Source organism: Castor canadensis, chromosome 2, assembly GCF_047511655.1.
Source record: "Castor canadensis chromosome 2, mCasCan1.hap1v2, whole genome shotgun sequence".
Lineage (NCBI taxonomy): Eukaryota > Metazoa > Chordata > Mammalia > Rodentia > Castoridae > Castor > Castor canadensis.
Genome location: NC_133387.1, coordinates 166,299,053 through 166,371,141, shown reverse-complemented (window position 1 = coordinate 166,371,141; position 72,089 = coordinate 166,299,053). Strand labels below are relative to the sequence as shown.

The window sequence follows — 72,089 nt, the reverse complement described above, 5'->3', positions numbered from 1 at the left end:
TGAGAAAGCTGGAAGTAACACGTAAGTGGAATCCCAAGGATTGGGAAGAAAGGCATATGGAGGATAGACATGGGGAGCTGGACAGATGAAGGGACGGACTGGGCAAAGGCAGAGCCCTTTGTGGTATGCTGGAGGGTGGAAGGGTGCGTGTTTCCAGCAGTGAGCGATGAGAACAGTAAGCAGGAGCCCATCCAGGAAAGGCATCATGAAGCCTGCAGGCAGCTGGGGTTGGGAAGCCATTGACAGAAGTCCAGAAGAGCTTTGCACTAAGACATGTGACTCAACACAGGATGCTGACTGTTTGGAGGCCAACAGACCAGCGCCACTAGTCGGTGGCTGGTCTCAGGGTCTCTAGATAGGGACTCAGGTTGACCAGAAGAGGCCACTGAATTCATCTAGATTAAAGCACAGTAGCCTGCCTGGGTGAAGAAGCTAGCAGATGATTCAGTATCTCAGTGAACCCCACTTCTTTCCTCAGAAGAAAGGAATGAGCACGCATCCCTGCACAGATGGGCTCTATGCTGGCCGTTTACCTTTAGTCACTCATTGATTGGTGTGAAAACCACAGGTGAGGTGAATGGCTCTCCTTGTGTTTGTAGCTAATCGAGGCTCTCTAAAGCTCCATGGCTGGCCCTCCTCATAGAGGAGTGACTGGCAAATGGAGATGGGAGCCTGGGCTGTATGGCTTGAGTTCATCACGTGCCATCTGAATTGCATCTGTCACTGGCAAATTTGCATGTGTAAGATTCATATCCTAGTGAAACCTAGTTTTTTTGTGGCTCCCATTTAAGGTCAGCCAGGCTATAAGCACACCAAGTACAAGAATCTATAATTCCTCTGGGACCCTTTGTCACCTGGCCCAGGCTGGGCATGCACAGTCCTTGGCAGTGAGCTCTCATTGCAGCCAAGGTGGAGCTCTGCCCCAGCCCTTTTACTTCATCCTTCATCCCTCAGCCCCTCTGCATCCTTGGCTTCAAGGTGAGACATGCTTTGAAGTTTCTTCTGCCCCTTTCACATATTATTCCAGCCAATGATTTACTGAATGATCTTCAACTATTTCTCATTCAGATTTGTGGCACAGTTATTCTCTTTCATACTCAGCTGCATTGCATGTTCAACTGAGATTCAGGTTCAAAGTATGTCACCAGATGATCTTAGATTAGAAGCTAAGGACACCAGAAATCTTAGACCTCAAATTATACAATTTCAGGGCTAAGTCTCCAAATACTTTCTTGTGTTACCTCTCCTCTCAGGGCCACTGCACTATCTTCTTACTTTTGGATATTAATTCTGAAAATGTCTTTCTTTGAGTTCTTATGTCCTAACTCCCTCTACCCACAAAAAAGTTTTCTTTTTTTTTTTTTGGAAAGAGGGGCTGTACTGGGGTTGAACTCAGGGCCTCATATTTGCTAGGCAAACACTTTACTATGTGAGCCACTCGAGCCCTTTTTGGATTGGTTATTTTGAGACAGTGTCTTGCTTCAAGCCTGGGCCAGACTGGACCACCATCTTCCTATTTGTGCTTTTCTGCATAACTGAGATGGCAGGTGCATGCCACTGTGCTCAATCATTGGTTGAAACAGGATCTTAAGAACTTTTTGCCCAGGCTAGCCTGGAGCCTCAATCTTCACGGTGTCTACCCACCTAGCAAATAGCTAGGATTACAGGCTTAAGCCCCCGTAGTTGACCAAAGAAAGTTCTTTCCCTCTGATCATTTTATCTTTCCCCAGACTACATCATTTTCTAGATCTTTCCATTGCTAACACTTCCATAGGTCCACAGTGGTCTCTTCATTAAGGTGCCCAGCATAGCTACCACCCCTTCACCTTTCACTGACTCCCAGAAGAGAACATACTTCTCATAGAACTGTTTAAGTGGAAGTTTAGGGAAGCCATTTTACTCCGACAGTCTGGAGGAACTGGCTGCAGGTAATTTGGGCTCTATCAACTTTAACCTCATGAGAGGGTAGACCCCTGTATTTTCTTAAGCTCAAAAATAACAACAAAGCCTCTGTTTGAATTCTTTTGGGACCAAGCCACTTCTAAGGAGAATACTCTGGAGAGCATTTTAATCCTCACACTAAAGGTATTTATCATCTAGAAATATAGCCAACCAATGTTACCAGTTACTGTGGGCTACTTGAGCAAGACCTTGATGCTAGGTGATTGTTACGAATTCTTAGGCCAGTCACTTGGATGAATAACAAAATAAAATTTTATACAACAGTCTGGACATTTCCTTAGCAAGAGAAGATATTTATTTCTACCCATATATTTTAGGGTGGAAATTTAAGGTGCCATATTAGCAGCAGGTGTAACATTTTCTGTGGGATTCTTCTGCCATCCAAATAGTCCTATTTTGTCTATGTGTAATACATACTTTCAGAATTTTCTATCGTGTCCATGTTGGTTGATACAGGTAGAAATATCTCAAGTGATTTTTTTTAATATTTAAAGGTGAATAAAATATATTTTCTCCAACTTCTTTTATTCCTTTATTTATTCACTCATATAATCAGCACTATCAATACCCAGAATCAAGATTATGATAGTTACATAATCAGACTTACTTTGGTACCAGAGATTCAAACATAAGTAAAAAAAGATTACTACCTTCAAGGAGTTTATACCCCATTAGAGAGACATACAATAAAAAACCTTAATTGCAGTACAGCCATTCAGTGGTATTGTTGAGTTATGAAAAGGTGCTGTGGGAACATGGACCCAGAACATGTTCTATTTGAGTGATCATGATAAGCTTCCAAAGGAGAATGTTTGAAGCAGCAATGTTACACAGGGTGAGAAGTGAAGCATGGAGGGAGGGTGACCAGCCATCCTGGTTTCCCTAGAAATGAATGGTTTCTGGGAATCCAATACTTTTACTGCTAAACCCAAAAAAGTCCTAAGGAAACCTGGACGATCCATCACCAAGCCAGGGAATGGTTTGGCACTCACCATTTTCATAAGAATTATCTGTTCTATATACTCAGTGCCCTTTTTCTTTTTAGGTTACCATATTTGTTTTTTCCTAGCCTAGTGATAGGTTTGCTTATAAGGACTATTTATAATGAGAAAGTCAAGATCTGTCATATCTCATCTGCTCTTCTAAACAAATGCAGTGATTTGGTGAGTTCTCAAGCAGAAATGAAGAACTGAAATATTTTATCACCTTTTCCTCTCATCTCTTCCTTCTCTCTTTCTCCAGTCTTCCTATTCCTTCTCAGACTCTATCTCCTTCTTCCACATTTAGCACCTGCTAACTCTTCCTCTCAGGAAGTGGCAGAAGAGCCAATCTGATCAAAATACTTATTTCTGGGTTCTAAATGCCAAGATGTAGGAAGTGGCCTATGAGACACTAAACAACTTCCATTTAGTATCTCAAGGGGGTCATCTAACAGTACAATAACAGCTATAATGACTTTGCTTGCTATCTTCAGAAGCGAGCCAACAGTTTCACCCACATTAGCTAATCTGGTGTGTAGAGGAGGTGCAATTTCATCCCTCTTGACAGTTAATTTTCAGAAGACATCAGCCCACAGAATTGTTTGCTTATATATTTATAGTTACTTCTTTTCAGTGTCTGATTTCCTACCCCTTCCTCTTAATGAATATCGATGTTGATGGAACTAGACATTCCCTCTTTTAAAACTAAATATAAGCATAGAAACAGAGTCACTTAGTTCTAATCCCTCATTGTCACATTTACAAAAACTCATCTATAGATCGTATCTTTGAATACACTTTCCCATTTATACCCTTATGAAACAACTTCGTGAACAAGTAAGTCCCATGGGCAGAGAAGGAGTGCAGCCACACAGAAGTGAAAATGACCCAAAAGATCTCAGCAATGGTGGTGGAGCTGAGATTTGGCCTTGAGTCCTCTTACTTGAAGCCATTGTTCAATAACTCACAAAACAAACAGCTACCCTCCATCTCAGCATCTCATTCTTGTCCTCCTGTAGGAGAAACAGAAGGTGGTAGCCAATTGGATAGCCCATAAGTCTTTGAAACCAAGGGCTTTGGGTGCTGAATCCATCTAGATGCTCTCAGTGCAGTGCCTGGTACTCAGGAGAGTTGCTGCATGTTTGGGGGCTTCCTGATGGATGAGTGTGCAGTGAGAAAGAGCAAACCCAAGACCAACAATTTAGCCTCTTCAACAAGAAAGCCATGAACTGTCTGCCAACGTTGCCAGTGGGTCTCCCTTTATACTGCCAGCTTGTGTAGCCCTTTCCCCAGGATCCCAGGGTCTTACTGCCTCCCCTTGACCCTAGCAACCCACAACTGTGGTGCCCTTACAATGCTTCAGTTTTCTAGCAGCTGGTATTCCCATTTTCTATTTCTAATTTATACTCAGTAACATTTAAGAGAGGTGCAAGTAGGTACAAGCTACAGGTTCTAGCATCAAACACACAGTGTTCCAATCCTAGCTCTGCTACTTACTGGATGTGTGACCCTGGCCAGGTTGTTCACACTTGTAACCTAGTTTATGGGTAAAATGATTATAGCACAGACAACTTCAAGAGGTTGCTGTGCAGTTCAGCTGGAGTGAGACTGGGGACACACTTATCATTGTCACTTAGGGTTTAGGCTGATGGAGCAGTCACTACCTCTAAGGTTGCCAGCTGGCTGAGAAGAAAGGGAAAGAGCTCTGGAGGGCGTTTCATTAGCATTCTTGGTGGGTAACAGGTCCACTATATCTCATTGGCTAGAACTAGTCACCTGGTGCCACCCAACCACCAGGGTCTGGAAAGTGCAATTCTCACGGGTTTCAGGAAGGTAGAGAGCCAGGAATGTTTGGCAATTCATACAGTGTGTAAAATACTTAGCACTGTGACTGCTGTGTCCTATGTGATGCATAGATGATAGCTGTATTTTATCTATAAAGCATTGTATATGTATTATTTTAGTATGTTTAAGAGCATTACTGGTTAATAAGTAATTGATGTAGTACGTCCTCCATTTCAGAAGTGCCTACAGTTTAATAGAAGATTCTTAGAGATATGACATTAAAAAATCAAGGAAAGAACTTGAGCAGAGGGTGGAAAGATTCAGGAGGTTTCATGGAGGAGGTAGGACCTGAAGTGGATATGAATGTTCAAGTAGCATTACTGTCACAAGTGGCTAGAGAAGACTTCTAAACAGAGTGTCTGGGTTCTTTGCTTTAGCATGTGAAAGTGGTACTTATTATGTGCCCATTGTTTATTTATTCATTTACTTATTCATGAAGTGTTTACTAAATACTTTATGTGCCAGGCACTAAGATAGTATTGAAGAAGGCAAAGACGTCTGCCTTCATGGGGTAAAGCAAAGTCTGGAGTTAGGACGTGCTAGGGATGCAGAGATGAGAGGTGTTGCTATCTTATTTGGGGAGGTCAGAAAAGCAATTGAGAGATTGCATATCTGCAAATGTCTGTAGATCTGAGAGGAACATCCCAGACACAGGGACCAGCCAGGGCCACATCTTTGAGGAGACATTTCTGAGACTATTTGAGGAAAGAGTCCAATGGTGGAAAGACTAGGAACCAGAAGCTGTGGTATTGGGGGTTTAGCTCTGATTTTGCTGCTGATCTACTACCGACCTTGGAACTGGCAATATAGCAAAGTGGTTATGAGGATGGGCAGGGAGCTAAAATTGCCTGGGTTCAAATCCCAGCTTTGTCCTTTACTTACTGAGCTCTGAAGTCAGGGCCTGGCTTGAACCCTCTGTGAATTAGCTACATCTATCAGAGCAAGTTGCTTCTCCTGTGTCTGACTTACCACCATCATTCATTGGTGGCAAGCTTCAGAGGGTGGTCTCTAGACCATCTAGACATGGTCTCTCCTGACTCAAGAACTCTTTGGCAGAAAACTGAGGCTAAGTTTGCATGTTATTCTGTGGATCATTTCATGGCATTTTTCCATTCTCAGAAACTACTGTTTTTCATGCCCTTATTGTGATCCTCTTACCAGATTTAACTTCTTCCAGTGAAGTTGAGCATGGACTCCTTCATTTGTCTTTGCTGGACTTCTACTTCTTTCTGCTTCACTGTGGCTTTTGCTGCTTCCTGGGATTTTGCACACCACTTCAGTACTTTGCTGATTAAAAACATCTCTCCATAAACTCCAATACACTGGCGCAGGATCTCTGCCACAGAAACTCTCAAAAATGAAATTATAAGCTGCTTTCTGTGTAGAGAGCCAACATCTGGTAAAGATGTCACTTGAACTATGGATGCATCAAGTCATAGACACTCTTGGATGGCCCTCCCTCCCATATTGTCACACAAAGCCACAGTACCGCAGAAAGTAATTCTATAAAGCAATACATCTGAGAATACCTCCTACACTGTGGGCTGAATGTTTGTGTCTCCCCCAAATCCATATGTTGAAATCCTAACCCCCAAAGTGATGATATTAGTAGGTGGGGCTTTTGAGAGATGATTAGATCATGAGGGTGGAGCCCTCATGAATGGGATTAGTGCCCTTATAAAAGAGGTCCAAGGATGTTTGTTTGCCCATCTGCTATTTGAGGACACAGTGAGAAGACAATTGGCTGTGTGGAAATGGGCCCTCACCAGACACTGGACTGAGAATAAAGGTCTGTTTTCCTGTTGCTTTAGAACTGACATGCTGTGTGTTCTATTAATATTCCATCAGTGTGGGTAGAGCTGTCCATGTGCTGCTCATCTTGGAAAGGCGGAGGGTTTTAGAATGAAAGCAGAGACCACTCACTCAATAGCTGACCCTCTTTCTGCAAACAACAGCAGCATGTATGTGATGTGGATCCCTGCCCTTACAACCTAGGGGTCAAGTGATGTAGTGCCTTTCACAGAATGGGTGGCCATGCAGGGTACTAGTGATACTCAGTTTCCCTTCTCCAGATGGGTAGTGAACTCTTTAAGGACCTAGAGAGTGGAATGTCTATGGGTAGTGGATTATGAGAACTTGAAGAGAGCAAGAGGCAAAATGCAGCACAGCTGCTTTTCCTAAGTTGTTTACATTCAGAGAAAGAAGTAGGAATGCAGGGTTCTTGTGTTACAATGTCATGCCCCTCTCTGAGACTGTTGCTCCACCTCCTTGTTTACCACTGGATATAAAAGACTCACTGAGGGAGGACATGAGGTTTTTGATGTGATAGTGATTGGCTGGCTACGGGCTGTTTATGAAGCTGCTGTTGCTGCTGAGTTATGCTAGTGATTAGAGGAAACATGGGACAGTGCGAGTCTGAGCACCGAGACTTTAAGAGAGACTAAGGAAACCATGGGAGAGAGCAAGTCTAAGGAAAGAGACATTAAAGAATAGAAAAGAAGAAAGACTTTATACATAGGCTTTAGAAAAGCTAAGCTAAAGAAAAGCTAAAGAGAGAACATGGGACAGTGCAAGTCTAAGGACCAAGACTTTAAAAAGGAACATGGGACAGTGCAAAGTCTGAGGGCCAAGACTGTAAGAGAGATTAAAGAAAACATGGGACAGAGTGAGTCTAAGGAAAGAGACTTTAAAGAACAGAAAAGAAGACTTTAGATGAAAGGTTTTAAAAGACAGAGAAAAGAAGCAGAGTAAAAGAAGAGAAGTAAGAAAGCAACAAGGCTGTTGTGTGTCTCCAGCTGAGCACCCAGCACACCTGATCCCAACTTTCTGCATGTCTGTCTTCTATCGTTTGTCCTTTCTGCATTTCCAGTCACCCCCAGTTAGGTCAGGAAGAACAAGAGCTCATGAGGAAAGCTTTCAAGAAATGTCCTGTGTGGAGGATCAGTGTGTGATCAGGTGGACGGTGGTGCCAGGGCCACGTCTCAATAATTGGGTGACCCTGGGAAGCCACCCAAGCTCTCTGAATCTTGGGTTTCTCCCCTATGAAATGTGGGCCTGGACTTTGGTTTTGATGAATGAACAGCAATATGTGCCTTTATATGACTTATGGATGTGCGTATTGATCTGAACAAGTAAATGTATAATTGTTCTTCAGTTTTATATCTTAAAGAAATAATATCATAATGAGTTTACTGTATTTCTTGGTCGAGGATGAGAGAGAGAAAAGAATAGTGCCTAGTGATGGTGCCAAGTCAAGTTCAAACCTGGCCAGGATGAACTTGGCTCCAATGTGTCTTCTGGTTCTCCTTCGCTCTTGGTAATTAGTCATGTATCTGTACACACGCATAGATTTATATGCCCATAAATGAATACATGCACTAGGCACACTGTTGCTCTTTGCAATTCTACAAAGCATGTTGACCATGAAACATGTCTGAGGACATCAACACACATCCTGTAGCCCCAGCCCTTCTGGTCCTTGTGTCCTAGTCCAGCTCATTTCTTACATCACACTCACTCACATGGGAACCCCACTTGCCCTGCTGTCTGCTCCTTGTTCCCTGTTCAGGATGCCCTTTTCCCAAATCTTTTCCAAGGTGACTCAGCCTCTTAGACCTCATCTAGAACCACCAGGAAGCTCATACAGGCTCACCTATGCCCCCCAAGCCCTGGACAGCCCCCAGGTGAGTGAGGCCTTTTTCCTGGGTGCCTCATGTGCCTCTGTCCCTACACCTCCTTCCCTCCACTGTGACTTCTGACTATGGGCCTGCCGCACATTTCCTATCTTACCCATGATGAATTCATCCAGGGCAGAGGCTTTGCCCTTTCCAGTCCCGAACCCCAAACCTGCTTAGCATGGTAGTGTATGTTATTGATTTACATCAAAGGCATGGAACATGGAAAAAGCAGCACAGTCAGAACTAGGGTCCAGGAACCCGGTTTCCTCACCCAGAGCCTTTTTCTAGTCACTGAGACTCTCCTCTCTCCACACCCAGCATTTGGAGCTGGGCTTTGCTTCCCAGGGAGGGTGGAGATGTCAGGCTGGGACAGGTGCACCATCTCCTGGGGACCTTACCCTAGGTACATAGGATGCCTTCTGTTTCCAGCCTGTGTTCACAGCTGCTCTCTTTTGTTTAATGCAACAGTGCCACCTCCTGGCCTCAATGTCACAGCTTGTGGCCTGACTTGGGCAATCTTGGGCACCCCCTTGAGGACTTTCAGAAGATAAGGCTCAGAAGTGACTTGGGTATCCCCAGGCCACAGCTAGTCATGATGCCCTGGAGACTTCTTTTCTGTCTGAGTGATTCTGTGTGTCTGTTCAGGGGAACTTAGAAACAAGGCTTTGATCAACTTAGGTGCGAAGGATCAGAGGCCTAGATGGAATGAGTTTCTAGGCATAGGGGACAAAAAGCAAAAAGTCTAACAAGGTCCTCGCCATGGCAAATGCTGCAGTGAAATTGGGGTCTGATGGGGATGAAAGAATTGTGGAGAATGATGGGAAAGAACTGGGGAGGAAAAAGAGGTGGAGGGAAAGAAAAGAGGGTGTTATTCTAACCCACACTGCCACCTCTAGGGCTGGAACCACTAACAAGGCCATTGAAGGAGAGCTGGCTGGAGTGTGAAGGGGCCTTTCTCCAGGAGTTCTGTAGAGTTTCCAGTTCTCCCTGTTTCAACCAGTCGGGCCCTGTCTCTTCCCTCAGCTCTGGTCTGTTACTGGCAATTGTTAGATGTTTCTGGCTGGAGCTTAGCCTCAGCTCCTATGTCAGCCATATAAGAATCTCAGTGTCTTGGGAACGTGAGCTCTACTTGAAATATACTTCCCTGAAAGGCTTATTTTGTTTTGGGACAAGTCTCATACCAATCTGTCCTGCCAAGATATGCCTGCCATTAAACTGTTGGTTTTCACTGCTGTCAAGCACGATCTTACTAGGAGAGCACGAGGCCCTTGCCCTTGAGGGCCAGCTCAGAGGACTTTCCTGGAATGCGTCACACAATTAAAAACAATAACAACGGGAGCATCTTGGATGGCTTTGCCAGTGTGGCTGGGTCATTCTCAGTGCTGCACCTGTAGTGGTCCCATCAGCATGTTCCAGGTTCCCAGAGGCCAAGTGGAGATGTGGGAGCCCCAATCACAGTTTAGCTTTGTGCGTGGGCTTGGATTTCCCCTTCACTGCAAATGCAGACACAGAGGGCAGGAGGTGTGAAGAAATAATGTCCCAATAGTGTTTGTGCAGAGCTAAGCCACTGATGAGATAGCTACACTGGGCCAGATCAGTATTGCTGCCTCCTTTTCAGTAATGCCTCTCAAAACACTTGCAAATAGGAAGAGGTAGGATTTTATGCTATTGGCTTTATTCTCTTATTTGTTTTGCTTTGATTATAGTAACAATTATTCTAATGCAAAGCCGTAGAAAATCCTTACTCCAGAATCTAGTCAGATAAATTACCATACCACACCATGCTGTAGGGAGTTTACTCTTAGAAGTCAAAGTGACTTTCCAAGGGTTCATTTCCACCTTTTTCCCCCTTCTCTGGGCCTCACTTTTCTACTCTGTATGATCACAGAGTTGACCTACTTTTAAGGACCTTTGTAGTTCGAATGCTGTTCTGTTTTTTGTTTGTATTGTTTTAAGGGAAGCCTTTTAAAGTCAAACTCACAGAAAACAGAGAAAGTGATAGTTACCAGGAGCTGAGGGACTGGAGGATTGGGGAGATATTGGCCAAAGGACAAAACTTCAGTTACACAGGATGAGTAAGTTCAATGGATCCCTCATACAACATGATGACTATAGGAATAGTAGCAAACTGTGGATTTGCAGAGTGCACAGAGAGTAGATTTTAAGTGTTCTCATCACAAAATAGATAAGTAGATGAGAAGATGTATACATTAAATAGTCTCATGTAGCTATTTACAATGTATACATATACCATATCATGCTGTATACATATACACAATTTTTACTTTTCAATTAAAAATTACAAAACATAGTATAATGTTATATATGTATATACATATATTGGCAGTAGGTGAGTTTGAACTCAGGGCCTTACACTTTACAACTGTAGCCATGCCCCCAACACTTTTTGCTTTAGCTTCTTTTTCAGCTAGTCTCCCCCTTTCGCCTGTGCTGTCCTCATGCTTCAATTCTCCTATCTCTGTCTCTTGAGTAGGTTGATTACCCTACACCCACAATATAATGTAAACTATTTTAATATAAACCTCCCATCATGTGCATTATTTAGTAGTAAGTGCTACGAAGGAAAATCAAGCAGGATAGGAACTATGGGATAAGGACTATTTTTTAGACAGAACATTCAGAAAAGTGATCTCTGAGAAGATGGCATTGAGGCAGAGACAATGGAGTGGGATGTGGGCCATGTGAACTCCCAGGGAAGTTCTTGCCTGGCAGAGGAAAGAGCAAGTACAAAGGCCTGCCTCCAGATGTGCTTGGTGTGTTTGAGGACAGTCAGGGAACTGCGAGAAAATGAGGTTGTGTCCTAGATGAAGGCTCGGGTTGGGATTCTAAGAAACCATGGAGTTAGCACAATGTAGGAGGAGCCTGACTAAGTCAGTGCCATGAGCAAGGCTCACTGTGGGCTCTGAGAGTCCCTAAGCCCCTAGTCTGCACTGGAAGTGTTCAAAGGACATGCACTAATTTATATGAAAGGTGGTACCTGAGGTGAAAGGAGGTGTGGGTGTGTGCAGGGGCTGGAGATATAGCTCAGTGGGAACACTTGCCTAGCATGTGCAAAGCCCTGGGTTCAATCCTTAACATTGGGAAAAAAAGCATGCACGGGCACTAGTTCTTAAGGAGCTCTGGAGATGGCAAGGGGGATGGGATACTTAGGGTACTGGACAAGTAGGGAGTATATAAGCTGGATTTGGAGGAAAGGCCCAGCAAACTGAGAGGAGGGTAAGTGGTAGGAGCGGGCAGGACTGGGCATGGCCAACTTAGCAAAGGATCAGATCAGTTGGAACCAACTGTCTCACAGCAGAGTAATAGGAAGCAAGGGGTGGGAGTAGATTGACTGAGGAGGAAGGACACAGCCAGTCAGTCCCCTCTTGTCATGGTGCAATACGAGGGTGCTTCTCTCATCCAAAGGATCTTTCATGAGCAAAAAGGCTAGGACTTGGTGCTATTATTCTAAGAGAGGTTAATGGATTCCCCTGAGGTCTCCACCTCCCCAAGTGCTGAAAGGGATGGTTACCTCATTGGCCTGCAGACCCCCCTGCCCCGTGTAAAGCAATCCTGCCTCCTGGGGCTCCCTGAGGAAGGATGGAAGCTTAGTGCCGCCTGTGTGCGTGTCTTTTATCATGTGAATGGCTGTCTGTGTCCTGTCTGAGCCTCAGGTGCTCCAGGGCCTTGAGACCAGGGATCACCTTTCTGACAATCAGTATGGCTTGTCCAAAATTGACTCTGTCCCCATTCCAAACTGTATCTCTCTGTCTTGACACCCAGGGATGAAGATGTGCAAGACCCCAATTTCCTGGTGCACAGATTGGTGTCTGGACATCAGCACCTCTATTCACTGAGAACTAGGGGTATAAAATACTCTCTGGGCTGAGTGCTGGGTTAGGCTTGCCAGCAGTCTGCTGGTGCCCGCCTGCTGCCACCATCTATGAGATAATGTCTCTCCATTTTGGGATTGTGACATAGTTGCATTCAGATCTCAACGGCCAGTGTGACATTGCAGTCCTGAGACCAGTGTGACAGCAGAGAAACCTGAACTGAGCGGGACATTCTTAGGCTCAAAACTCACAAACCCGACAGGGAAAGGAATTTGATCAGAAAATGACACCATTTGGGTTATTTTAATGCCTGGATTTGAGCTGCCCTTTAAGCAGAGCTGCTTCTGTCACAGAGCTTTGGTACCAAGTGACCCTGGCAGATGACTTTCACTTGTTTTTAACCAGAGAACAAGGGCTTGTTTGGAGAGACAGTAAGCCTCGGTTCAGGCACGTCTTTCTGAGCACACAGTGTGCCGTCGACAACGGGCTTAGACCAAGTTCTGAGGCTCTGTAACAGATGACATGGTATGTCAGAACATGTCCCCTCCTGCACATTCGACTCCTGAAATTCTCTCCATGGTCAAGTACGACAGTGTTGGATGCATCCAGGGAAACTCTTGATTTTCCTGAACTTGTAACTAAGAGATAGGGATCATTGCTAACCACTCTGAGGGGTCACCATGAGTCCATCAAATAGTCAGTTCACAAAGCAATAACTAATTGTGTACCCCCTCTTTACTGAGCATTTTGTATTGCAGTAGAGAGCAGAAAACAACATACAGCATGGTCTGCATTCTCAGGGAATGCACAATGAAGGCACAGAAACAAGGCTTGCACTCAGGAACCCAAAGTGCTCATTATTCTTATGGTCAGGCACTGAGGATAATTCGATGGACCCACAGCCTGAGAAAAGGGCTGGGGTGGGAGAAAGCACTCACTTTGGGTGACCAATGAATCACACAAAGCCTTTTCATGCTGAACACCACAAGGGTAGAAGACCCTTTCTCCAAAGGAGGAGGGCCGTCTGCCTTTAGGCTGACATTGGAAAAGTGCTGGGCTGATGAATTTTAAAAACATAGGAGAGTTGACATGCTGTCTGGAGCCACAGAGGGCAGTGTGGTTTAACTGAATGGAGCCCAGAAGACCTTGGTACTGGAGCTACTGAGCAGAAAGACTGGATGAGTTTTTCACTGAAACACAGAATGCATCTTGACGATAATACTCCTGTAAGGCAGCAGAAATGTGACGGCACCAGAAACTGGAAGACCCAAGTTTCAGTCCTGGCTTTGCTAATAGTAATGATAAGCATGCATTACGCACTGTGTACTAGACCTTGTCTTTAAATACCTTGACTTGGACCCCTGGCCCACCCAGTCTCTGAAGTGAACACCATGCTTGTTACTGTCTAATGAATGAAGAAACTAAGGCACAGAGGTTTTACACCGTATACCCAAAGACGCAGAGCACTGGCAGACCTGGGGTTTTATTTTAGTTTGCTTTTATTTTTTATTATCATATTATTGTTGTATGGGAGGTACCTTGTGACATTTACAAAAGTGCTTACACTATATCTTAGTTAAATTCACCTCATCCCTCATTCTCCTTTATCCTCTCTAGACCTGGAGTTTTACTTGATTGTCTGTTGGTCCAGCCATCTGTGTTCCGTCCCTGTTCTGTGGCCTCCCAATGCAGTGCAAGAGTGAACTTAGGCAACAACAAATTCTGAATTTCAGTTTCTTCTTCAGTAACATGAAGGTATGGCTAGCTCTCCAACTTACCTTAAAGAGCAATTATTAAGATCTGAACTGGATAATGGATAGGAAGTATTTTGTAATTTAGGAAGCTCTATACAGACATGAGTAAAATCTGTTCCTCAGAAGAATGATGACCAGATAAGATGGGATGGCTGTTGGGAAATACACCGGAAAGGAAACACAGAAGCGTGTCCTGTAATGTTCAGTGCCACCACGCTGTAGGAAAGGTGACTGGGGGGTGCTAGGTGCTTAACTCCCTGGTAATTGGAGGGTGTGGCAACCTGAACCAACTTGGTCTCGCCAGGTTCAAAGAGAGAAAGCATAGGAAAGGAACTTTTTATCCATGTAGCCCAGAGAAAGTCAAGGTCATTCCTCTCAGGAAAGACATTCAAGGTTTCTTTCCTTCCTTCTTCTTTCATTAGGCTTCCTTTATTCCTTCCCGAAATTGAGATCTAAGTGAGACTGGAGAAAAGCTCTGCTGAGATAGAAGTCAGGATGAAATACAATCATTTGTTCATTTCCATGACAAACATCCAAGAGCATCATCATTGTTCCAGAAACTGGCCTGTGAAGATGTCGTCAAGCTGGACAGGGTCTTGTCTATGGTCCCATCTAATCTCTTTGTATGAAAGACACCGACGTCCAGGTTGGTGAGGAGAGTGATCCACAATCTCCAGTCCCTGGAACCGGAAGCCAGCTCCCTTGATCCAAGGCCAAGGAGTTCCTCTCCATTTCATTGTTTCCCTTTTGGTGGGGGGGTTGGGACGAGTGGGAATTTGCTTAAGATCCTTATTCTATTATCACAGTGGCCCCTGTGACAATTCCAAAGCACGAAGGGGGTTTTGTTATTATTTATTTATTTATTTATTTATATTAGCTCATCTCTGGAATAGCTCCATCTCTGCCTTTGTGTTGCCTGAAGAGTTAAACAGGGCCAGCTTACGTGAGTCTCACGGATACCATACATCATCTGTTTCCCTGTGGCAAGGAAGTGCTTCCCTTTAAGATGGAATCCAGCACCCCTTACTATGGCCGGTGCTCCATGAAGCAGCCAATTGTAGCCATTAAGTGTAAACGGACTGCCCAGGCAGCAAACCCTCTACCTGCATCTTTCTCTCCGCCCCTGCCGCTTTTCACACTTTTCACACACTGCTGGCAGGGATGCTGCCTATGGACAGGAAGAGGAGTCAATCCTCCCATGTTACTGCCTCTCCCACTCAAATCCAGCACTACAAGCCACACAAAATGAAGAAATTTTTAAAAAGCCCTCTAACCATGGGACTGGGCTAGGGCTGGAGGGTCTGTTTGGTAGTGGAAGAAGCAGCACCCTTTTGAAACCCAGAATGCATCAGATTCCCCTGTGGGATGAACAGACCCTTGCACCCCAGCAACCGAGGGGCTTCAGCTGGATATGTGCTTATGAGGCTGGTCAGAGTTAAGAGCTGCCTGCTTTGGGTCGGCTTCTGGGGACATTTCTACCTCAGATCAGAGAAGTGGTCTCAAGGGCATTAGAGGAAGGAGTTTGCTGGTTACTGTGGCAATAACCCTGGAGCTTTGAGAGTTTCAGCTGGAAGAACTGCAGCTGTGACATCCACTAAGGCCCTTCATTCTCAGGGTCTCAGCCAGGTGACCCTCTCCCCCATGTGCTTTCACTGCAGAGGGGAGGTCTGGCAGAAACAAAAGCCCGAGGCTTCACCTTCGCTTTCTCAGAACCTGGTGTTCTTGCTGTCTCTGGGTTAGCCAAAGGGGTTGTGAGGGTGTGGGCTTTAATGTGTCTGAGGAAGATGGAAAGAAAGTTACCAGATGGTGATGATGATTCCCACCCACCAGAAGGAAAGAAGAGCATTTCTCACTGTCACAAGACAGGACCAAGCAACCGTGTAGGCAAGATCTGTCACAAGCATCACTAGTCTGTGTGGGGCAGAGCAACTAGCCAGGGCTTCTGAGAATTTGTGAGATGACAGAATATATGAGGAGAAAATTGTCTGCTACTGTACAGTGCTAAATGCTGGAGAAATGAAGGTAAACAAGGAGGTTTTCCTGCAAGGAGTTTACAGCCCAGTAGAGAAGGCAGACAGACAGACAGACACAGTTAAAGGGCAGGTCAAAAGGGAGCTCAACCAGCTGGATGCTTCTCAGTAGCATAGCTGTGTGTGGTTCAAGCAACTTGGGCTAAGTCAGCTGATTTAAGATGACTTTTAATTGAATCTTATTTTTAAAAGGAATTTTTATTACATATGGCTAATCAGTGCAGATAGGTAAGTAGGCACATAGAATTATGAACAGGTGCAAGTAACAGCAGGATTTTTTTGTGTATTATTTTTACACATAATATTCCCCATGAAAGCACTAATTATTCCGCATTTTCTCCCCAGTCTTGAGTTTTCTCATGGGCTGAACTTGTAGAGAGGATTTGGGGAGAAGTAGCTATAACAGTCTTTCTAGAGGTTCTATTTTATGTTCGAATGCCTGAGCTGTTCTCACAACACATTTTCCACAGAAAGCTTGGCAAGTCATTAAACCTCCTGAACCTCAGAATCCAAACTTAAAGTCAGGGGAAGCTATTTGCAAGGCCAAACTCAAGGCATGTGAACCATGTATAGCACATACAGAATGATCATCATTTTCCCCTTAGGCTTGGTGGGTTTTCAGATTTTACAGACAGGAATACTGGGCAAACCTTCCTCATGGAATAACAACTGGGAATCAAAGTGCAAGAAATATTTACATTTCAGGCTAACATATAATCTTCAGTTGACATTCATGTTAATTTAACCATCAAAAAATTAGACCAGTGCATGGCAAGTCATCCATGATGATCACTAAGCTAAGAAAACACTGGGGATAAAGAGAAAGCAATTTGGGCTGTATAAGAAAAGGATAAATGACAGAGATATGGAGGATTTTATGGAAGTTTTTTTTTTTGCTAAGTATTTTTAAGAGAAAGGTTTCCCACTTCAAGATCTAGACATAATCAACAATTTTCTGTATAGGACACCAATAGCTCAGGAAATAATAGCAAGAACTGACAAATGGGATTGCATCAAATTAAAAAGTTTCTGCACAGCAAAGAAAACAATGATCACAGTGAAGAGACAGCCTATGGAATGGGAGAAAAATCTTTGCCATCTGTTGATTTGATGAGGGATTAGTATTCAGAATATATAAAGAACTCAAAATATTAAATACAAAAGAGCAAGTAATGCAATCAATAACTAGCCAAATGATCTGAACAAACTCTTTTCAAAAGAAGTACAAATAGCCAATAAGAATATGAAAAATGTTCAACATCTTTAGCTACCAAGGAAATGCCAATCAAAACTGCACTGAAATTCCATCTCACTCCAGCCACAATGGCTTACATCAAGGAAACAAGCAACAACAAATGCTGGCGAGGATGCAGGGGGAAAAGGAACCTTCATACACTATTGGTGAGAATATAAATTAGTGCAACCACTATGGATGTTCCCCAAAAAGCTAAAAATAGAGCTACTATATGATCTGGCTATACTACTCCTGGATATGTACAGAAAGGGATCAAAATCAGCGTACAGTAGAGACCCACACATCCATGTTTATAGCAGCGCTATTCATAGTAGCCAAGCTATGGAATCAGTCTAGGGGCACGTCAACAGATGAACGGAGAAAGAAAACTTGATATATACACAGTGGACTACTATTCAGCCATAAAGAAGAATGAATTCATTTGCAAAAAAGTGGGTGGAATTAGAGATCATGATGCTAGGGGAAATAAGGCAGATGCAGGAGGACAAATACCACATGTGACGTCTCGTATGTGGAATCTAGATAACAAAAATAAACATAAAGGTAGAAGGGAGACTATTTGTAAGAGGAAGGGCACTGGTGGGTGTGGGGACAAGAGAGGGTAATGAGGAGTGAATATGATCAAAGTACATTATATGTATGTGTGAAAATATCATAATGAAACCCATTATTGTGCACAATTAACATATGCTAATAAAAAGAAAGAAAAGGATTTCAGAAATGAACATGGGTAAGCAATTGAGTGAGGCAGTCTATTGGTTTAAGGTTGCTTCTATGAAAGACTCTAGATTAGGAAAATTTCCATCACTTGGGAAAAATCTACCAAAACCCTAATCCCATTAAGAACTCTGGTGGCTTCACCCTGCCAGTAGGCATTCTTCCACACTCAAAACCTCAAGATGTGGACCTCGCTGAAACACAAGCTCTTTTTCCATCTCTCCAGATTGCTGAAAGGAGGCATCTCATACTGCTCCTGCAAGCAGAGAGGCCATGGGTGTTGCTGGCTTCACATGTGCACACGTACTCCCCTCTGATCTGTCCACTCCTGCTCTTGTCCTGAAAATGCCATACACCCCTCACAAGGTCACATCTATGCAAGATTCACACCAGCACATGGAGTGAGTTTTGGTTTCAAACATTAGAAAACCAGACTTCTCTACCTCATCCAAACAGATACAGTGGAAAGGAAACTTTTTGGGTCCTCACCCACATGCAAAGACATACAAAGTTGTCTGGGACAGATCTGGTATTCATTAGCCAGTGCTCTCCACTGGAATAAGTGGTTAATCCCAATGAAGTTTACACTGGAGACTGACCAACCTGCCCCAGGGTGGATACACACCAATCTTGGCTCCAGATTATACCACATCATGTGCTGTGCAAATGTGCCCTGGATCAAGGAATCATCCCCATTCCACAGCAGATGTGCTTCTTCTTACACAGGCATACCTTTGACTAAGACATGACCCAAGCACTGAGCTGTCTAGAGATTCCTAAGTTCTTATGAAATGCATCGACGTTTTGGTCCTCAGACTGAGCCTCCTCCCCTGCTCCTCCACCTGCTCTTCCTCCTTTCCCAGCATGACCTGGAGACTTGTTCTTCAAATTCAGAGACAACAGGTGATTTCACCCCCATGGGGCCTCAGATTCCCTAGTTCTCATTCTATGGCAGCTGCCTCATTTTGATCTGTTGGGTTTGGAAAATAGTTGCAACAGCAAACATGGTTGGGAAGACAGCAGACACTGTTTGGGTGAGGAATGTGTGCTAGCCTTCCTTTTTTCAAATTTACCCAACTTTGAGGAGTTGTCGTCTGGTATCTTAGACAAAGTTTAGATAAACCATTTGAGAAGGTGTGAAAGAGAATTTTAAACTCAAGGATAAAGAATTTGGACAGCAAATCTGGAAGGGGAAGTTGTCTTTATTTTCTCTTTGAGGTAACTGCACTCCTTACAGATGTGTGTCTGGGGCAAAAAGGAGTGGACAATATTTTCTTTAGGCAGTTTTTTTTCTGTGATGAAAAGTAGGTACAGTGAAGGGGTGCTGTAATCAGCAGGGATGTTGGTTATTTTTACAACTGGATGATTTTTAAAAGCATTTTCAAATCACGACCCATTTTCTTTAAAAAAGCTTACAGTTTTTGAACATTATGGCTCATATACAGTGCTGTTGTAAAATGGTGTGTGTTCTGTCACAGAAAATAAAAGAACAAACTTCTTTCATTTGATATTTGCTGTTGAATAAAGATATAATAAGGCCCTCAAGATGAAAATTTGCCACCTCCTTTGTCTCTGTCTCCATCTTCTGTCTCCTGTAAATTATTTCACTGGACTTATTCACTTATTTTACCTCTTAAAGTTAATGAGCATAACCTTTAATTAAATAAAACTTCAGTACTTATTTTGTACCTCCTGTGTACTAGGTATATATATAGAAAGTCAGGGAGGCATAGAGATATAACAGGAATAAAAGATACAAGATGCATTTGCTGTCCTCACAGAATTATGATCTCCTATGGAAGACTTCATCTACACACACCACTGAACAGGCAGTGTGGATAACTCAGAGGTAGGAAGGAGACGTGGCTGGCACCATCAGTGCTTTTCATGGAGAATATGGAACTTGAATGGGTTCTGACAGATAAAGGCAGCTCACCTGCCCAGGTGGAGGAGGGAAGGTCATCAACCTAGAGGAAACAACCCATGGGCCAAAGCACAAAGCAAATCCCTAGACTTCTGCAAAAGCCTCTCATCCAACCTCCTGCCTCAACCATCTCTGTAATAGATTCTCTCCCTAAGAAAAAGCTCCATTGCCAACCAAGGCCCCATGACTCTCCCAGCCGCTCAGTGAGCCTAAGTGAAAGATGTCTTCAATATTCTTGAATCATATGCATTCCTAGGTAATAGGAGGCAAACTTTCAACACAACCACATGAAGCTAGAAAGGAAGTGGCCTGCGAGCACTTTATTGAATTTGGACTCCATATGAGCTCTATTTGTAAGGATGTGAACTCCAAAGGGAGTGTCCCCCTTAAAAAGGTCCGTTGTCCCTAGTGGCAAGATGTAAGATGCAGGCATTTCATACAAACATCTATGGCTCATATTTTTTTTGGTGGTACTCGGGGTTGAACTCGGGGTCTCATACTTGGCAGGCACTTTACCATTTAAGCTACTCTGCTATTTCAGATGGTGTCTTCCTTTATTCCTGGCTGGCTTGGAGCATGATCCTTCTATTTGTGCTTCCATGTGTAGCTGGGATGACAGGCATGCACCACTGTACCCAGCCACTGGAGTCTCACAAATTTTTTTCCTCTGGGGCTTGCCTCAAACCATGAGCCTCCCAATGTCTCCCCCTAAGTAGCTAGGATTACAGCTTTGAGTCGCCATGCCCAGCCTCTCACAGCTTACCTTTAAAAAAAAAAAACAAAAAACTGCTGGAGCAGGATGATTTCCAGCAAGAGGCACAGGCAATGGGGGTGGAGATTGCCTGGTATGATCACCAAAACCAGTTCAACCCAGAATGGGTAAGTTTTGACTTCTGTAGATATGTTAGTCTCTTCATCTGCAATAAGAGACTTTTTTGTTTATCTAGCTTGATCTTCACCCTTATGAGTTTAACCTAAGTTTTCTGATGCTCCCGTGATTATACTTTTCTTTTTGTTTTTCTTTCATTCTTCCCTCCCAATTTTCCACATTCCAGAAAACATGTTGACTTCTACAGGTGTGCCTGCAGGTATGGAGTGTGGCTAATGTCCAGGCCAGGTTGAGAAATATGTGATGTCTGTGTCCTGTCACATGCTTGTTTTACTCTAAGAAAACAGTCTGTGGTCTGACAGCCCAGAGACAGATGAGAAGTGATAAGGAGGCAACAGGAAGGCCCAGCAAGTCTGAGGATGACTCAATGTATGTGCCATGTACTTGGGGTCCATGTTTCCTCTGTTACTTCAGAGCCATGTCTGCTTCACTTACTGTTGCCACCGATTCATAGCAGAGAAATGTTTTGATAAGTATCACCTGTTTTTTGCTTTGCTTGAAACTTAAACTTTCTTTTGGGTTTAGTTTTGTTTATTTAATGCAGTCAGTGTGGTAAGAAATACCAGGTAAACCAAAGATGTTGGAAATGTTTGGAGCAAAATCTCCCTCCCTGGCTGTCTCCTCAGAACTCCTGTTTTGTGTATAGCAGCACCCCTTATCACACAGGAGTGATGCAGAGCTGCTGGCTGAGGTTCACCCCTTGGTGGCTCATGTCCACTACAGCAGATAAAGTGACAACTATCCTGTGATTTCTGGCCCTTCTATGGAAACAGAGGGGCCAAGTGGCAGAGCTTGCCCAGTTGGGCCTTCAACTGCAAACACCGTCATGTTTCCTCTCCTCCCCAATTACTGCTCCTTTCCTCGTTCCCTCCGCTCCTCTCCCGAAGAGTTGGTTAGCCTTTTTTCTTTCCTTCACCCTAGGAAAACAGGGCTTGCTCAGGTGCAAAGGATGGAAGGTGTTGCTGTGGTTGGAGCTTGCCAGGGCAGTGAGAGGAGATGGTTTCTGAGGAATGCATCTCTACTACTCCTTGGCAAGCCCTGGGGTGGGATCACCATCACTGTCTCACAGCACAGAACTTTTTTTTTTTTTTTTACTAAAAGAGTACAAGGCTTTGAGTAAAACTACCAAATCAAATCATGCACTTTTACCAGATCCCAGGTGAATCACAGGTACAGCAAAGTTTGATAACCACTATTCCAACAGCCAGGGATCTGCAGACTGCAACTCAGGGGTCAGGTCTGGTCAGCTGCTCATTTTTATAACTCAAAATTTACTGGAACAGTCACACGTATTTGTGGATTGTTGATAACTGGTTTTACACTTCTATGGAAGAGTTAACTAGTTACAATGGAAGACTGTACAGCCGCAAAGCCTGAACTGTTTACTCTCTGGCTCTTTACAGGAAGTTGCTGGCTCCTGTATTAGAATTCAGACTCCTTAGAAATGAGAATGTGGCCTTATTTTGCTTTGTAAGATAAAAAAGCAGCTTAGTACAGTGATTATGCGTGCATTCTGATAAGATTTGCATCTAGGCTCTGCCATTTCCTTGCAAGCAACTTGAGTCTACCTCTGTGCCTCATGTTCCCCATCTACTAAGTGGGCGTATGTAAATGGAAACCACTTCACAGTGTTGACATGGCGGTTAAGTGTTAAGATATGTATGTAACATTTGTAAGCAAATGTTAACTCTTAGCTGGCCCCAGGTGTTTTGAGAGTTCCATAGGGGATTTGTTCAGTGTTGGCAGAATGACCCCTATAGCAGACATGGTCTATCAATACACATTCTCTGCTTCTTCCTTGCTAACATCCTAATTTTCCTTTTAGGTGTCTAACCCTCACAGGAATACTTACCCCATCACCCCCCATCTCTGAGGGTTGGTACTACTGCAAGACAATCATAGTAATGCTATCCTCACTGTGTGTGGACTGGCATAGATATGGGCATTTCTGGCCAATGAGTCATGAGAAGATTTTTGAAAGGGCTTTTGGGAAATGGCTCCCTCATTCTTTAAAAGAAATGAGAGATGTCCCTGTCCTTTCACAATGTTGAGTCTGGAGGTGACACCAGGAACTGCAGCCTCCACAGAGATGGTAGTTTGGGGACAGAGCAAACATGCTTGGAATGGCAGAGCAGAAACATGGAAAGAATCAGGGCTCTTATGAGGACCCTGAGTTGCAGAATCAATCAACCATGGGACTCACCTTCTCATGTACTGCTTTTATGAGGGAAATAAATTTTCCTAGTAGTACAATTCCTGTTGAAAACATCCTAATTCAGATAGCCAAGGACTCTGATTACATATAACTTCACCCCATCCCGGACCTGACAATTGTTGGGTGCTGTGAGCAAAGAAACAGTGGCAGTTGGAAATGAATGGAATGTTCTGGGTTACATAAATCAAAACTCACAATGCAGTTATCACCTCACACGTTAGGATGGCAATTATTAAAATGTAAGGGAATGTGCCTATGTGTATGTTTGAGAAATCAGAACCCTTGGGCACTATTGGTGGGAATGTAGCTGTTACAGTGTGGAGACTCCTCAAAAATTAAAAATAGAACAACTATATGATGTAGCAATCTTACTTCTGGGTATTTAAAAGAATTGAAAGCAGGATCTTAAAGAAACATTTCACTCCCATTTTCACTGCATTATTCACAGTAAACAAGTGAAAGCAAGCTAAATGTCCATCAAAGATGAATGAAGAAAATGTGGCATATTCATAGAATATTCCATCTAATGGGATATTAATGCATCTTAAGAAAGAAGGAAATTCTGTCACTTGCTGCAATATGGATGAACCTGAAGGAAATTATGTTAAGTGAAAGAGGACACAATACTGCATGATTCCACTTACATGTGGCATCTAAATTCATAGGAGGAAGCAGAATGGTTATTCTTCCACCCACGAACTATCTACTGAGTGGAGGGGGAAAATGAGAAGTTGCTGTTCAGTGGGTAAAAAGTTTCAGTTATGCAAGCTGAAAAACTTCAGGTATCTGCTGTACAACATTGTGCTGCTTATAGTTAGTGAAAATGTACTGTGCTACTTAAATTTGTTCAGAGGGTAGATCTCATGTTTCTTTACAACAATAAAAAGTTATCTTGTAAATTGGCAACTTCAAAATTGTAAATTGGGTAGCGTGATTAATTCAAAAATTTGTAGATGCTCCTATGCTCAGATTTAAGAATATTGCTTCCTTTTAGGTTTTGTGAAGCCTAATGCACAAACATGAAAATAAACATGTGGGTTATCTGTCATGATTAAGTATAGTTTTCGTGAATTTAAATAAGTAATAGCAAGAGTCACATTTAGAATTTGATAAAATAACACAGCATCTCTCCCTCTTTTTTATGGAGGGGTTATTAAGAATAGAAAAGTCATTTCAAATACTAAAATTCTGACTTAAACGAATAAAACTTAGTCACAAGTATATGGCAAAAGGAACAAACAAACAAACAAACAAACATTCTGGGATAGTGTAGGCCCAGTCCTTCATTGCATTTCATCACACTCCCAGTTGGGAGTCTCTTCCTGACACCTGTGGTTCACTTCCAAATGTTGTCTCGAACATGACAACCAAACTTGGCAGGTTTTTTGCAAAACCAGATGGGTCTTGATCATTTCCTTAGTGATATCTATTATTTCCCTCCTGGGTAGAAGGGCGTGAGGATAGCTTATCTTTTTGGGGCAGGTGGAGTAGAGGTGGAGCCTCTTATGTAACATGAAATACAAGAAAGTTCTTTGGGCTGGAAGTGTCAAAAGATTCCTTAGAATTTATTGCCACAGAAATTTCATGGTGTGTCAGATCATCAACTTACTGAATTTGTGCCACATCTGAACCAGAACTGGGAAGATTCAAAGCGGCAGTGGTGGCTAGGTACATGTGAGAGGTGAGTTTGGGGAGAAGGCAGCAGAAACCAGGGCTGTCCACCTCTACTTACTCAGAACAGAAGACCCCACACTGAAGAAGCCATATGGTTTGGCTTGAACCCACACTCATGAGATACCTCAGCCTGTGAAAATCTAAGGTAGAAGATTTTTAAGTCACTGTCGCAATCAACTTTTAAGGCCAGAGGGGTCATGAGACATTTCATTTACCTTCTTACCTTTCAGCAAGAATAGCACACCCAAGCCTCGCAGTTGTATCAGAACACAGTTTATGATTAAGAGCCTTCGTGGGGTGGGGGGGGAGGTAACATAATTTCACTTTTTTCTATGAGCAACTTTAATTGTGTGCTTGTCACCTGCTTCAGGATCTTCAACAACCTTGACAAAGTTTTTGATGCCCCAACCATTGTCACTGGTCTAACTCCAAGGCCCTCCTCCAAGTGGGAATACCTTGTGGTCAGAGCACCCAGAGACAGGTGTGATGCTAAGGGCTGGGGGTCACACATGGTCTCCAATGGTGCCCTGAAAACATCTTTTGACAGCTATTCACATATCTAATGGGCAGCGGCACTCTCCTTGTGATTTCTTATCTGCCTCCTTTCCTACCAGCAAATCCTCTGAATTGTTCCATGTTTCTAGCAGACACTATAATTTGACATAGAACCTCTGCCTTCATGGCTAGATCATTAAGGACTAACTTGTTCCTTAAAGACTACAGCAAGTGAAAGCAATTCCCTGTAAGTCCACTAACATTATGTGTTTGGACTAAAAGTTTCCTGTCGAAGACTTGTGAACAGAGGCACTTCGTCCCCTGCGCTGCTATTCTTTGGGCATTTTCAGCTATGGAGCAAGCACTTTCCCTTCTCTTTTGAAACAATGAGGCCTCATATGTAACTTATCATGTGATTTCAAAGATAGTGGGATGGTCACAAATTCAAAAACTCAATGGTTCATGGGCAGGGGTTGGGAAGAAAGCTAACGAATGAAACCTGTGGTGTAATCCCTTTCAGGAAAGAGTGTGAAAGGTGGGGTGGAATTACCAGAAGCCTGGCAGTTTGATGTGAAGCCTTCAGGACAGGCAAGGTGTAGCCACTCAAGGAAGCAGCCTTCTTAATATCCTTTATAAGGCTGCTGTGTTGGAAAATAGCTGATGAGTAAGAAGTCCTTTGAGAAATATTTTCCTTCCCACTTCAGGAATTGTTAGGAAATAAGAGTCTGGCTTTCAAGAGAAGACCAGAACGAATTCTCAGTTTCCAGGAAGGAAAAGCTCAGGAGATTGTTTTCTCCTTCAAGGGCATCTGGCTCTAGTTTTTCTCCTGTCTCACCCAAGAGCTTATGTTGGTGGAATAGGCACAAGTTTGCACAGGGCAAGGCTGCAATCTTAGGGAAGGCTAAAGGCGCACATTCCTCTACTTGGAGTCCTTTCCCAAAGCAAATAGGACCTAGCCACTAGCAATAATCCAAACACTACAACAAAGCTATGGAAATGGATATGCATGCATTGGTACATATATCCTCCTGCCACTTGCTATAAAGGAAGTAGAACCAGAAGTGGGAGGTGGGGATGAGGTGGCATGCTGAGCTGTGGCCTAGCTTCAGTGACACAGGTGAAATGACTGGTCTCTGCGGTGGCTGAGTAATTCTCCTTTCCCAGCCTTCAAAGAATGAGTGAATGACCCCCCAGCTAAGGAGAAACACTGGTCCTCTTGGGGCTGCCTGTGGCATCTGAGGCAGAGGGGGCTGTGGCAGACTCTTCAACAGAGGCACTGAGATCCAAGAATTCCAGGATGATGTCCCCAAGGCAGTAGATCAAATGTCTGAAACAAATGGGTGGAACAACTTTGAGTCGAGTCTGGCTCAGCCAAGAAACACAAGATCCTGTTTATGACATTTACCTTCTGTCCCCACTCACCCATTTCCCTGAACAGCAGTAGTTTGATAAAGCATCTGCCATGAAATAAATGGTTGTTGAACTACTAGACACTACAACACCAACAAAGGAAGAACAGTACTCGAGACAGATTTTTATAAACTGCCCTTTCTCTCTACACAGTCACATTAGCACATTAGCAGTTCTCTGAAGAACTGGGAGGGGAAATCCTGTGATGTTAGATTACTGACTACTGCTACTTTTCATAATTAAGCACTTAATTTATAGGCTATCCTACATGCAGGGAGGCAAAGCCAGTACCATAGGGGAGGGGGAGTTAGGAGATACAGTTAGGTTTGGGGTAGGGTTTCAGAGAGAAGTACAAAGCACTTTGTACTTTCTAAATGCATTGTAGCCAAAGGGATGGTAGTCTGCCTCTTTTAAGTTCTTCTAGCAGTCTTCACCCAGCATTCTGGCCCTTCTAGACAATTCTAACCTTACTATCTGTCTATTTCATATTCAGCAAAGACAACTCCTAGTCCCAACACTAATCACAGCTTTACTGTAAGGTCAGGAACTGATGTTATGTTATAAGTTAACAGAGGCTGGGAGAGGTTGGTAATAATAACTAACACAATGAGCGAGCCTGGAGGTTAACAGGGCATTTTTTAACAACTCATGTGGGGTTTGCATTGAGTTCAATCAAATACAAATAGGGCTCATCCAAAAGGAGCTTACTACCATGGAGCCAACTTGTTCAGAAGCATGGTGACACAGATTTTACTTAGCATGTGCAGTCAGGGGTGCAGAGAATGCAAGGCAAGTGTGCAGTCCCATTCTTCTGAAAGAGGGCTTTTCACTTGTCTACTTGAGACTGCAGATTGCTTTACTTGTATTGATGGTGGGTACACATGCTCCAGCCTACCTGTTGATGAGGGGCTGCTGTAGTGACTCCAAGACTAGACTCCAGCTCAGTAGACACTTGTTTACCCCCAGGATTTCTACTAAAAAATCTGATGAGGAAAAAAACAGATAGGATTTTTGTGTTACCACTGAAGCCTCAGAATTTCAGAAGATTTTCTCCCAGGATCCTGCTACTTACACATATGGGTATTTCTTGCATATCTCTAAGTCAGAAGCCAAAGTAAATCCTCAAAAAACAGAGAAAAGTCAAAAAAAATATGTTTCTTTAAGTTAGGTGTTAAATAAAAATTGGCCTCAAGAAATAATTTGGCAGAAGCGATTGAGGAAGTGGCTTGGATAGAAATAAGGAAGGCCCAAAGCATTCCTTGGTATTAGTTTATGTCAGGGGACCCCATGGTCTGAGTTGGGGATGTTGACTTTTTATATCTCCTGAAACTTAAGCTCATCCTGGAGGGAGGGTCCTCCTGTTACAGCCCTTAGAGTGTGTGTGTGTGTGTGTGTGTGTTGGTGGTACTGGAGTTTAAATTCAGGGCCTTATGCTTGCAAGGAAGGCACTCTACCACTTGAGCAAGAGAATATAAAAAGGGGTAAACTTGTTCAAAGTACAAGTAAAAAGTATAAATTACATCTATGCAATTACCACAAAGGAATCCATTGTAATATTAATATATGCTAATAAAAAATAGAAAAAAAATAATTTTATGACCTGACACAAAAGTATAGGCACCATGCCTAGGGTCACAGTTTAGGAGAAGGCTAATAAGGACAGTAAAACTGTCTCTTCTGTCCTCTAAAAACAACACACAGGAAAGAGCCTTTTTAGATTGCTAAGGACCCCATTTATCACGTGTGAGTTCTGTAGGACTTGTCATGCTCTTCCCTGGTCCCAAAACATGAGTTGGCAGAGAAGCTGATGTCTTCACTGCGGGGAATGACTCTGAGACCTGACCCCGCAGCTTCTTCAGACCTGCCTAAGAACCTTTAAACAAAATATCTGTAGGATTCTCCTCTAGTGCTTAGGGTATGGCCAAAGTGATCCATTGCATTCCCTTGCCATCACCTGAGTGAGGGATAAAATAATTGCAGCCCTGAACATTTTCCTGTTAGCCTGAGAAATGGATCAGCAGATTTTGAGTCTTACCACATTCAGGGTCATTTTGCAGGTGGGGAAGGGTGAAGGTAATGGTAGCAAAGTAGGATTAGAGGGGAAGCGCTATCAGTATAATCTGTCTCATTGCCCAATTACCTGGTAGGATGCTCATCAGGCTCTGCAAAGCCTGCTTCTGAGTAGCCACCTTCTGTTCCTGAGTTCTCGTGGGCCGCGGAAGCTTAGGCAAAACTCCACCAGGCCAGATAGATTCTCGAAGAAGCCGGAGGTACTGCACCCAGCGCTGTGGGCATGTTAGGTTAGCCACCTGTACTTCTAGCCACCTTCGGTAGAAGAGAGAAGATAGCTCAAAAATATTGAAGGAAATGATATACCAAAACAACAGGCTGAATGTATATGTCACCCTCCAGGTCTGTATGTTGAAATCCTAACCCTCAAGGGATAGTATGAGGACGTTTGGACTCTGTGAGGTGATGAGATTGTGGGGGCAGAGTCACTGTGATTAAGATCAGTGTGACATTTCTACCATGTAAGGAAATAGGAAGAAGCTATACATCTATGGGCCTAGAAGAGGACCCTAACCAGATCCTTGAATTTCCTAGCCTTCACAACTGTGAGAATGGATGTCTGTTGCTTATAAGCCACAGTTTATGGCATTTTCTTATAACATCCCTAATGGACTGAGAACATGAATCATGTGAAAAATATGAACAGGGCAAAGCAAAGGCAGCACCAACCCCCACAATAGAAACCAAGCCAATACAACTGGAATCACACAATTCAAAGATAAGCAACAGCACAAACAGTGCTGTTTACTGAGTGTCCACTATGAGTGTCATATTGTACTAGGGTTTTTCAGAACAGAATGCAAAAAGAGCCTCAGTACCAAGACAAGAATGCAACTCGCTTTTCAGCTCTCCTCCAGTGGGAAGCATTACTACCTTCTTGATAACCTGAACATGCAGCCTTCAGATTTGAGTTTGGAATTTTTACACAACAATCCCTTAGTCCTCTCCCTTGCCTCCCCAGCATATCCAGTTGGCCTTCAAGTCCTACAACCTCTCTTTAGGCTTGCCTACACCTGCCCTTTGCTTATTACAATCAGTCTACTCCCACAAAGCTTTCTTCTCTCAGACGTTGAAGTCAGCTTTTCTGGAAGGCCCTGTTTAAACCCTACTTTCTCCACAAAAGCTTTCTGAATCAGCCCAGCCAGAAGTTCTCTCCTTCTCTTTACACCTCTTTAAGCACTTCATGCTATAGCACAGGTTTGAAGCTATTATTTTACTTTGGAGTATGAAGTATTTTATCATACATTTATAGCATTATTTCTTCAACTAGATTATAAACACCACAAGAGTTCTGTGTCCTGTACTTCTTAAAAATTTCTCAAAGTGCCTTTCTGCTCAAGACATGTTTGTTGACTGACAACTGTCTTCATTATAATGAGTATTTTTCCATCTGTCTTACTTTCAAACATGTGTCTGCAACTTTGAGCCCAGGTGAAAACCAGGAAGGTGTTTCAACATTATTCTTCATTTGTCCCTGGCATCTTTTCAGTGACATGGTTACTAGCTGAGGTTTGAGACTGTTGAGGCCTCCTTAGTATATATCTCCTTGGAGACTGGCATGGCTATCCTGGTCATGGATGGACCATCAACTACTTCTACTCATGCCCAGATGTCTATGACCACACCACACAGGAGCTCATGCCATTGCTCTTCTACCCGAATTATTTGTCGTCCATCCAAGAGCAGAGGGGGCTGCCAAGGCAAACTTTATTTAACCTCCACTCTGCCAGACAGTCTGCATTCCACTCAAGCTGGGCATTCCAGTCCTGGGGGCTGCAATCCCCCAAGCCCAGGGCTCACAAATGATTCCGAGAATAGGAAGTCTGAAAGGTAACAGCAGGGCAAGAATGCCAGACATCGATGGAGATCAAGAGCGGCACAAAGCTACTCTTGCCTAAAATAGCCATGGCGATTGTGTCTGTTATTATTAGGGCTGCATCTCCTTTTCACAGGGCTTTTCATTCAGCAAGCCTAAGCCACCTGATGAGAGGGATCCAGTAGCAAGAATTTCAGTTCCTGTTTTTAGAAGAGGGTCACCAGAGGGAGGCAGTTGCAATGACCTGATCAGGTTCTCTGGAGGGAAACAAGTGATCCAAGGGCTCCATTCTTCATCTAAAGCCATGTACATTTAGGTTCTAAATTAAGAGAAAAAAGGAAGAGGGGCAAAGCCTTGCTAACCAAAATCTTCAAGCCCAGAGAATCCTAGAACAAAACACATACATCTAGAATTACTTCTAGCTCAGTTTCTCATTCACATATGCATATAATAAGCCAGTTCGCCCTTCTTTCTGTCCTCTGAGGCCAATAATGCCTGTGATTCAAACTCTTCAAAGATATCTCAGCATCCGTGCAATCCTTTTGAGACTAAGCATATTATACAAGAGCAAATTGGGGTACCTCAGCCGTCTTCTGGGCATGTCTAACATGGCAGGAGTCAGAGTCTTGAATTAACATTAGTTAGTTCCTCCAATGGGTACAGGACCTCACCTGCATTATGACAAGGATATCCTCTTTGTTTTCTTCCATGGTAATTTAGCATCTCCCGCACAGACGTTGGGTGTGAAATGAATTTCAGTGTGCGGCACAATACAAATTTATACAAATCGAAAAGAGTACAATTTCCCAAACTCTAAGTGAGAACCACTCTAAGTGGTTGGGAAGAAGAACCAAAGTCTGAAAAGGTAAAATTAAGCACCTGATGAGGAGGATGAGTCAGTGAGTCATATTTGTGGGAACAAATCAGCAGAACTGTCCACGAGGACTAGAACCTGTAAATAACATTAACTATTAATGAAACAAGTCATCGTCAAGCACTGTAATCTGAGGCACAGAGCCAGTCAACGGAAGTCCTAGACTGGAAGATAGTCCTAGACTGCTGGAAACAGGATTTGTGCAAATTGGCAGAAACAGAACAAACTTCAGGTCTACAAAGAGGGACAGAGGTTAGAGAGTGGCTTCTCTGCATAAGGTGCTACAAAGTGTCAGCTTTCCTTATCTTTTTCCATACCCCACAGGCCACATAGTTGTACCACATGTGACTTAAACACTCACTCTTTGCAGAATTCTCCTGTTACCCAGGTTCTTCCAGCCCTTCCTCCTCTTAAAAAACAAACTCTTTCCCCTAGACCTTTGGGCTCAGCCTGATGTTACTTCCTAGCCTTAGGAAGCCTGTGGAGAATAATACGTGCAACAAATCTTTCTTATGCACACAGTTTCTGAGGGATGGTATCTTGTTATGAGCCATCAACATTCCAGTTCATGAATAATGAACACAAAGCCAAACCAAGAAAATTCCAACCACAACTACCCTCTCTCAAACTGCTCTGCTCCTCATACACTATAACTGCTAAAATCTGTGAGCTTGTAATCTAGCTTTATAGATACACTTTATCATTCCATACAATACCTTTTTAAAGTTGTAAGTGATCAGATTCAAGAACCTGGAATTGTTTGGCTTGCCTGACATCTAGATAGAAACAAATGCCAGCAGGCTCTTGGTAACAGTGAGGAGGGTGGGGATTTCTTCATCCAGTGATCTCTGCTCTCTATCCCTGTCTTCCCTTCCTTTTATTTTGTCATTCTTCTCTAAAGTAGAGCTTCATATGTACCATCATTTCTTTTTCTAACTATATTACAAACTCCCTTAGTCCTTCTGGGCTCACTCAGAAACTGAGCTAGAGGTGGGAAAAAAAAGATAAGGTGTAGGGGTGTTAATAGGGAATGACAGACACCCTTACCCCTTATGATCATCTCCCTTCCACTCTATGTTTCACATGTCATCTTTCTGTTCTTAACACAGGAGTGAGAAGATTAAAAACAGATCTGGGGGGTTACTATACCCTAAAACTCCCTTAAGTCACAAGAGCATTTCTAACATCTGTTTCTGGAATCAGTTGGCACCATTTACTCTTTTTTTCTTTTTTTTTTTGAGACAGGGACTTTAGGGCTTTGTTCTGTACCCCAGGCTGGCCTTAAACTTGGATTCTTCTGCTCCTGCATTCTAGTGCTGGGATTATAAGCATGTTCCACAAAGCTCTGCTTACTTACTCTTAGGCTAACAGAAACCTAAAGTTTTAAGGTGAATACACATGTACACATGTATACACATCCCTAACATACTATAAATTACTTATAACAAACCACTTACTAAATATAAATGTTAGTGTTTATGTAATACAAGATGCATGAGGTAAACATGCTAAAATAAATATGGTAAAGAATAGCCCCACGTACCATTGGTTTTATTTTCCATCACTATTCTGGTTCTCACATTTGATTTAGAGAGATCACTTCCTATCATTCTACCTTTATACTAAAGGAAAGGAAAGGAAAAACTCAAACTAGGTTTGTTCTATCAAGCCATCTCTAAGAGATTCAGGGCACATGGAAGCCTTCCTAAGGGGCCAGAAATCACTAATAACATGACAAAAAAACCAACAATCTGACACTGAGATATTTAAGAGCTGTTCTTATTCCAGGCATGGAAGAAGGGAGGATGTAGAGATTAGGGCTTGCCATTACAAGGGAGTGTGTGCTACTCCATGTATGTATCTATAGCTGAAACAGCTATAGATAAAGGAATGAAGTCGCGGCTAAAAAGGAGATGGTTTAATACCAGGGCTTAAGATGGTGCTTCAAGGTTAGCACAAGGTCAGTTCCCGTAAAAAAATAGCAGAATCAAATCTCACAAGGGGAGAAGATTTCAGAGGCCATGTTTAATCCACACAGCCAAATTTTCTTACTTCTCTTTCTAAGAGACCTGCCATGGATAAGGGAGTAAGGGTCCTGAATCAATGTGGCTTAATGGGGAAGCGACAGAGAGGACAGTAAAGTCATAAAATAGAAAACAGTCATAAGAAAAGTAACAATATTCTAAAAAAAATGCCTGATGTGGTCTAAATAATAGAAAGTAACAAGTTCATTCCTTATGACCTGTTTATCCACTAGTCTATATCTCACAGACAAACTAAGCACAATTATGTTTCAACTGCAGCTTAATGTATCAAATAAAGTCTAAGGAAAAAGAGAGAGACAAAGATTATCAGGTTGAAGCTGACTTTAATAGCCTGTTCTTGTGTTTATAGATAGGATTTATCACTTGGGTGGGCATGAAGTACCTAACAAGTGTTGACTCTGTTACCCTGAGAGCAGGGTGTTCAGCCTTGGCACTAAGGATACTTTGGACGGCTAATTCTTTGTTATGGGGGCTGTTCTGTACATTATGAACATTCAGTGCATCCCTGACCCTCTACCCTCAATTAGATGCTAGTTGTGACAATCAAAAATATTGCTAGACATTGCCACATGTCCCTGATGAAATGACTCCAGCTGAGAATCACTGTCTTAGACTTGGGGTCTTTGGGATCTTATGTATCAGGCTACTTTTGCAGAGTTTTTAGTGTAGTGTTTGTATCACAATGTTCTTCAGACTGTAGGCTGGACATCACTAGCAGTTATGTTTCATTGTTTGTAGCAACATTTCAAGAAATCTATCTAGAATAGAAAATTCTATTAGAATTTTCTGGTTAGAATAGGAAATACGAAAATACATTATATGCTTTAGACTTTCTTCATATGTATGCATGCTTGTATCTATGTATAGTAAGGTATGTTTGTGTATACCTGTGTGCATGTCTGTACATTTGCAAGTGTTCACAATAAGCTGCAACATAAACTATTTCTTACTGTAGACAGAAGCTTTCGAAACAGTCCAAAATCACTGATAAAATATAAAAGGTTAGGAATTCTGAGAGAAGGAGAAAAAGTCCAAGCCACATTTTAGCTTCCTGGAGACAGGGTCCACCTGCCTGTACTCTACTTCCCTGTGCCCTATAAAATAACTATGGTGGCATAGCCCATGAACGAGATAGAGCCTGGTCGCTGGCTCCACACACTATTCTGAATTTTGGCTTATTCATTCAGTAGCACTTCTCTAGAGGGAAGGAGAGAAAGCAGGTCTTGGGAGGTGGGTAGTGTGGATTCAGGAAATTTCCCATCAAACAAGTTGCTTTTGCCAATTTTACACATGATAAAAGTAACACTTCTCCTCCCCCTGATTCCTTTCCCAGGCCTTTGTCTTCCTGCCATGTCTCTTTCTTGTATTTATAGAGCCCCCCTGTCAGCTCTCAGCTCTAAGCTTCTTGGTCTCATAACCAACCAGACCCAAGTTAACCAGCTGTGTCTGAGAAAGTTCAACACTGCTGCCCTCTGACTGTGTATCTAGGTCACCATCCTTTCCTGCTCTGTGTAGGAGAAGAATGAGGAGGAAATGAACTCCAAGGGCAAGAAACTTTAGCTTCTTTCTTCCAATGAGTTGTGAAATCTTAAGTGGTTCACAGTGCATGCATGATTTCTTCTTTGATTTTTGTTTTCATGTTTTAAATCATGGATCTATATCTCTGAAATATAACCACCAAGAGAAGACTTAACTCTGCTTAGCACCACAATTAAGAGTCTTTGAGATTCCTACTTTTATACTGAGGTACAAACAGTTCTTGTTTTTGATTAGTAATGTGTAAGATACTGATGTAAGATTAATATGCATTAAGAATTCCAGGATTCTTAATCAAAGACAGAACTTTAAGAAATTATCTGTTAAACCTTAGAGGTTATCTTTTTCAATCTTACCAATTCCACACATTAAAACACCGAGAAATAATAAGTGTTCACAGCAAATGGCTTATAGAACATACAACTTGAGAGTTTTGAGTTGGAAGGAAATTTAGAAGTTATCTTATCCAACTTCCTCCTGATGCAGACGCCTGCCCAAACTCTGTAGTACAGAGAAAGGCTCTGGGGCTATGACACCAAGAACTTCTGGCTTTTATCTTAATTCTGCCACCCATTAGCAATATGATCTCAGGGAAGTTGCTTAATTACTGAAAAGGATAATTTTAGTTTCTGAGAAATGCTCCTTCAATATTGGCAATTTGCCTCTGTTCAATTTCTTAGTCTTTGGTTCTAGTTTTACCCTCTGAAGTTAACAGATACTAGGTCAAATCTCTCCCAAAAGACACTACTTGCATTTTTTAATTCAGCTATCATTTTCCCCTCGTCTCTCTTCTAAGCTATACATTCTTGATTCTACCAGCCTCAAAGTTGGGTACCCATCAGACATTCAATAAATGTCTGATGAATGAAGGAGAGAAATGGACAATTCCCCATCCTGGTTCCACCCTCTGGGTATGTGCTGCTTTGTTACTTCTCTTAAAATAGAGTGCCCAGAACCAAACAAACCTAACCTAAGCTGTGACCTGGTCAGCAGTTGTGTACAGGGGATTAGAGCCTTCCTTGATTTACATGCTATACTTCTGTTAAGTTAGCCTAACGCTGTTTTGGCTTTTTGGCACACACAAAGAAGCACTGGCTCATAATGCCTTTGTAGTCAACTAAAACCATAAATCCACAAAAGTGTATTTAAGAAACATGCACGTGCCCCTAGGTTAAACCTAGTCTTGCCCTCTGTTATTTGTGCAATTAAAAAAATCTAAATTCTGGTTTATAGTATTTATTTCTAAAAAATTCCATTTTGCAGTTTTTAAATATGATTATATCTGTTTACAACTGAAGCCACAGTGTGTGTGTGTGCCATGGCTTTCATTCTTTTGCCTCAGTCCCTGCCTTCTGCAGTTGTGCATACTCAGTTCCACACTGGGCACTTGGCCTGGAGCAGACTTTCTCTCCCTGTGTTGCACTTGCTAATACAATTCTGCCTTACTTTTTACAATATGATTCTATTTGTGAGCTACTGAAATCTCAGCACCTTCCTACCATCACCCAACTCGGAGTTGCTTTCCAGCTGTGTGGGTGCCATTAGTCTCTCATCTTAAACTCTTCCCCATTTTTGTAACTTTCAAAAATTATCACTGTAACTTTCAAAATCTTTTTGAATATTGCTTTTTTTGTCATCCAAAATATTTATTATTCCTCTAAGATTGGAGCCATCTGAAAAATTACTAGTGATAAAACTGAATAAGATATGAGTAAGAGCAATGCTCCATCTCTAGAAATTTCTTCCCAGGTCAACATTGTTTATTCATTTTCTTATGCTAAAAACACTCCACTAGCCATAAATCAGTTAAGAGAACTATCTAATCCAGGTCACAGAAGTCCATCTTGTCCATATGCATATTATGGTAAAAGCTTGTTGAAATCCATACATGATGTAACTACCAGTGGATTCCTTTTATTTAATGGTCCCATAATCCTGTCACAGAAAGAAACCATGCCAAATCACTCAGGACCTTCTCCCCTGAACCCATACTGCTTTCTAGGGCTCACTATTTTCCTTCCTGAATGTTTACAAAACATCTATTTCATAACCTGCTTCAGAAATATCCAGATATAAATGTCAGGGTCTATAACTTTTACCCAATTTTTAAAAGGTAAGATATTTACCCATCTCAAACCCATCTCCATATGGCTGTGTTCTTAATGACCTTAGATCTTTAGTAGTAAATATAAATTCTTTCAGTTTCATGGACTATAAATTCATCTAGGCCAGATACATAAGCAAGAAAATAGGTTAAATGTTCCCTTATTATTTTCATTCCTATTTTAGTTTTCAATTCTACTTTCATCATGTACATTTAGTTCTTCTAGATCATTTTCCTTGAGAAGAAAATAGATATTAAATAGCCTAGCAAACAGTAGACCTATTCATTTTTTGCTGAATGAATAAAATGCTTTTTCAATGTAACCAGTTAATACTATAGTGTATATCTCTATTTACCTATATATATTTTTTGGTTGTTTTTTAAAAAAATCTTTCCCATCTAATATTTATCAATAACTTCAGCTCCTTCTGAGGTTAAGTTTACTGGACACCATTCTTATTAACACTACTGCTACAATACTGCATTACTCAGACTGTGTTTCCTCTCTCTCAGACATAGTCTACAGACTATGTGGTACTGGGGTTTGAACTCAGGGCCTCACACTTGCTAGGCAGGTGCTCAAGCACTTGAACTACTCTGCCAGCCCATCCACTCTATTTTTAATATATGTTCACCTAAAATCTGATCTTAGTTACCTATCCTGGCTTCACTAATGCTGATTCTTTCCCTGCCTCACTGAATCATGTGTTTAATTTGTTTATTCATTTACTAAATATATACTGGTTGAGTTTTTTGTAAGTGCCAAAATAAGAACATTGCAAAGTTTGAGGGCAGGGATTGGATTTAACTGATTCTGCTATCTCCTTGAGTATTTACCATAATAATGCTAACCACATAAGTCATCATTCATATGAATTCTGTTCCAAAACTTTCAGGGATACCTCTGGTACTAAAAATTTAAGTTCATTTGTTATTACAGCACATATAGCAATATTATTTTTTTATTTCATTCTGTTATGGTCCTCTTTGAATTCTAATACCTCTTATCTACCTCTGAGTCAGCTGTTTTCCACAATATCAAGCTTTAAAACTTCAATTTTTTTTCAACTTCTCCCTCTTCACTGAATTGATATTCTTTCTGCTGTCAGTGCGCAGAAAACACACATTCCAATATTCAGAACAGAAAAAATTAAATAAATAAAATAATGAGCTTTTAATTATTCAGGCTTATGGAGGAAGATAATGATAGATTAAAAACTATAGACAATATAGAAATCTTTGTATTTGACATTCATATACATTTATATAAACATTTGGCTATAAATATTAGATTTACTTTCCTAATGAGCTTTGTTTAGGTTAATAATAAAATTAAAACATGGGTCAATACAGCAGCTGTAGGGGAGATGTAAGGAGTATGCTAGTTAATGTCAGTGATACAGAATGAAGCATTATTCATGAGTAATCCATGCAAAGGATTCACACCTAGTTAATCTATTACTCTGGAAGGAAGAGAGGTAGAAGGTGAAGGAGTGGGTCAACCCTGCTTCCTGCCTGCCTTGCACACTATAAATCCTAGAGAAGAGTGACAGCTGCCAGCAGCCTATGTTTTTGTTGGTTTTCTTGGCAAATAGGACCGAGGACAGAGCAGATTGAAAGTCAAACAAAAGTAAAGAAGGGTTATATAAGGACTGTAAGTCACACTTGTATCTTAGAAGTGCCGTTGATGGATGATGGTACAGCATCAAATTGGCTGCAATTCAGTATTTGAAACTAGCAAGAAAAGAAAGGAAGGTACCAGAATGGAAGAAAAACACCAAAATCTAGGTCAGGTTACCTTTCTAGAAAATGCAGAATGAAAGGGAGACACTTGCAGAGTTTGTGTTCTTGAGATTACAAAGGGAGATCTCTACCTGGTTGTTCCAGATCTGAGCACCATGATATTCTTAGGATTCTAATTTGAAAGTTTATTACAAAACCTAGTGTATCTCTGAAGGATCAATGCACTGTAGTACAAATCTGAGACAATCAGACCTCACAGATTTTAAAAAATAAAATGAAACTGTCACAAATGCCTGTGAGTCTGGCTCAACCATTCACGAGTTGATCAAACTGAATTTTTGCTTCCTTCTTTACAAAATAGGCTAATTCTTCTTTAAAAAATTCTTGTTGGTGGTACTGGGATTTGAACTCATGTTTGCTAGGCTGATGCTCTACTTACCACTGGAGCAATGCTCCCAAGTGTCTTTTCTTTCTTTCTTTTTTTAAGTTATTTTTGAGATGAGGTCTCATGTTTTTTGCCTGGGGCCAGCCTGGACCATGATCTTATCTATCCTGCCCACATAGCTAGGATTCTAAGCAACACCACCATGTCAGGATTGTTGTTGAGATGGGATCTTACTTATTTTTTGACCTAGTTGGCCTCGAACCACAAGCCTTCCAATTTCTATTTCCCGAGTAGCTGAAATTACAGATGTGAGCCACCATGCCTGGCTAAAATAGGATGATTCTTGCCTGGTCTCCTTCACAAAATTATCAAATGAGAAAAATGAAAGCATTTTTGAAAGTGCTTGGCTGGGCATGTAACAGACAAAAAGACTTCTTTCAACCCTCTAAAAAAATTTTACCTAGTCCAGGGAGCACTAAATAATACCAGAATTCTAAATGAGCTTTGCATTTCATTCCTTAATTGTCCCATTATAAAACTTCCTCTCTTCTCAGCTAATATAGGAATAGTAAACCATTTGGTCCATTTGGTATTGAGTAACAGGACTGGAGACAGACCCTATGGGGTTAAGGGCAATAGAAAAACTATTTCAGAATCCTTCCTAAAACTAGACTTGTATATGCTAAACAATGACACTTCCATTGCAGAGACTATATGACCCAAACTGTGTCTCCTCTCCTTTGCCCCATGTGAACTGCAAGCCTGGGTCATTCTCAGTCCCCAGGTAGTTATCCTGAGCCCGTTTCTCAGCACCTAGGGAAGGGAGGTAGCTGGAGAAGATAATTAAAATGACTACTCATTTAGAAGAAAATTGAGTCTGCTAAAGGGGAAAGGGCAGGGAAAGACTGCTAAGTCCTTAATGCTGGAGCACGAGAAAGAAAAGCAAGACACAAAGGAGGGGAGAAAGCAGTAATTTAATGGTTGTCCAGACAACCAGAGCCCCTATTGTTCAGAGTGACTTTAGCTCACAGGGAGAGCTCCCAGCTTTGCTCTCCATAGACCCACCCACAGAAGAGGAGAATGGGAAGGCAAGTGGGGGAAGAGGGAGAAGTGCTAAGTAATTATGTGCTCTCTACCCAGAAGGAGCTGATTTTCTCCGAATATTAGAGCTACCGGCTTTAGAGTATGTTCAGTCATGATTTAGAAGAGAACTATCTGGGATTGTATTAAATGATCAGCCGAGGAACACTCCAAATTGTGCTGTGAAAATGGCCACAGGAGGCTGGAAAAATACCAGCTTAAGAACAAAGGATAAATATAAGAAAATGTCCAAGACAAAGAAGCAGAAAAAAGAGTGGGGGCAGGTGTGGAGAAGGAAAAGTGACTATAGTGGACACAATCACCTGGTGTGAAAGTTATACAAAGGTGTAAGTTTTGTTTCCCATTTGTAAGCCAAATTTCAAAATCTTTCCAAGTATAGGGTCACCTATCCTGATACTAAGGGCATAAGGACAGAGTAGCAGCAACTCCAGAATCTCCACACAGTAGGAACTTGGGAATCACCAGCTATGGTCAGAAAACACAAAGAAGCCATAAATAAAATTGAAAAAAGAAAAAACAAGCCACAAGAGGAGGCTGTTGGGGCACTTATCTCAATGCTACATTTACAAAGCAAACCTTGTGCCCAGGAGGGATTAATTCAGTCCCCCAGGAAATTGGTGTTATTTATTTATTCTTTTGGTGGTACTGGGATTTGAACTCAGGGCCTCATGCTTGCTAGGCAGGCACTCTTACCACTTGGACCATTCTGCCAGCCCCTCAGGAAATTCTTTATTTTTGTCATTAATTAGAACTGGACTACCGTATACTTCCTACCAGTTCATCATTCTTGCATCTCCATTCCATTATTAAATAGGTCTTCTTCTCCAGAGGGTACTAGGTGAAGCCTCTAAGGACAGGGTAAAGATCAAAATGGGGCTGGAGGTGCAGCTCAGTGGTAAAGCATTTGTGAGCATGCATGAGGCTCTGAGTTTTATGCTCAGCACCTCAAAAAAACCAAAAAACAAAAAAACAACCAAACAACAACAAAAAGAGAACTGAGTGTTAATATGTGGTTGCTTCTCTAAGATCAATTTAAAAGAGCCAAATGAACTCTGTCTATGGCTGAAGTAACATGAAATGTTCACAATTATAAAACAGGTTAAGTTCACAACATTGGGGCAATATGGAACTGACTACCTACCTTACTAAGATGTATTAGTATATATATCTAGAGCTTTGGCATCCCAGAAGTCCCTTGGTATGGGACTAACTAGATTATAGAGACTACTGTCAAAATTCTTTCAACTCAGGTGGCCTCATAACCATCACAGACTCTCTGGTTCATTCTATTCTGAGTGAATCAGTCCTAGTCCTGAATTTTTAAGGGATGGAATTCACTCTAAGGGGCAACTCTGGCAGGACACACTGCTCAGAGAAACAATAACATATTGAAGACCCATCAAAGTAGAGGGAAGAAGAGTGAAAGATGAAAGAAACTTGGCTTGTTTAAAATTCACTGGCACTATGGAGTGGGTGGATTAGTGGCCTCCAAATCATGGAGCAAGACACAGAATGGCTTGGATACTATCAACACCAGGGCAAGGGACCTATAATTGCAAAACAGGTCTTCTTCAAAGAGGAAAGTTGAATGATGGGTATTGTTTAACCTGCAGCGCCACCTGGTGCCTACAGAGAGAATTCCTGTACTCACTCTCCAAGTCCCAGTAACCTATTGGTCTTCCTGTAATGTATTCTCTCTCTGTCTCTCTGTCTCTGTCTCTCTCTGTCTCTGTCTCTCTCTCTCACACTGTGCTCATTTGGAAAGCCCAGTTTAACAGCTGGGGTTACCCTGTGTTTCTTGTTCCTCAGCACTGCTGAGGAATCCCTGAAGTTCTCGTTAGTGACATAAGGACTGATTCAAGTGGAATAGCACGTGATCTTAACACGTTCATTCATTTGACACAAATTTGGTAAATGTCTTCTGTGTATCAGGCTTGGTGTTTATGATATAATGGAAAATAGGACACAGTCCTTGCCTTCAAGAGTCTTATATAGTCTAGAGCTGTCATCAAAACATGAAATTCTCAGGTTCCTATTTGTTTGTTACAGGTGGGCAAGAGATATTAATAACATGACTTGGGGAACAAAAGGCTCTGGGCGTAAATCTCTCCACATTCTGTTTTTTTTCCTTAATTTTGACAGTGGCCAGTGCTGTACCTCTACTTGAGTGTATGAGAATATAAGAGTATATACCACACCCATAGCTGTGAACACACAATTCATAGGCAGAAAGCAGTCTGTTAGAACCTACCTGTTACAACCTTAAAGAGATACTCAAGTGGGGAATGTCAGTACATGACAGGACAGCTATCAATGCTTTTAACTCAAGTATGGAATAACTGACACCCAAGAAAGATGTCAGGCAGACCATATGCATGGTAGGTGAAACTGCTGGGGCTCCTCCTGGCCCATTCCATAGAGGTCAAGAGCTTCCCTTTAGCATGGTCTAATGGAAGAGGCATGGGACATGCAGCATTCTCTCTTCCCAAAGAGACAATACAAATTTGAGTAAACCCATTACTGCAAAACATTAATTTCAACACCTGTAAAAAATAGCCCAAGTCAATGATTACCTTAGGCCAGGAAATAACCTGATACAAAAAACTTGAAAACTTACTTTGAGTTAACTTTATACCTAGAGCTCCTGTCAAAGTATACATTTTTCTGGAGAAACAGTACCTAGGAAAAGATCAGTCTTAAGATACAGCAAAGCACCAGAGCTTAACAGGAAGAAAAGAAGTTAAGGAGCAAAGGGGAAAAAAATGTAATATCTGTTTCCTAGCAAAATCTTACTCTTTCTGTAATTGTCAATAGGATGTAGAACAAAGACATTTAGTGGAGACAAACCAACCTCTGGCCATCGGGGTTTTAAGAATAAAATCAGATTATGTAGATGGGAATGAATTTATATGCTACCATAAGATGCATATATCCCTGAGACTAGTCAGATGAAAAGCAAGCGAATGGACAGGAGTAAGGCACAGGGAATTTAAAGGGAGGCCAATTCTAGTGGCCAATGCTTTGTGAGGAAGCTTGCACAGGGGAAGGCCGTGTATAGCAGTAGAAAGAGCTTGAGCATTAAAGCCAGGATGACTTATGTGGAATCTTGTGTGTGGCATTTCCTAGTTCTAGGATTGTGGGCAAATTATTTAATCTGAATATAATTTTCCTTTCTTGTAAAAATCTGGAAATATATACTTATCTCATAAAATTTCACATTAGTACATAAAGTATGCAGATGCTTTCATGGTACAGTTAATATGTAATAAATATCAGCTCTTTTTTTTTGTTGTAATTACTTGTGTCCTTTGAGTGGCAGGCCTCAAGTTTCCCTTAAGAAACAACCAATATCATAAAGACCCCTTATCCTTTTACACATGCCCACTAAGAAAGAGGCCCTGAAGTGGACTTCTACCCAGAGAACACCTGTGACTCTGGAGTGACCTAAGAGAACAGTGGAAGAAAGACAGTTCAGACATTCCTAATTGTCCTTAGGGGCAGTGGACATCCAACCTGGTAGCATGGCTCACTTCAATGGCCCCAGACTTTGCTGCAATCTTCTCCTGACCTTCCCTGGGAGATGGTTTGTTCACAGATCTTTTTTCTAAGAAAAGGATTCCAAGGCCTGACATAAGTTCCCAAATTTGCCACTTAATTTTCTCTTAGGTCTACTGCTTATAGCATTCCTTAAACCTATTTTCTTCTTGCTCTGTTTATACTTTCTGAATTTATATATTTTTTTACTCTCCTTTGTCCACAGATCAAAGAACATTCTCCTCTTTTCCCTACTCTTTCTGCCAAGTGATTCCATTCTCACGTCCCTAAAACATACACACACACATACACAAACTTTCTCTCTCCTCACCCTCCCCACCCACTCACTCACTCTTTAACTAAGAAATCTTGATGAAGATGCCAAGAATGTGTCTGCTGCCCTCCTGTCACAGGGTCTGATGCCATCTTCAGGGCCACGGAGAGGGCAAAGCCATGGACGTGGCCATTCTCGTACTCTACTGCTGGCCTGGCTCCTATTTTTATCGTGGCATGGCTCTGGGCATCCAGGCAGGGAGCTGGCCCAGCTCTTCTCATTCCTTTACTCTACATCAGGGCTCCAAAATAATCTCAATCCCTACCTTGGCTGAATTTTCCTGCCCCAAACCTTCTACCATCAGTGGAGCATAGTACATTTCTCCTCTTTCCCTCCAACCCAGACTAGCTAAGTAACTTTCCAATTCTCTAAATCTGACTCTGATGCATGCAGGGATATTGTCAAGTTTCTTCTGTTTTCAGACATGAACAGTTTACACAAGCTAGATTTGTTCCCTGGCTTAGACTGCTACCCCCACCTGCCTTCCTATCCCAAATAAGGAATGCTCCTTGTTACATAATTGGATGTTCCAAGCACAGAAGCTGACATAGGAGGTCAGGCACGCATGCGTGCAAGACTTCCCTTTGACTTAACAATGCCTTTTTTGGGCATCTAACTTATCTTGAGTTCCCCTCCCCCACTCTCTCCACAATATCAACAATCAAGGGAGATTTATAAGCCTGGCTCAGATCACAAATCCTCCAACCTTGGCTTACAAGGAGGGGTCATGAGGTTGAATTTACTCTGTCTTTTTTTTTTTCCCCTTGCAGGCCAGAGAGAGTGTACTTACAATTTGGCAGAGGTCCCTGGAGTCCACGGCAGTTATGTATATAGGTCTTTTAAGGGAGCAAGGAGTGTAAAGGAAGCTGGAAGCAGAAGAATTAAACTTGTCTGCTTGGAAATAATAATGGTGGAGGGTGGAAAATCAGGATGCTTTAAGGAGGAGAGACACCCAAATCTGGTGGCTGTACCATCCCTGGTATCCAAACCGCAGAGTTCAAGATAAGGAGAATAGCGGCAGCAGCCACCTGTGGCACCAACACCATCCATCTTACTCCTTAAAGCACACAACTTAAAGGAAGAAAATCTAAGTATCCTGCAAAAGGATATGACTCAGCTACCTGTGGTTTCAGAGAGAACAAACATATGGACTCCTGGGCAGCAGTCATGGGGACAGTGAGCTCTCATATCACACCCCTTGTGTGTGAAGGCGTGCAGTGGGGAGGGTGCTGCAGTTCTGGAAGAGATCAAGTTCCTAGCTTCTTTGCTTACCAAAGCAAATAAAGCCAAAGACTGACACTTTATAAACCACTTTTTAAAAGTAAAACTGCTGACTTCCCTGGAGACAGTAACATAGGCTGACTTTAGGAGGCAGTGAAGCCCTTTTTAATAAATGCAAGTGTGTAGATTTGGACAGACATTTTGGACTTACAAAGTACCTAATAATCTCCCCTAAGGGAAGGTCTACTACTCCAAGTGAAAGATTTTTGGATTGGCTTTTATCCCTCCAAATTCCAGGGCAAAGATATGATCCTGCGAATTAGAGAATCAATATAGCTGAAACTTTAGAGAAACATGGGTTCAAATTCTGTGTGATATTTATGAATTCTGTGATCTTGATAACAATCCAAGTTCTTTGTAAGCCTTAGATCCCTCATGTTGGAGGTGATAATTACAATACCTCTTCCATAGAGTTTTTGAAGGGATTTAATATAGAATGCTTGAAGTGTTCAGTATGTTCATGAAGAAATCTCTCAATAAACATTTGCTGGATAGCAAATATTGTGAAGCTGATGAGATTTTCATTTCTATATGTGAATGAGCCCTATCTTTTCCATGTCTGCCATACACATGTGGACTTTCTGGAACAAGGCTACAGGCCATAAGAGTTAGATCCATGCAGCATCTGGAGGGGCAACTGTTTTTCTTCAAATACCATGACTTCTTACTTTCTATCTTAAGGGAGCTTCTGGAACACTGCAATCACAAGATTCTTGAGACGTGGCTCAAGAATATCATAAAAAAGATGAAAATAATGATTTGTGGGGAAAGATGGAAGGATGAGATTCTTCATTTATTTCTTGTCTACAGAAACTTTGGGTGAGGAGAGTGCCACCTGGCTATAGTATTATTTTCCTTGCAGCGAACAAAAAACAAAATGGGCTAAGGATAAAGTTTGATAAGCTATAAGTAAGAACATTTTTTATCAGGAAGGGATGTGAGATAACTGAACAAGAACAAAGATCATCACCTAGAAATATCTATGATGAACAAGTATAATAGGTCACAATTATAAGCTTCCCAAAAGCAGCCACAAACTTCTATTCTTGTACAATATCATCAAATATAGTCAGAATTTTCTTGTCTTCCCAAATAGCATTGCTACTCCATTAAAAACAAAACAAAAAACAGAGACCAAAAACAAGAGCAAAAAGTGAAAAGAAAATCAAGGGAAATTCAGCAGCAAGCCCTCTGATTTCATTCATGGCATGGGCTACATATAACTTTTACTAGTTTTCATTTACCAGACAGCTATCTTTTCAGCTAGCTGGACCTAGGAGAAGCGTTAAGGGATGGGTGGAGGAAAGAGAAGAACTTAGCTTGATTCTAAAACTCTTCTCATTAGAATGTATTTTAGTTGCTACTCATGTTGTTAGATGCACCAGTAAGCCTGGAAGTACTACTGACTGATATACTTATCTTGTGCTTGCCTGTACTGAATGGGGCTTAGGTGCTTTACTTTCTGATGTTAAGACTGGGAATGTTCTGGGTGTTGCTTTAACAAATGAACCCACTGGCACAAAATCATCTTGAAAGCTCTCACAAAGTCTTCATTGTTTAGAAGTTCAATTCTGTGTAGTTCAGAGAGACAAACACATGGTGATAGGTGGCAGCAGGTGACTGGTATGGGATAGAGTATACTGATGACATAAGTGGAACTCATTTGGAGCTACTAGCTACAGATATTAGAAACATGAAATACTTTTATCCTTCTTCCCTTTTCTGAAGAATGAATATTAAGACCTAACATTTACTTGATCCTTTGTAATACACCTAAAGAGAAAGATAGCTTTATTAATCCTATTTTCCAGATAAGGAAAACAAAGCTCAGAGAATTTAAATAAAGAACAGTGATCTACTATAATTGATAAGAACTTGGGCTTTGGAGCACCTGGTTGAATGCTGGCTCTACTACCTATTAACTTTGTAATGGTAGGTAAGGCTCTGAATTTCAGTGATCACCTGCATTAAATTGTAAAATATAAAAAAGTAGGGACTGTGTCTGTTTTGTGTACTGCTAACCTGCCCATAGCAACATTTTTTTTCAATGAATAAAGGTATAAAGTCAAAATAAATCCCTAGTTGTATATAGAAAAACAAGTATTTTAAAGTAAAATGGGATAGATGCTACAAATTTGATAAACAAACTTTTATCATCATCAAGCCAAGAAAAAGCTCAGATTAGAGAGCACGACTGAGATACCATACCCTGGCTTAGAAGTTTCTCAGCCTGCATTTGAACCCTGAAAAGGGCCTTGTCTTTTCCATGCCTACTGTGCCCCGAGGCTTGCTTCCCTTGAACAAATGTCCCTACTTGGATTTCCAAGGATGCTTGCTATATGAATTACCAGTTCTTTCTTCAGTGATCCTTCTGTAATTCTCAGGGTAAAGTTATCTCTTCTTTATTTGGACTTGCTCAACCCTTTAATATTTCAAGTTATTCAAACTTCAGGTAAACCTTTTTTCCTACCTCTTAAATATTGACCTCAATCTTTTTGAGTTTTTCATGATGCATTTATGCTTTTATGCTCTTACTGAGTCATTTCTTGTGCTCTTAAACCAATTCATCATATAAATGACTTCAATGGGTCATCAATGATCATACACTACCAGTCTGGGGGAGTTTATATTTTTTAAAATACTTCTAAGATCAACAAAGGGAAGACCAAAAGAGGGAGAGGAGAAATGAAGGCCTAATAACAAAAGTCATATGGAATGAATAAAACAGAAGGGATCTACAAGTGAAAAGGTATTGGGCAGGGAAATACTTATTCCTTTATCAAATATGTAATGAGTCTATACTGTGATCCAGGTCCTGTGTAAGTTGCAGGGATACAAAGCTAGTTGTGGCCCTTAAAGCACAAATAGTCTATAACCAGGTTTTTCAATCTCAGCACTACAGACATTTTGGGAAGGATCTTTCACCACTGTTTGTGGAGGAAGAGCTGTCCTGGATAGCAAGGATGCTATGCAGCAACCCTGTCCTCTATCCACTGGATGTCAGTGAACATCCTGTGTCTTCTTCCTAGCTATGACAACCAAAAGTTTCTCCAGATATTGCCAACTGTCTCTTTAGAACAGGAATGCCCTCTAATTGAGAACCACGAGCTTGGAGAAAATGAATAATTTATATAATAAGTTATGATAAGAGTATTGTCAAAACATTTCAGTGTAGAGAACTCCTTAATTCTAAGGGAAAGTGGGAGAGGATGTCATAGAAAGTTTCAGGGAATAAACAACATTTAATGCTCAGTATTTGAACAGGATTTAGTAGTAAGTCAAGAAGAAAACAAGAAGGAAAGTTGGGGCCTTAAGGTGGGAGTAGGAGAAAAATAAGTAGAGAAAGACCATTCATGCAGGAACAAGAGGATAAGCCTGGAAGAAAGAGACCACAGAATATTCAGGCAATGATAGATAGCTTGTATGGGGGTGGATGGAAATAAGGCTGTGGCCAGATCATGCCAATTTTTGTGGTGCTGGGGATGGAACCCTGGGCCTTGCACATGCTAGGCAAACACTCTACCATTTAGATACATCCTCAGCCCAAGGGAGGTAGAATTTTAATGTTAAGAAGTAAATATGTATGTTTAAGTTTCTTTTTTTTTTTTTGGTGCTGGAGATTTAGCCCAGGGCCTTATGTATGCTAAGCATGTACTATATTACTGAGCTACACCTCCAAGCCCCAGTCCCAAATACAGATTTTAAACACAGTAGAGCCTTTTTCAAACAAAGCATTGCCTAGATCCTCGGCATATTAAACTGATCAAAGTGGAACTACTTTGGTTAGATCATGGTTCTAGCAGTTTTCAGCTTAGCTTCTAAGTTGGCTTCTGCAGCACTTTCATAGAACCCTAGAACTCTGGGAGACATATTGGAAAAACTATGTTATAGGCAATAGGGAACCACTGAAGAATTTTAAGTGCAGAATGTATGTTCAGATTTGCTTTTCTGAAAAAGCATTCTAGTGGTAGAGCTGAGTATGGAAAAAAGACAAGCAGAAAAGCACAGAAGCACAGAGACCAGTCAGCATTTTATATGTGGGTTCACTTGAGACTAGTCCTAGTCTCTATAACTCACAGACAGTGTCTCTGGCCTTGTTTTGTTTAGCAAGTCTGGCATTTGTTCCATGGACAGGAAGTCAGGCACTAAAACCTCCATTTATGTATAAATCTTTTAGCAGATCAAGTCATGGTGGGATCACAAAGCCTACATTCAGCTAAGCTGCAAATTCAAGTTTTCTCTATGTTTTACTATCCTCTATCAGTAAACACTTCTTCAGTTGTGAGTATCTGTGCCATACTTGGAAAAAGCAATCTTGATATCAAGAGCACAGATGTGCTTTACCTTATGTTTTCCCAGTGTTTATCATCACAGTGACTATGTATTATCTGTTAAGAGAATATCCATTGTAACAAGGTAAAAGGTCTACAGCTTGGGATATAACTGGGAGGAAAACTGATTCCAGAGTAGAGAGAGTTCAGCTAAAATACCTTAAGATCACAGGCAGTGCCTGTAACTTTGTGCATTATGTCAGAAGTCTTACAGAACCAGGTACAAACAAATTTAGACAATGAGGTTGCGTAAAAGCTTTCTGATACTCTCCAGGCAGTCTTCATCCCTGTACCCCATAACAGAAAATCTACCTTCTGTTGTGGTTCCAGGTTCCCTAGAGTCTACACTTCTCTTTCTAGTGCATAAGACAGCAACATGTCCAACTTCTGTGCGATTTGAGAATTTAATGTGAAGAACTCAGGAGTCTTACCTCTGAACTAGTGTTCCAAAGATAAGGCGAAGAAATTTCTGCATGTTTTCAGTACATAGCCACTTCCATTGCTCCATCAACAACAAGAGGATCAGGTCCAAGGCTGTGTCAGCTAACTCTGTCTCTGTTCCTGGGGGATAAAAAAACAACAAAAGTAACTCAGAAGAGAACCCCATTTGAGCAATGGCTTCTCCATCTTTATATCCATCATCTTGTACTTTTGTAATCCCTCTGCACTGAAATCAAGAGATGTTTAATCTATATCAAGGAAGTTCAGTGACAGGTTCTACATGTCTTTACAATATTTTTATGCTCCTGATACTGTCACTTAGAATTTTTGTCTTTGGAAAAATTCTGCACATAATTATTTTATCTACTCAGCTTCTGCTTCTACTATATTTCCCCAAGATGCTGAACTCATTCTGTTCCAAGGAAGAGCTGACAACTGGTGACTAACTAGAACTGGCAAGACTTTGTCCCTTCCACCCTGGCCTTCCACTCGCCCACACAATGCATCATGGAAATTGTGGCCAGATGTGGAGAAAGATTTGGGCTTCATTCTCCTGTAAAACCATCTCCATTATACAGAGCAGTGAGATTTGGATTCAGGAGACTTCAGTTTGATGCCGAGATAACTTGTGGTTCCAGGAAGAGCACCACACCTCTGGTAGAATGCCATGACATTTACTGATTTCTTTCCTTTTTGTACGATTGGAAGGGCCACAATGAGCTCATATTTATGCTAAGCTGGAGTTTCCTGAACACATGTATTTTATGGATGGAAGCATCTATTCTTTAAACCTGAGCTAGGAATCCAAAGTCCTTTCTGACTTGCTTCCTGGGAGACTTCCCCCAAAAGTATGTAATGTTCCACGTTTCAGAAGTATCTGGTGCTACTGCTGTGATTAATACTACATCTAATTATCAATGATAACTTTGTTAGTCTATAACCAGTGTCTATTATTGTCCTTGCTCTCCCCTTTAAGGATGCTTTAGAACATAGATGATTTCAGATTTTGATGGATCACTAGAACTGAATCCCACTTCCCCCTCAACTTTGTCCAAAACATACTTCCCTTTTTTGTACTGTATTTTAAGAGGGAAAGGGAACTGATGAATTGCTTTCTAGTCATTTTCTCAAAATGACCTTTTCCTTTTATTGAGAAAATAGCATTCTCCTCAATTCTATCATTTTCTAAGGTTCAGTGTTTGCCTGCAGCTGCCACCCTGTGGCAACACTTAGTCATAGCAGTAAAATATTTAAGAGAAAGCATACAAGGTACTGCTAAAGTCCTCTTGCAGAATGAGGTAAGTTTTCCATCATGTGAACATTTTGAGTCCCTCAGGGCTAGAGAAGGGAAGAGCTCAGGCATAAACTATCCTTTTAGAGATCTGACATTCAAAATTTACTGCCTGATTTTGGCTAGAAGGATATTGTTTTACCCATCCTACCTTATTATAATTCCTTAAATTTCTCTGATGCTTTTGCTGTCAAACCACTACACTTACTTATCAGTGAGATATGTGTGAAGGGATGGGGTTGTAACCCCACTTTTCCACATACTTAAGTTTAGGTTCACAGACATTTGTTCTTGGGCACCTGAGAGACAATAGCAAAATTGACTTTTTTTTTTTTCCTTCTTTTTCTGATCTCAAGATTTTGTGATCGTTTATTCTCAGCAGAGGTCTCTCTTGGTGGAATTGAAATTCTAGTTTAATTCCTAATACCTAGGCTCTGACTTTTCCCTTTGTGGAATGCATCCATCCTTCTGGGAAACAAAGCTGCCCTGCCTCAAATGCAAATGCGCATAAGTGGGGAGTAGAGCCTTTGCCTCTTCTCCCCCTTGTTCTGGCCTGGGAATTAAGTGGGATCACTGCCATAGCAGGAAATAAAAAACAAAGAATGGACCTGGGGGAAAAAAAATGAATTCTATTTTTAACATGTTGTACTTAAGCTGGTCTGTGGTCTGTCTATATCCAATAATTTAGGGATCGTCACCATGTGTGAAGACAAAAATTGAACAGTAGGGATGGGATTATCAGGAATAGTACGGAGTAAGAACAGTCAAAATTACAGCTGTGGAAGACTAACAAGGAAATTAAAAAAGAGGACCAAATAGAATCACAAAGGAGATAGAAAGAAAATTAGGAAAGTGGACCACAGATACTGAAGGACTGAAGCGTGTAGGTGAAGACAGAAGCCCCATGTGTGAAGAATAATTTAACTTAAATACATACTGAGATTATGCATATGGATCTTTTCTTGTTGTATTAGAACTCCCTGTGTCCATGCCTTGCTCTGTTGCTTGACTGGCTCTGGTGACCATGTCCTACTCATCTCTAATCCACAGCACTTCCAGTACTGGAGTTCACCACATGGCTTGCTCAGCTGAACACACAGAAATTACAGCTATAAAGCCTAACTATCCCACGTCCTAGTGGACTTCACCCTGGTTCCCTTTTCAGTGGGAGCAGAGTGCTTGCCACTTACCTGGGTCACTGCTGTCAAGATCTTGGTCTAGTACAGCTGTATCTGACAAGCAATGGTCCACATATTCTTTGGGGATTTGTTTAGGATCTTTTTCTGGTGTTTCTGTTGGCTGCATTTTCAGTAACTTTGTCTGCTTTTCAATAAAGGATTCCATCCCAGATATGGATAGGATATCTGATTCCTGAAGAACAGCCAAGGGCACATCTCAAGAAGAATGCAGAAAACAGGGCAGCAAATGTGGCAATCTAGGCTTCCTTATCTACAGACCTTGTGGTCACTAGGGGAGTTTCCATTCTTTACCCAAGTTGTAAGTAAAACAGGCTTGCCCTGGAATCATCACTTCCACACATATTGTTTGGGTTATCTTCACTTTTCCAGAAACTGGCTTTCCCTCTCATCCTGTCATTCATTATAGCAAATCCATTACCTTAAGAAGCCTATTTGCTAACCTAGAACTGGAAGAATTCCTAAGCACTAAGAGAAAGTACTTTCAGCATAAAAATTCAAGATCCAGAATGTTAGTTAAGTACTTTAGTAGAACATCTAAGTCCTTTCTTATGTTAGAGAATGCTCCAACCTCCTATGTCTGCAGAATCAATACCCTAGATCATGATTCCTGAGGTTCTCTCGGCTTTGGTTCTTACCACATTGCCTTCTTGGAAACAATAGAGAATCCTGTCTTGTGACTCAGTCATACTCAGTGTGGGAGCAATTTTACTGGATGTGAACCTCAGTCTGGACCTGATACAGAAACAAGGAACAGAAACACAATATAATTCATTGTCTTGATCCCCATACAAAGGCTGGCAAGTATTGATAATATATCAAAACAAGAAAACTCATACTTATTCTTGGGAGCTTACTGTGCTCAAAGTTGCCAGGAAAGAATTGGTACTGAAATTCTCCAAACAATGTATATTCTGTCAATTCTTCATAGGTAGTGCTACTTTTATACTAAACTATGTCTATGGTGAATTTGTGAAAGTAAAATAGAGTCCAGTCTGTTATGGTTATATTCCCAAAGTCTAGGAGAGTGGCCATAATGTGCGCTCATTAAAGATTTGTTGAAGATTAAAGACAAACAGCATAAACTAAGGGTTTTTCTTATTGTTGTTGGTATCCATTTAGGACAACCATTCATCCCCCTTGTGTTCCAAATAAAACCAAAGAAGGAATCGCAAGTGATAACATCTATGTTTCAAGAAATAGAAGACTTATAAGTACAGGCATGCATTGTCATGGTTTCAAAGATGGGCTTGGTTATAAAAGGCTAAGTACTGTGAGCCTGGTATTGCTGGCCCTTAACATGAACACAGAGACAAAGATGGTAACACACACACACATTACACACATTCATATTCTCTCTCTCTCTCTCTTCATGATGGTTCAGGTTCATAAGAAATTTCTAGTAAGTGTATGTGTGCTGCCCTTGTCTTCCAAATGCTGGTATGAACTGATGCCAGGGAACAGCTGGGACCCTAGTATAAGAGAGAGCAAAACCAGTCAAATAGTTACTAAAATAGGCCCTGCAGGTTTCCATTTGAGCACTTTCCTGTTAATTGCTGGTATATGCAATTTCTAAACCAAGATTTCCAGAAATGACAGCAAACAGATCAGTTATGAGATTTAACTCTTGTTGGAAAGAAACATCTTATTTTCCTAGGAAAACACAAAAGAGAGTATCTGTATTCCAGGATTTTTCTTGTTGTCAAAAATCCCTGGTCAGCTGGGCCTGGGTTCCCATGGCAGGATCAAATGCTCAGCAGGGCTGCCTTTGCCTAAAAACTGGTGGGAACTGCCCACTTTCTCTATTACAGGACTTGAGAATAGAGGTGCGCTTCAACTTAGGATTGGAGATCAACTTGAGAACTAGGGAAGGGTTCCTGGGCCTCCAAAGGGTTTCTCACTTGCTAGCCTTCTTGCCTTCTGTCTGGGGCTTGCTTTCATTCTCAGCTTCACTCAGCTCCTCTGTGGGGCTCTGGGGTTCAGAGCGAGGAAATGCTGTCTTCAAGGTGTCCACAATAGCATTCACCACCATCTGCAGGAGTTGTAGGTGCAAAGTCAGTAAGGCCATTCATATCCTAGATGGAAAGCACTGGACAGCAGAGTAGTCATCTCACTGCACTTTATGCAACAAGATGAACAGAGAGCTAGGCTACTCCCTACACAGCCTTACCCATTAGGAAAGTCAATACCAGCATATGATAACAACCTTCCCTTTTCTCTATGGCCTCCTTTTTCTCTATGAGAGTCATTTTCCTCATAGTTAAGACAAATAATGTCATGAGAAAAGAAGCCAAAACAAACAGTGGTATAAATAAAAATTTAGGAGAGTTCTGCAGATTAGTGAATACTTTTCACTTTCAGTTTTTTCTTTTATGTAAAAAAGCTTCCAAATTGACAATAATTTTACCAAGATATGAATCAGTGGAAGTAATATACGTAGGGGTGCAAGGAAAAAAGGAAGAGTGAAGGTGAAAAATAAAAAATACAGTCTAAGAGCATAAATAATACAAGCATGCTGGGAGTAATTCACACAAAGCGAAGAGTTGGTTTTTCTAGTCATGTCAAACAATTTCTCTTCTTTAGGTACAGAAAGAATAAAAATCACTCAGACCCAAATTGAGCTATCTGCAATTGATATAAACTTCTCTAACCGTAAAGAATGTCTATGCCCATACCACCCTGAACATGCCCAATCTCGTCTCTAACCATAAAGAAAAAAAATCTCATTGAAGAAAAAAGAATCATCTCCATTTCTCAGGATAGAAAAATGACAGATTTTTAGGTACAAAACACATACAAAATCCTAAAATATAAAAGAAATGGTAGAAAATATTTATTCTTCCTTGGTGCTTCTTACTAATGCTGCTGGCTCAGAGCAGCAACAAGCCTTCATTAAGTCATTCTTGTAGCAATCTTCCACAAGGACCACAGCTAGCATAGCCAAGACAAGGGTGAAAGGTCAGTAAGACTATAGGGAAGTCTAGGAAGAACAAACAGGAAGGGAACACAAAGGATACGTGAACATAGATAATGTAGCTTAGAAGATACAAGTTGCTTTCCAGCAACAAGAATTATACCCTGTGGAAGTGTCCATTCACTTTTGCCTAATCAACAATTAGTAACATGCCTGGCTCAAAAAAGGCATCCAGTAGAGGTGTTGAAAGAATCAATGACTAAATATATCTGCATGAACTCTGGGGTTTTTAGCTAGTTGACCCCGTTCTACTTGTGGTTTTTCCTTCATAGTAATGGATGTCCCCAGGTACTTATCACATGAGATTCCATTTTATTTTGTACCCCCAAGCCTAGAGGGAGGTCCCTCTCCTGCCAATGAGTCAGTGTTTCCTAACCTTGAAAAGCACATGTTATCTTCTGACGAACATAAACCTGAGGCTGGAAATTGAGGACAGTAGCTGCAAATCACAGCTTATACAGAATATACTCTGGTGTATTTCAGATGTCCGCCTCCTACTGTCTCCATGTTTGTTGAGACACCCTCTTAAAGAATGTGCAGTTCTCTGCAACATTCTGCTCTCCAGCAGAGAATCACTATGCCAATCTAAATCCTGCATAATGTCCTGTTTACAAGCTCTCTTTCTTGAGTGAACTACACTGGGAACAACCTTTCTCTCCAGAAAAGACTACCTCTCTCCCTGCAGCACATACACCTATCTATAGATGTTCACATGTATCCTTGCTTATGTTTTGACTAGAATTAACAGTATCATGACACCCCCAACAGATATATGTATACAAAGAGTCAGGGCTACTATCTCACTGTGATTCAGCAAGTTGATGATTCAACCAATACTTAGCAACAAGTATTGGAAATTCTTCTAGTCTAAGTTCTATTGATCCCTCTATGCTTCCTCTTCCTAAAAACTATCTCTCTTATTTTCTAAGCACTGCCTCTATTCTGATGAACACTCCACATTTAGAAAGAAACAAAAGCTGAGTATAGTGACCCTTGCAGTTACCTTGTCTATTCTAGACACCATGAACGGCTTCTTAACAAAGGCAATACGAGCATCTGTGTTCAGAGCAAGGAACTCCTGCATTTCCTCACTGTTAGCAATCTCAGGAATGGCACAGAGTTGCTGCAAAAGTAAAACACAAGGATTTAAAAGAGAAATTACAGTCCCCAGATCTCTCTACCTTGGCTTAGGTATGTGGGGATCAGAAGGAGAGCAAAGCCAAAAATCAGGAGATGCTGACCTTTAGGAATGATTCCAGGAGGCTCTTACGGGCTTCTACTCTGTCACTATCCATGTTTCCAAAGGGAAGATCTGGAAAGAGCTTTTTGGGACCCTTTACATCTTCAAAATAAAACAAAACAAATTCATTCTATGTATAGAAACTATTCCACATAAAACGTATCAAACATACAAAGAAAACAGAATTATTGAATATGTTTCCTTGTTTTTTTTTTCCTAATATTTTAGGAGTTCTAAACATACCCCAGGGATCTGATGCAAACAATCTGCCCTCATTATCAATGGGAACAGATACAATACAGTGGTTACAAGTGAGGGTTCTGAAGTCCAATAGTTCAAGTTTATGTTTTGGCTCCAATCCCTAGTTCAATAATAACCTTAAGCAAGTTGTATAATCTTTCTGAGAATTCTTCTCTTTCCTATAAAAAGGGATAATGATAATATCTATCTTGTAGGCTATGATGAGAATTAAATGAACTATCATGTAAAGTGCTTAGGAGAGGACCTGACACAATTTTCAAGCTTGCTTCAGTATTAGATATTATTAAGAAAGAAAATGAACAATTTAGGTTCAAACTTATTGTTTACATTGGCAATTACTGGAACTAAAAAAAAAAAGTAGGCAGTTGTTAGCTTATTTTTTAAGCGTTAAATTTTACTATATTTTCTTATTTTCCCTGTGCCTTAATGGTGTTAACAGCACACAAAAGGCCTGTTTGTTAAAGGAAAGTAACAAGGATGTCTGGGTAATATTTTAATATTTAAGACTAACCAGTATATGGATCTAGAAAAGCTAATGTAATTCTTTGCACTAGCTTATGGACATAGGTAGATATATGAACGTTTCTTTTTTAAGTGTAAAGTGGATGGGGCACTAGAACAAAGAATTCAGTAATAAAGGACTACCTTAAAAAGAATGTGATCAGCACTAAACTCCCAAATTTATGAAGCAAGCTTGAGGAAGACAGAACCTCAATGTTGAATTCTCCTCCCCACAAACCCATAGGCCACCAAACATTCAGATCAGGGTGGTTAACAAATAGGCAGTCTGGGGCTGGGAAAACTCCTGACTTTTGATGAATTTTCGTAGATCTGGTTTCTCTTCCAGACGAGTTTGCAGATTCAAGAATTCCCGGTAGCGGCGGTTCACAGTGTGGTAGGCCAGCTGCTGCAGACTGCTGCTGTTTTCACCACTAAGGGATGTCTCATACTGAAAAAGGAAGAGATCTATTGAACAAATCAGCCATGTCTAAGCAATCTGCTATTCTGGCTTTAATGATGACTTGTTCAATGGCCATATAATAGTAGAGTATGAATAAACAGAGGGAGATATTTCTATTCTGTTGCAGAATGAACTATAGCTGATCACTTCCCAGTGTGGTAATGAAGAACTCAAACTCCAAAAGTGGCTGAATTAAGGAATGAGCTGCACTTCCCGATATATTTGGCTCAGAAAGTCAGAAATAAGTTCCACTTATTACACTGTAACATCCATCCAAAAGCTCCCTCCCTCAGATATTTACAAAATGACTATATAACAATTTTTCAAATCCCAAACACTGAGTGTAAAACAGAAGATATTACCTTCTGTTATAGAAGTGATGATACCATCTCTAACACCTTTAAATTACAGACCAGTCCTCATAAGGGGACAATTTCTTTGCCATTACATTCAAATAATATACATGAGTTTCAGAAAGAACAAATAATCCCAAACAGCAGGCAATCTGAAATCATTTCTTTGCCTGGAATAAATTAAAATGGACATGTGTTTTTGTTTGGCTTTGGGAAGGTTAATCTTCCTAATTGTTAATCTTAGAATTAAATGGAAAATTTTTTCCTAAATATGTACAATCTGTAATATTGTAAGTCATGTGATGATTGGAGATAATGTAAGAGGTTAGTCTGCTGCCTTCATATGCTTGAGAAGCTGGTACATCAGAAAGATGACTGGTACTACACATTCCCGGAAGAACGCATAAAAGCTGCAACTCAGCACAGGGGAAGATTTTTTGGCAAGAGTAGTTAAGACAGAATGAAATATTGTGGGAGAACTATACATGTGCCCATTCTTATTAGGAATGGGTTATTGTTATTATTTGGCTGAGGTATTATATTGTGTTAAATGATGGAAAAACTATCTCCTTGTTGGTAAGACTTAAGGCTGGTGTTTTTATATTTTCTAGAGCTAGAGATGAAGACATATTCACTATGAGATAAAGTAAGCAAAGAAGTCTCTCCAACTAGTATTGAAGAGGAAAGAGAGACAGATGGAATTCAGGGTGGGGCTCTCAAGCTTGATGCTCCTCAGAGTTAAGATGCTTTCTGTGGAATATTCTGCCCTTGAGGGATAGTACACAATACTGATATGTTCAATTCCATCATGTAAATTGAAAACTGCTTTCCCATCAGAATGTATAATATTGACATAATTTAGAAACACAGTTATAATATGTCCATATAAAAATATATACCCAATCTGAAACTATGTATAATTATCTTGCTCTTTTTTTACTTTACTCTTTTCTAATGCCTACTTGAAGTAGGTAGTAGCTGCTGTCAAAATTTAGCAAGAAAAGAAAAAGAAAAAAGAACATACAATGTGAGAAAAACTATGGTCTTAAAAATACTCTCCATCAACTGACAAGGAAAATTGTTGTTTAATAACTGTTGGAATAACCAGAAGTCAGCAGTTATATGTGAGAAATATGCATGTCAAAGAGACACCTAGAATTAAGAGAACAAAAAAGCAGGCAAAATGTTAGCAAAGTTGTACTAGTCAGGCTATCCACCTGTACTTCCAAAATGTGGGATGTGTGCAGGAGTGTACGTATGCTTCTGACTACTCCCAGTCTTACACTGAGAACGTCATGTCACTTTTCAAGATGTTACATCATGCTGCTGTGGCTCAGCAAGCTGAGGAAGGCCCTTTTCCTCTTGGATTGGAATCTCAGAGAAGAGTGCCGTATTCACACTCACGCATGTGCCTAGTTGTAGTGTTTGTGTTCAGAATGAGGGAAACTCAAGGAGAAGGTAAGTAAAATACAAAAATATAGGGTCTTGCTTAGGAATTCTCTTTCCAAACTTCTTCCCTGCTAGCTTCTTTCTTTGAAATACTAATATCTTTTGTACTTTATTTTGGGAAGGTATTTACCTCAGAAGGTGGCAGTTCCTTACTTCTGGAAGTATTTAAGTCGTCTTGGCAGAAATGTCATGAAAAAGGCTGGTTAGATCATAGCAGCAGCTCTCCCAAAATGGCCTTGGCCCAGGCTGTCTCCATGCTAGTTGGAGAGTCCATTGCTTAAGAAATATAGACTTCTGGGATGTATGCTTAGAAATTCTCTTTCAGAATCTATTAGAGTCTATCAGAATACGAGTATTTAAAACGCAGCCCAAGTAATTTTGAGGTGCAACCAGGTTTGGGAGCCACTGACTCTCTGTATTCAAGCCACCCTGAGCTTCTAGGATTGTTTGTGTGGGTTCAGGATAAAAGTCTGCTCTGCCTTACAAATGATCTTTAGACATTCGCATACAGATGCTTGCTGACTTACACACAGCAAACTAAGAGTAATCTCCTCCCTGAGAACATTACTTTTCCTGACTGACTCATTCCCAGCCCAGAGTGGTTAACCACCATTTAATCCCATTACCTTCACAGTGTAGAGTGTGTATGGATGGGATCCACCGCCACTGTGTTCTCGGGCAGTGATGGTGCCAGTGATACGAAGGTTCTGGATGACAACTGGACCATCTGGACTGCTCAGGGGCTCAAAGCTGAAGGTGGCTGAGCTGAGAGGACCAGGTGGAGAGGAAGAAAGTGGAACTGATGACACAGTAGAATCGAGGGAGCTCACACCATTGGCAAGATCCTTCTCTAAGCATGAAGGTCGTGAAGGACAGGTCTTTTCTGGTTCCTCCAGCAAAGCTGTCAGAGAGGTGGCATCACCTTGCTCTACCTCCTTGTCTGCTCTGTCAATCTGGATCTCTGGGCAAGAGTTCAGCATGGAGACCAGCAGGCCTGTCTCTGTTCCTGTTCCTGGACCCTCCTCAGTCTCTGTTCCTTCAATAACCTCAGCTCCTTCGCCATGGAGGACACCACATAGGGCATCCTGGATCCTGTCAGAGAGGAAGTTGCCTGGGGTCATGAGCATGATGGTTTCTTTGCTGAGTTCAGAAAGTGGAGACTCCAGCTCTGAGTCTTCACATAAGAATAGTGGTCCTCGAATATCTGGCTTTAGGAAATGAGATGAGTTGTTTCTTACCTTTCTTTCTTCAAGCATCCCAGCCAAATCTCCCTCTATAACTTCATGGCCTTCTTCAACTTCTGGGGAGGGGCCTGGCTCACTGTAGTTTAGGAGTACTGGGGCTGGTACTGGAGAAGGGGCTCTTCCTTCTGGGAGACTCTCTACCTCAACAATTAATGGCAGAGACGTGGGCACCGAGGGCTGCTCCGAGGCATTGGGTGGGCAGAGTGGTTTAGTCACTTGTGCTGGATCATTTCTGGCCTTGGAAAAGATACCCACTAGTACAAGGTGAATCCAGTCAGGATCTGACAATTTGTTGATCAGTGGTAAGATGACATTACAAGTAACGAGTTCGACTACTACATGGCGTCCAGTTCTAGTCTCCAAGTGGGGCTTGGGCACTAGCCCTTGAAGCAACAAATTCACAATGCCACGTGTATAGGTGACTTCAGCACTGGGGTTATGCACAGCGGGATGTGGAGCAGTAGCCCGGCAGTAAGCATCCCACAGCTGGGAGGGTTGGACTCGATCACTCTGCTTCCCTGAAGTGGCCTCCTTTGCCTGAATGTAGCTCTGCAGGTGACAACCACAGAGAGTCAGAATCCTCTGGGCAAGAGCATGTCTGTCCACTATACCCATCCTCCTCCGCAGCTCCTGAACCAATCCTTTCATAGCTGCCTCCATCTCTTTCTCAAAGGCTGGCTCCTGGCTCACTGAACGATACCAGGATAACACAAAATCCCGAATAATCATCTGGATGGTGTGGTTGATCTCCTGTTCCAGCTGTTTTTCTGCCTCAGGGCATGGAGGGCAGGTATCCACTAGGATGAAGCGTTCCAGATGCAGTCGACCTGAGGCCCTCACAATGGCGCTGGAGCCCAGCCATCCTCCTAGAACCACTAGTGATGCTGACAGAAGGCACAGAAGCCACACATTGACCAGAAGGTGAATGACGAGGAGCCAGGCGAGCAAGACTCCCACAACCATTAGCTTTCGGCTACTCCACACATCACTGAAGACATAGCTGGGCTCTGCTGGGGTTTCCCGGATCGGGGTCACTGTCTCTGCCTTCATGGCTGGAAAGATCGGTGGCTTCCCCAGATAACAGTTTTCTTTCTATTTTATTTCAGTGTCAGAGGACGGGGTAAGAACAGCTCAAGACAAGAGAAGTCTGGGTGCTATTTAGGGAACCGACAGTGGCCCCAGCCCTCGACGTCCTACAGACACTGCAGAGGGACAGCGACAGCTTTGCTTCTTCCTCTCACTGCTGTCAACAGGGTTCCCCAACAAGCCACTTCCAGGGGAGATGCTGTTTTCCAGGAAAACTCTGCGGCCAACATAATGCCCGGACGGAGAGCCTCTTAGCGGCTTCAGGAAGCGGGGGACAGGACCCACGGGGACGCAAAACACTTACAAACGCTGAAGCAGCGGCCGGCGGGATCCAGGCACACGTTCCCGTGGCCGCGCATCCAGATTGAGCTCCCCTCTGGAATGGATTCATCGGGGTTCCCTCCGGCGGCCTCGGTCCGCAGCCACAGCAGGCTCAGGCGGCCGGGTGACTGAGCCCCGCATCCCGGGCTCTGTCGGGGCTGCCGGCCAGCCGGCCGCCTGCGACTGCTTCCGGGTCGCGGTCGGCGGGAGTGAGGCATGCTGGGAGAGCGGCCGCACGCCGGGAAGAGCGGAGCTGCGGGCGCCCCCTGATGGTAAGGAGCAGTGGTGACGGCAGGTGTGCTCGCTGAGCTCAGAACCACACAAGACAGCTAGCTAGGAAGGCCTGGAAAAAATTCCCAAAGTGTCATAGAAGGGAGGTCTTGGAAGAGCAGCACATGTCTTTAAAAAGTGTCAGGCTGTAATTGTTAAATGTTCTCTGTAAACATCTCTTCCGGATTTGGCAAAGTTTCAGTAATGCAGTTTATTTTAATCCCATGAGGCCATACTTTCACTGAATTCATAGATTTTAACATTCACTCTGCTTCCTCCAGAGACATCCTCCCCCACCTCATTCCCAATTCACAGCCCACCTGACTTGTTCTCGGGAATTGCAAAATACAACTTGTAAATTGGAGTAAAAGGATAAATACACTCCTTAAATTTCACACACTGCATCACAAAATCGAATTTGGGATTTGGGATAGTTTACTAGTGGCACTACTGAAGTTGTCAAATATTTTGAGCTATGTTCAGTGACTGTAATAGATAGAGTGGAGGAATAGAAGCCATCTATGTTCAGTGACTGTAATAGATAGAGTGGAGGAATAGAAGCCATCCTTGACTTTAGGGAATTCTTGAACACAAATGGATTTACAACAAAGTAAGTCAGTACCAGATATGGTAAAAGATAAAATCATAAAGGTGTTCAGGGGAAGGAAAGATCTTTGTGAATTTCAGTGGTTTAGGGGACCTCATCAAGAAGATGACTATCTTCTTATGCCATATCTTCAAGAATGGAGGCTTCTTTTTATCCAATTACATCGCTTTTTCCCCTTTCCTAAATACATAGGAAAGGAAGGCAGAGATGTGGGTTTAGATGATCCTCTAAGATATTTGGGTTGGAATATACTCTGTGTTTGTTTTCAGTGTTAATACACATTTTTTCAGTTGTCTACACAAACAGAACTGCCTGCAGGAAGATTAAATCTCAGACATTTGTTTGAGTCCATTTGATGTGAAGCCAGCTTCCTTCCCCACCTTGGTTCTTAGGAATTCTGTCTGCACTGCAGCTATCCCTTTTATTTTGGCACAGGATGAATATCATTTGCACAGAGCTTCTCATGGTTGCCCGTCTTCAGCATTCTGTATGCTGTTGGCAGCCTTTCATCATTATAGCATTTAATCCCTAGATGTTTAATGGAATCTTCAGGCAAATTCCAATCCCAAATGATGACAATAGAAAGATATTAGAGCTTCTTCTCTCATCTCCATTTCTACCGTTGATAAAATAATTCCTTTTTAATGCAAAATCATTTAGGTATAGGGCATGGCTTTTGACTAATCACTTCTAAAGCAAATGGTGCAATTTAAGATCAACCTGTCTACTAAGCAGACTGGACAAATTCCCTAAATCCCAGAATGTCATACTATGCTTCAATTGCATATTACATTGCTACTCTCCTTCTCATAGAAAAGAAGCATGAGAAGTGAATGTTGTCACTTTTTGCCCTCCCAGACTGTTGTGTTGATTTCACGAACAGCTTGAAGATGACAATGATGCTCTGGAGAAATATTGTTGCCACCTAGTTGAAAACTAAAGCAGAAAATTGAATGACAGAGAACTGATGATGCTTCAGGGAGAAAGTTTACTCTGCAGCACAATCTGGGATATTCAGGGCAGTAAGGAACTGACCTTGTACCTGGGCACTGTGCCACTTGACCAGATGGTCTGGAGCACTGAGGTAGCCAAGACTGTCCTCCTGATTTTGAGGCAGATTTGATGGACATGCTGGTGCACTTTTCATGTGGATGGGTGTAAGTTTCTGCCCAGGGATCTGGGCCAGGCCTGTTTTTCCAAACAGATTAATCACTGGGAGGAGGTAAGAGTCATGACTGATGTGCAGTGGTGTATGTATGTAGTGCGGAAAAGCTGGCTGGCTGGCCACATCACTCTCCTCTTGACTGGTTTGTCCTTCTTTTCTTACCATTTCTCGAAACATTAAAGGCATAGTGCTAGAGTGTTGGGGATAAAAAGACAAATAAGGCAGCAATTCATCTCAAAGGACTCTCAATTTTGATATGAGAGACACATGGAGAAATGCAATTAAACATGACCTCATGTTTAATGTAATCCACTATGATAGCTGCACTAGAAGTATGTTCAAGAAATAGGACCAGAAAGAGGAGTAGTCAACTGGGAATTGGGTGCCTCATAGAAGCTTACCCTTAAGATGGAAAATAGAAAAGTGTAAAGTCTATTTTAGCAAAATGTAGGATAGAGAGAACAAGGACATAGGGAAGGAAGTTGTTTTAGGCAGCGGCATATATGCGAAGACAAGTAGGAAGAGTGAAAGCAAAGGGCACAATAAATAGAAATCAAGTAGAAATCAGCCCATGCAGCACCTCAATTTTCTCTTAAAAGCAGAAAACAAGGTAACTTACTAAAGAGAGGTTTGGTGGTGGGGCAGGAGAGTGGAGAATAGGAGATGGTGTGGAGTTATTGCCATGAGAAATAGAAGAGACCCTCATGAAGGTCACATGAAGGAAAAAGAGGACCTAGGTCTGAGAACCTAGATGAAATTATTGGTCATAAATTTGTAGAGGCACCAATATATATTGTTGAATTGTTTTCTCCTGAGATGTTTAGTAGCCTCTGTAGGACAGAAGCAAGCAGGAAGTTGATCTGTTGTTGCCATGTTAGGTTTATCAGAGTAGATGAAGAAAAATGATAACTGGTTAGGACCTTGACATTCTGAGAAGAGAGGTGTTAAAATTGAAAATTGTGATCTCTAGGTGCCTGGGAAAGGAAATGAAGCCAGGATAGAGACAATCAATTGTGAAAACAGTGTTAGTATACTGGAAACAAGTGAGCCAGAAAGTTTTATGGGTAGGAGCTGGTCTATTGAAGCCTTTATTACTTTCCTATTGCTGCCCTACCAAATTGTCACTAACTTACTGGCTTACAGCAACACAGATTTATTCTCTTATAGTCCTGGAAGTCAGAAGTTTAAAATGGGTTGTAGAGCAGTGTTCTTTTGGAGACCAGAAGGGAGAATCTGTTTTTCTGCCCTTTCTAGCTTCCAGAGACCACCTGCATTCTTTGGCTGATGGCCCCACATTACCACTACCTGTGCTTCTGTTGTCACATTTCTTTCTTCAACTCTGACCCTCCTGTCTCCTTGTTATAATGACCTTCACAATTACATTAGGCCCTCTCAGCATAATCTTTCCCAAATCAAGATCATTAACTTAATTATATTTACAAAGTCTCTCTTGTCAGTTAAAGCAATATATTTACAAGTGCTGGGGATTAGGCTGTAGCCTTCTTTGGGGGGACAGAGCCAAGTATTTAGAGATGAAATGTTTTGTGATGGTCCTGTCTGGGTGCGGCCAAATGAGTTCCTGAAGTATGCTATGCATAGCAAGAAATTTTGGGTCAATGTTTTTTGATGTAAGGTCTCACTATGCGGTCCAGGCTGGCCTCAAACTCGTGATCCTCCTGTCTCAGCCTCCCACACTCAGGCGAGTCTATGTTTTTGAGAAGGATTATTTACTTTAGAAGTCACCATAATTAGGGTAGAGAGAAGAACTGTGATCTTGTACAAAACTTCCTGATAAGTGAGAATAAGTAGGAGGTTCACAGATAGTATAATAAGTGGAGAAGAGTATGATAATATCAATGTAGCAAGAAGAAATTTTGCTCAAATTGGAAAATTAGTTAATTGAAGAAGCCACAAATCACCTGAATATTGTCAAGAGCATCTCCATGTCCTGCTTGAGGTTCAGTGATGGAAAATAAATAGCCATCAGATGGCAGCAGGTAATATAGCATTTTCAGGAGAAATTACTCTCATTTATTCATTTATCCATCTATTCATGTATCTATCCACTCATCCCACAAAGACTAAGGTAGAGATTGGAAATTCAAACATGGACTTTATATAGTTTCCTTTTTTGAGAATTCATAGTCTAATTCAAGAGATAGACATTGACACTATGTAAAAAGTACTATACTAGAAATATGTCAAAATATGGGAATGCAGAGAATCGGGGCAATTTTCACAGAAGAGATGACATTTGAGTTGGCCTTGAAAGATGGGTTAAATTTCCTCCTAAGAGGAACAGGCATTCTGGGAATAAGAAAACACTGGAAATGCTTTTATAAGCTCCTATATTCGTTATTTAGCACTCATAACAAAATACTACAGAGTGGTTTAAATAACAGAAATTTGTTTCTAACAGTTCTAGAGGCTGAAATTCCAAGACCAAAGTGTTGGAAGGTTTGGTTCTTCCAAAGGCAGGTGGTGGGTCTTTTTTGAGTGCTTGGGTATTCTTGGTGTCTCTCCCGTTTCTTAGAATGACACCAGATATATTGGATTAGAGTCCCACCCTATGACTTTGTTTGACCTTAATTATCACTTTACATGCCCCATGTCCAAATAAAGTCAAATTCTGAGGTATTCTGAGCATTAGGGCTTGACATATGAGTTATTTTTTACAGTATGATTTTAATGATAACATGGAGTTCTAGCATAGAGTGACACACAAAAATGCTTAACCAATTTCCATTGCAAAAACCATTCAGATTATTTCAAGTGTTTCAATGAACACACATACGCAAAATGTGGTTGGGTTGGTGTAAATATTTGACTATATGGAATATCAAATATAGATCCTAGATGAGGGAAACAAATATTTTAATGATTATTGATGCATATGAACAAATACCCTCCAGAATTTGAATGTCTACTCTTCAATAAAATTGGAGAAAAGGGCAGAACAGGTTTTGCCTGGAATTGAGGGGGGCATGGGGGAAGAGGGAGGCGGCAGGTGGCAAAGGGGAGAAATGGCACAACAATGTATGCACATATGAATAAATGAATAAAGAAAAATTAAATAAATAAATAAATATAAAAGGTAAAACTAAAAAAACAAGATTCCACTTCACTCCTGTTAGAATAACTATCATCAAAAACACCAGCAGCATCAAATGTTGGTGAGGATGCAGGGGAAAAATGAATCCTCATACACTGCTGGTGGGAATGTAAGCTAGTACAACCACTTTGGAAAATAATATGGAGACTTCTTAATAAACTAAACATAGATCTGCCATATGATCCAGCAATACCATTCCTAGGGATATAACTGAAGGAATGAGACACAGGTTACTCTAGAGGCATCTGCACATCCATGTTTATTGCAGCGCTATTCACAATAGCCAAGATGCCCCACTACTGATGAATGGATTAAGAAAATGTGGTATTTATACACAATGGAATTTTACTCAGCCATGAAGAAGAATGAAATATTATCATTTGCAAGTAAATGGATGGAACTGGAGAATGTCATTTTATGCAAAGTTACCAGGCTCAGAAGGCCAAAAATCATATGTTGTCCCTCATATGTGGATTATAAACCTAAAACAAATGCAGTAATATTATTGGACATGGGTCACACGCTAAGGGGAGAACGTGTATGGGAGAAATAGGGAAAGGGAAGGAAACCTAAAACTTCAAAGTGTTTGATGTGCCCACTGTAGAGGAGCGGTTATAGTAATCTTAAACTGGCAGATGCCACTATGGGAAGGGGACCAAGAAGAGTGAAGAGGTCTGGTAGAGAAGAACCAATGTGGGTTGTAATATACATGTGCATGGAAGCAATGCTAGGAATCTCTCTGTATAGCTATCTTTATTTTAAACTAGCAAAAAACGCTATGTCTGTCTTATTATCTTTTATGGTTTCTCTTCAACAAAATTAGAGAACAAGAGGGTGGAACAGGTTCTGCCCAGAAGTGGGAGTGGTGGGGTGGAGGTTGGAGAGATGGCCCAAACAATGAATACACATGTGAGTAAATGTAAAAGTGATAAAATAAAAAAAGAAAAGAACCTTATATGTATTAAATAGTTGATTGTTTATATTAACCTACAGTATTTGTTGAAAGAAATTACTTATATTGAAGCATATACAGAGCCAGGGGAGTGTATATGAAAAGGAAATGGATGATGAAATAAAAATTCTAATATAATATACTACCTCCAAGGGAGATAGTAGAGAGAATAGAGAAGTAAACCTTTAAACATTCTCATTGGAATTTTGTGAAACTGACAAAAACATAGATCCATAGATTTAAGAAGTATTGATAGCTTAAAATAAACCAATAAAGCCAAACGTTAATTGTTTGAAAGACTAATAAAATCAGGTAAAATTGACTTGGAATGAAAAAGAAATATAATGAATAATATTAAGTCTGAAAAAGATACTTAATTACAGATATAGAAAAGATGAAAGAATTTCATAGAAGCAAATTTAAATTCTAAGATCAAATGGAAAAATGTAGAACAGTATAAAATACAAAATAATTTCAAGAAGAATTAGTATGCCTGCACAGTCTACATCTATTAAGAAATTATATAACATTTTGAAAGTTTACTACAAAGAAAATATCAGATAGTTTTACTAGCCAATTTTTCAAAACTAATTTCAACTAGAATGGGTCATTCTGAATTTAAGAAATCTTACATGTCCTTAAGAGAGTAAAAAGTACATATTTTACATGAATATATTGTAAACTTTTAATTAAAACTAGACAAAAACAGAAAAAGAAAGAAAATTTATAGGCTTCATTCTCTTACTGACTTAGATGCATAAATGTTCTCGACATCATCTAAATAAATCCAGTAGCGTATACATGCAAAAAGATACTGGAATGTATATCTAGAAATACACACACACACACACACACACACACACACACACATATGGTGATGGAACAAAATTGCATTAGTGAGTCCATCTGAGGGGCTATGGGAGATGAGATAGAGAAAGAAAATGTTAGAGAATGAAAAATCTTGAAACAACACTCTATACATGAATATAACATAGTGCACTGTACAGTAAGCTATTGAACATTAGGGGAGTATGGTGATAGAGAATGAGTAAGCAATGGAGGGGAGCGAGTTAACTTGATAAAAGCAAAAAAAAATACAGACCTGAAGTTCCAAGACAACCCCCCCTTGGACTATCAGTACACAATTAAAAAAATGAAGGACAGGAGGGAAAAATAAATCTTCCAGGGGTGGATATAGTGGGAGGGGGTGGGCACAAGGAAAGGGGAAATGAAGGTGAATATGGGGGATGTATTTTGTATTCAAATACGAAAATAGAAGAATGAAACCTGTTGAAATTGTTCTAAGAAGTGAGGGGGGAGAGGGAGAATGATGAGGGGTTAAATCCAAATAAGATGTATTTTAAACACATTTGTAAATATCACGATGTATCTCCCTGAATAGCTATTATATGCTAATAAAATTATAAATAAAAAGGCAAATTTCATAACTATCAGTCACTACAGTAAAGGATAGAATCCTTACATTAGCTCAGTAGATACAGTGAAAGCATTTAATAATGTTCATTCATGATTTCAAGTAAGAACAAACAAATGAAAACCTCATAATAAACTGTTTTAGAAGAACATTTCTTCACTTTAAGTATTTGAATGAGAAATATTAGGAACACTTTCCCCATTCAATCATTTTCTTGTATTTAAGTATTTAATAGCTCTATTGCGGTGCAGTTTGCACAAGGTAAGTTGCAACTACTTAAAGTGCACAGTTTGAGAAGTTTTGACACAGGCACACACATGCTCATAAACCAACACTACAATAAAGATAACTAACATGTTCATTATCTTGATTTGCTTCCTGTCAGTTTATATTAGAAGTTTCCAGAATTTTGTATAAATGGAGTCACACACAATGCACTGTTTTGTGCCTGACCTCTTTCACTCATATCATTTTGAGATTCATCCATATTATTATTTGATCAATAGTTTATTCCTCTTTATAGCTGATTAGTATTTCATTGTGTACATATATGATCATGTATTTATTCTTTCACCTGTTGATGGACTTTAGATTATTTCTGTTTTGGCCACTGCGAAGAAAGCTGGTGCAAACATTTGTGTGTAAGTCTTTGTATGGATGGAGATATCCTTTCATTTCAATTGGGAAAATATCTACTAGTGAAATGATGGGGCTGTGTGGCAGATACATGTTAAACTTCTTTTGCAGTACTGAGAGCTTCACTCTTGTTAAGCATATACTCTACTACTTGAGCCACATCCCCCAGTACTTTTTGCTTTAACTTTTTGGGTGATAGGGTCTTGCCTTTTGCCATGGCTATCATGGACCAGGATTATCCTATTTATGCTTCCACTGTAGCTGGGATGACCGGTGCATACTACCATGCTCAGCTTTTATTAGTTGAGATAGGCTCTTGTGAACTTTTTGCCTGGGCTGGCCTCAAAGTATGATCTTCCTAATCTCTGCCTCCAGAGTAGCTAGGATTATAGGCATGAGTCACCAGGCTCAGCTAACATATGTTAAACTTTTCAAGAGACTCCTAAACTGTTTTCCAAAGTGATTGTGTCATTTTATATTCCCACCAGGAGTATGTGAGGGTTCCAGATTTCATTCATTCTTTCTTTTTTCCTGGTATATTCTTTTTGATATTAAAATACTAATTGGTTTGTAATGTTATTGAATTATAATTTTATTAGCATATCCCTAATGAATAATAATGTTTCATGCCTTATGTATTTTTCCCAGTTATACTGGATTATTTATTTCATTATTATGGGTTATTTTCAGTCCTTTTTGTATTTTGAGTACAAATGCTTAACTAATATTTTTCTTCCAGCCTATGATTTACTTTATAAGATGTTTTGAAGAACAAAAGTTCTTAATTTTGAAGAAGTCTGATGTACACTAACCTCTGCTAAAACCTTCTTGAGATCAGCTTTCCAATCACATCCCACCCAAGTCCCTGAATATCTACTCAAACCATTGGCCACAGCCCACTGGTTGGTATAATCCCATGTCTGGCTGTTCTCCTTCCAAGCAAAGTAAACAGTCAGGTGCACTTCTTGAAGTTCTTCCCACTGGGAAGAGTTCCCTTCACCACTGTCCATCAGTAGTGTCTCAGAAAGGGGCCATAATGCTGCAGCTGCACCTTTCTGCATGGTTCTTATATATTGTGCAGAGCCATCTGTAAACCACGCCTACATTTTCTCTTCCTTCACCAAATAATTGTAGGGAATTTCCCCTGAGGCCATAGGTACCTGTGCAGGGAACCTCTTTGGAAGAGAGGTTCCTGTGAAGGCACCTCTTAGGGAAGAGAAGGTAATATAGCTGGAGGGGGACTATAAATATTTGGGCAACTTGTTCAAGTTACTTGTACCT

At 41.1% G+C, this 72,089-nt stretch overlaps 1 protein-coding gene across 3 annotated transcripts; it reads right to left on the bottom strand.

Moving 5' to 3' along the window:
• Positions 1–24,619: 24,619 nt before the first annotated feature.
• Snx19 (sorting nexin 19) lies at positions 24,620–62,829 on the bottom strand. 3 transcript variants are annotated; one of them, XM_020184661.2, is made up of 11 exons: positions 60,607–62,828; positions 58,028–58,166; positions 56,958–57,058; positions 56,720–56,839; positions 54,644–54,774; positions 53,381–53,477; positions 52,737–52,917; positions 50,246–50,375; positions 28,801–28,985; positions 27,556–27,643; positions 24,620–26,577 (listed from the first exon to the last, which is right to left on the bottom strand). In XM_020184661.2, exons 1-11 carry the CDS (start codon positions 62,272–62,274, stop codon positions 26,445–26,447), a joined length of 2,973 nt encoding a protein of 990 aa, XP_020040250.1. In that variant the 5' UTR covers positions 62,275–62,828; the 3' UTR covers positions 24,620–26,444. The 3 variants fall into 3 exon arrangements, with proteins under 3 accessions (XP_020040250.1, XP_020040251.1, XP_073922428.1); XM_020184662.2 differs by lacking the exon at positions 28,801–28,985 and having other exon boundaries at positions 60,607–62,829; XM_074066327.1 differs by lacking the exons at positions 54,644–54,774; positions 56,720–56,839; positions 56,958–57,058; positions 58,028–58,166; positions 60,607–62,828 and adding an exon at positions 54,088–54,430.
• Between the last annotated feature and the right edge of the window lie 9,260 nt (positions 62,830–72,089).

Coding starts and splice junctions, on each gene's coding strand:
- Snx19 (XM_020184661.2), bottom strand. CDS start 62,274: ATGAAGGCAGAGACAGTGACCCCGATCCGGGAAACCCCAGCAGAGCCC. Junction 54,775..56,719: donor TGGTGTCTAGAATAGACAAG/GTAACTGCAAGG, acceptor CAACTCCTGCAG/ATGGTGGTGAATGCTATTGT. Junction 26,578..27,555: donor CAGCAGCCCCTCATCAACAG/GTAGGCTGGAGC, acceptor CATTTGTTTCAG/ACATTTGATCTACTGCCTTG.